This window comes from Stigmatopora nigra, chromosome 16 (genome assembly GCF_051989575.1).
Source record: "Stigmatopora nigra isolate UIUO_SnigA chromosome 16, RoL_Snig_1.1, whole genome shotgun sequence".
NCBI lineage: Eukaryota > Metazoa > Chordata > Actinopteri > Syngnathiformes > Syngnathidae > Stigmatopora > Stigmatopora nigra.
The window spans coordinates 11,243,926-11,316,014 of record NC_135523.1 but is presented as its reverse complement, the minus strand read 5'-3'; the positions used below and the strand labels follow the sequence as shown (position 1 = coordinate 11,316,014).

General features: G+C 40.7%; 1 protein-coding gene across 1 annotated transcript; it reads left to right on the top strand.

Annotated features, from left to right (window-relative positions):
* The first annotated feature begins 30,989 nt into the window (after positions 1-30,989).
* On the top strand, positions 30,990-61,724 carry LOC144209516 (tissue factor-like). Its single transcript, XM_077735876.1, has 6 exons — positions 30,990-31,367; positions 44,589-44,697; positions 47,233-47,426; positions 49,333-49,514; positions 49,610-49,778; positions 57,550-61,724. The coding sequence occupies exons 1-6, from the start codon at positions 31,292-31,294 to the stop codon at positions 57,687-57,689; spliced, it is 870 nt and encodes a 289-aa protein (XP_077592002.1). The 5' UTR covers positions 30,990-31,291; the 3' UTR covers positions 57,690-61,724.
* Positions 61,725-72,089: the final 10,365 nt, after the last annotated feature.

Here is a 72,089-nt window from a genome sequence, read left to right as displayed (position 1 = left end):
GTGGGAAATATGTGTGGTACATTAACAGCAAAAAATTGAAGATTGGGAAAAGCCTTGTTGCAGAAATTGGTCAAGATTGGAAAGCTTGGACTGACATATTAACCTGTGAAATTTATTTCTGAAACAGGGATTTCCCAAACGGGGGATAATTGGGCGCTGTTAATGGAGTGTAAAGAAGGCAAGCACTATGTGGAGCTACTTTGGTAAAAGGGTGGTCTCAATTGAAACATTGAGGGGACGGGTAAGATAAACTTTCTGACTTAATAAAATACGGGAAAAGATTATTGCTCAGCAAGCAATACCATAAAACTATAGGGAACTCTTTTATATTGGGTTGGACGTCTCCATATGGTTTCAATTGAGACTAAACCATCTTACAAAGGATTAGGACAAAACTACCAGACAAGGGAAAATACGATGGGATCTAACAACTCCCTCAATCACCATTCATTTGGGGAAAAGTGTTTTTACAAATGAAAAAACGTGTCCTACTTGGCAAGAAAGAAAAAAAAATATATTGAAACAGTGTTTATCCTGTTACGCAGTAAATAGGAAGTCAATTTTTCCACTGTTTAATCATTTTACCTGCTTAAACCTTACAGGGCATGGTCTGAAGCTGGGGGCGATAAATGAGACGTGATGTACCGGCGTTCTAAAACAAACTACACCCCTGATACCACGTTCTGGCCTATGGTGGCGGGGTGGTAGATAAATTATACGACTCCTGCCGAAACGCGGCAGGACTAGGTACTTTGGTCTCACTGCTCTTACCGGTGTCTGTTTTTCCATCCACAGTGGAGGAGATACAATTGGCGGCTCAGAATTCGGAGGTGAAGGGTTGACCCTCCCGACATCGTCGAGAGGCATGGAGGGAAGGAGATCCAACATACATTGATGCGATTGGCATCCCCCGGGGCGTACCAGATGAGTATAAGCTGGCTAATCAGATCGCAGCAGGTTGGGAGTCTATCTTCCTTCTAATCACCCCAAACAAAAATGTGGATAGAATAAATTACTTACATTACAATGTCCAAAACTTGGAAATTATACTGAACAGGGATTTGTGGCCATGAAGGAACAACTGGCAGCTACCAGTCTGATGGCGTTCCAGAATCGCATAGCGGTGGATATGATCCTTGAAACAGGGGGCGTGTGTGCAATGTTTGGAAAACAATGTTGCACCTTCATACCGAACAACGCGTCACCCAGTAGATCTCTCACCAGGGCCATTACTGGCCTGCAAACACTGAACCGCAATATGCAAGAGCACTCTGGAGTAGATACGTCCGCATTGTCAGATTGGTGGGATAAGACCTTTGGAAAATCTAAAGATTTGGCTACATCCTTCGTGGTGACTATAGGCACAATTACCGCTATCCTAACATTGTGTGGGTGATGTAGTATCCCCTGTTTGCGCTCCTTGCTAAGCCGACTTATAACTACTGCAATTGCCCCTACAAATTCTAAAGTACATGAGTTGTATCTTATGGGACGGTTTGGTGAAAGCAGTGAGGTCCAGGAGTACGGTAAATCCGAGGACCAATTGGACGAATATAATTATGTTTTTTCTCTTTCAGACCAGCCATGGGAGTAAGGAGTAGGCGGATAAAATCGCAGTCACCGACATTTCCATTCGTGATTACTAAGAAATGATTAATAACATACATATTATAAAAACGGGGGAATGTTGGGTTTATTCTGTATTACTTTTATAATTGTCGTATTAATTCATTTCTTTGTTAAATCATTCTTTTTTTATTCTGTATTAATTCCTTTCTTTGTTTAAATCATTCTCTTTCTATTTTCCAAGTGTTGCGAGGTCACGCCAAGTCATCTTTAACCTGGACGGCCTGTTCCAGGATGGTTATACAAACAATCCACCCAATCTGGGTCCTTGAGATTTAGTGGGCCCTTGGTGACGAGGCCAGGGCTATTCGGCCAATAACAAGAATATTGTTATCGTTATGTAACCGTGCACTTCGGGTTTTTCTGTATGTAGCGATTATATGATTATGATTATATTATATGATTCTTAGGTCAAGGAGGTTGTATAATTACTCTAATCTAAATGTTGTTAGGTCTAGTCTCCTGTTTTTGTTATTGGTAAAATACTTTGATTGTTATTGTAGTCCCAGATGTTGTTTTTACTCATACGTGATGGAATGATCAACAACTCTGTAAATTGTTTTGACTCATGACCATAAGAGTGGGACGAAAACGTCTATTCGAGGAGACGTTCGGAAGTTGTAAGGTGACACTTGCTGTAACGCTCCCCTCCGGAGGCTTTTATCTGTTGTATCCATTTCTATTTAATTAAATGTCAATAATTGAATAAGATGTCTTCCTGCAGTTATTGATAATTACGGACGAAGGTAATTATTAATGAACCTAACATTTTGGTCCTTCTGAGCCATGGAGGTCAATATACCGGAGCGAGAACCCAGGCGCTGCTGTTCGACATCTGGTAAGTGACCGTGCGCACGGCGTCTTCAAAACCCTTGGTGGGCCGGAGTTTTCGACGGGGGCGCCTGGATTCTCGGCGGTTGAAGACTTTTCCTGCTGGAGGGAGACATCTGATGGATCTCGGGTAAGTCCACATTAATGTCTGCATGTTGTGACGGTGTTTCCAAATGCGTTAAAGGGACATTGTATGTGAGGTCCATTGTGGGCTGGTTTCGCGTCCTGGGTGACGGCGACAAAACCCTGTGTTTATACTAGTCAATGGCAGGTACGGTGGGGCAATTTGCTGGAAAGTGTCCTGTGTCTCAGGGGTAGGCACGAATATATTGTACTGGAGGTACAATGTTGGGGCTGGAAAGGGTCCTGTGTCTCAAGGGTAGGCACGAATGTATTGTACTGGAGGTACAATGTTGGGGCTGGAAAGTGTCCTGTGTCTAAAGGGTAGGCACGAATATGTTGTAAATGTTGTATGGTGTTTGTGTGGTTTCTGCAGTAAAATTAAGATAAGCCTAGGAAATACAGTCGAAGGAGTGATAATAATAAAAATAGATATAATAAAGTTAACTGTGTGAGGCACACGAACTCACTACAAAAAAGTAAAATATGGGAAACACGTGTTGTAAGGCGGGTTTGGATGACGATCCAAAAAATACGTCTAACTTGTAAGGATTGGAAAAAATTGGTAAGACAAAGCGCTTTAAAAATATTACACAGCTATATTTATGGATAAATAAATATGGGTTTGCTGGCCAGCTTAAAATGCATAAAATGCAGGATAATATATGCACTAATGCATAGAGGTAATATACATATATAAATAATATGTGAGTGGATAAAAGTGTAACAGCTTGTTCCACAGACACTAATGGCGAAATAAGGCCGGGGAGAAGTTAAAAATACTATTTTGGGAAAATAGTGGGGGCTCCCTCGGATAACGGGTATATATTTAAGACCGTGGCGGCGGGAAAGTACTGTTTGGTAAGGAAAAATAGCGGGGCCTCCTCGGCTGACGGGGAAAATATTTACCGAGATAGGTGACGGGCGCGGAGGAAGTTTAACAAAAATAAAGGGAGCTAGAAAATTAATGGGGACACTGGTATTTGATTTGGTTAATCCGGGTATGACGTTTTGTGATTACAATAAATTGGGTTTTTTTTTGTGAGGCTTGGGCTTGTATAACAACTATTAGAATGGTTATTTCCAAGTGCTGGTGGTGCTTTGTTAATATAACCTATATGTACTGTCAATTTACAGCAATGTGATGGCTTATTGCAGCTTGGTTTTTGATCCCGTCCGCTAACGGGAAGATGGTGTTTAAAAAGACAAAAGAATATATACAAAATGATCATTTAAATGTTTAGCAGGGAATGTCACCTGTGTTTTTATTATACTCTAGACTTGCAAAAAAAAAAAAATGTGTCGACTGCGGGGGAAGCGTTTCTGGTGCAGCGGCTGCTGATTAGATGGGAGTGAAACATGTGGGCCGCGGGGCAGACGATTTAACTGTGTTGGGCTTTCGGGAGCGTTCGGACCGTGTAAACGACTAAAATTTTGTGATCCCTTCCGTGAAGACATTATAATAATAATAATTGGCCTTGGGGGTGCTGAAGCAAACTTGAGGGCAGAAAATGGGTTTTTGCCATATTGTTGTGCTTGCAGCATACATATTCTGGATATATGGGGTCTTGGGAAAATATTGTGATGTAGTTGAATATCGGAAGAGGGGTTAATTTGACGTTTTAATGGTTGTCTTCTCTAAAAAGCGTTGTATTTGGGCACAGGGAAAAAGCTGGTTTGTAAACATAAGATAACAATGCTGTTTTCGCAGCAAGAGTGGAGGTCATAGTTAACGGCTAATTGCGTTTTCTGTTTGGACTTTTCAGAATAAGAACAATACATGGGCTGCAAGAAATGCAAGGTTATGCGAATGCTTTCGCATTGATATTTTGGGTTTTAAAATGAAATGTATTAAGAGGATAGAAAATCTGTTCAGTAAAAGGTTGATTTGGTAAAAAGCTTTGGATTTGGGAAATAGACCAAAATAGTCATTTTTGAGCAATTGTGGATTTCAAAGGGCTCTTAGTTAAAGGAAACTAGCTTTTGGAGGATAAAATAATATTAATACTATTTCGGAATATTTTGATTGTTCAAAATACTTTAATCCGGGAGGTTGGCTGGTTAAAGAAAAGGCCGGGATGACAAAATTTACAATATTATGGTATATTGGTGACAATAAGGTTTTTAAGGGTTTTTAAGGTTTTTAAAACATTAAAGTTTGTAATTAGGAATTGCCTAACAAAAGGTTGATTTCTCTAATTTAATTGTTGTAGATTTTTGTTTTGGTAACAGGCTATGGGAAATGACTCTTGTCTTAAGTAAACATCATGTGAGGTGATTTACAAAGTATAGTAGGTATTGAATTATTTGGCTGTTAACGACATCAGATGGGAAATTTACAATGCAATAGTGGCATGATAAAATTCATGGCATTCATCCAAATAATTAGGTGAATTGTAAATAAAATAATTGGTTTAGGATGAGCATATTTTCCCTAAGAATGGAGTAACATGGAATGTTTTTCAAAGTGCACTTGAAAGAACATTGTCTGTTGTCCTGGCGGGAGGAAATATGCTTTGTCACAGGTCATATTGATGACTTTAAGGATATTACGGATTGGATAAGCATTGGTCAATTGATACAACCAAATAACGTTGCTTTTTACTGCTTTAAGGGCATGCAAATTGGTGAGAACTTTAGAAATTCATATCATTGCGACGATGGGGTTAATACGCCTGAATGTTACAGTGATAACGAGGGGCAATAACAAGCTTAGATAAGGGAGGGAAAGGAGAAATTCTCCAAATTCCAGAATCTGGCTTAGAAACAGGTTATGTTAGTCGTTTTGGGTTTTTGACAGGATGTGGTAGTACATGAATTCTGGGAAATTTTGGGAAATTGGGGACCCCATATCTAAAACAAGTTTGAGACAAATGTGTAAATAGGCTCTATTTGGCGCTGGATGCACGAATTCTAGTGGGGCCTTTCATGTTTTGAAACAAGTGACGCTTTAGGTAGATGGGTTGTCTATGAACAAAATGGGATGGGGGAAATTCGCTTACAAATTCGGCGTGTTATCTTGGTTCATAGAATTTGGAGTCAAGGCGACGTAATAAAGGCCATAGGCGTCATGTTGTATAAATTAGGCGTGGATGAATTTGTTTTACAAATGGGGGAGATTATTTTATCACCTGAAAAAAAAAAAAGTGGAAACAAAATTGGATGGCCGCATTAAAAGGTGATTGGCATGCTATTAAAGGGAATTGGGATTTTCCAAAAACCTGATAGGGGGCCATTAGGTCATGGCGGCTGTGAAAATAAAAACCTTAGATGTGAAACTATTGCCACCTCAATTCGGGGAACAAACAGCTAAACTGATAGCATTAAAAAGGATATAACTTTGTGTGAAACTTGAAGGTAATTTTTTACAAACGGTTAAAATGCTAGAGTGGGGGTGTGTATATTAAAGGATCTACTAATGAATGCGGGGTGGATCCAGGCCTTCCGGAATGTGGGGTATTCATGGCGTCCTCGAGAATTTGTGGATTTTCTCCGGGTACTCCAGTTTACTCCCACAAAATGAAATTATGGATGCTAGACTGGATGAACACACTAAATTCTTCTTTTTATGAGTGTGAGCGTGAATGATAGTTTGTCTTTTTGTGTTTTTTGATTGGCAGACCACCGAGACATAATCTATCAATAAAAAATCAATAAAGTCAAGGGAAGACCTATGTCTCGACAAGGGGGAGGTGGCCTTGCTACAACGTCACTACAAGGCTTATGGTTTAAATCTATATGCATACCCACATATCCATTTCAAAAATACATATAGATTTTATTTTATTTTTATTAGATCATATGGATATCATTCCACGATATGGAATTCCAGAAACTATTTATAGTGATAATGGCTCCCATTTTGTTAATATAATAGTTGTCTACCATCCACAATTGGCGGACCTTATATGAAGTCCTGTTTGGTAGACCTTACAAATTGTTATTATTCACCACACAATGACAATTGGATGATGAGGCGAATCTATCAGAGAAAAAAAAACGCACACACCAAATTTAGACTATCAGAGGGAGATTTTGCTTCTCAACAGGAAACGGACGAAGCGACGGTGATTCTTGAAGACTGGATGCTGATAAGCAGCATAAAAGAAGAAACATCGGAGCAACGCAAAGTGGGAGGGTCCTTGTTACTGAAAGGGGACACGGATGCACCTTTCCCACAGTAAGAAGGTTGTCTAAATTGAAACGTTTCAAGAGGAAAAATCCCTAAACAAAGACAAAAAGTCATGTTGAAAACAATTATTGCTTTTGGGGCAATGAGATTAATGATGATTGTGATTCTGTTCCTTTCCACAGTAGGGTTGTTTTCTCCAGTTGGAGAAAAAGGCGGAGGCGTTTCAATTGAGGATACACCTTCTTACGGAAGGGTAAACCGAGAAACATACACATTTACATTTAATTAACATTACCTACTAAATCAAATTTCCAAAATGAAAATATATATTTGGACTCGGCGACGTCCCGGTTGCCATACAAAGGGGCAATCTATGGTGGGAAATATGTGTGGTACATTAACAGCAAAAAATTGAAGATTGGGAAAAGCCTTGTTGCAGAAATTGGTCAAGATTGGAAAGCTTGGACTGACATATTAACCTGTGAAATTTATTTCTGAAACAGGGATTTCCCAAACGGGGGATAATTGGGCGCTGTTAATGGAGTGTAAAGAAGGCAAGCACTATGTGGAGCTACTTTGGTAAAAGGGTGGTCTCAATTGAAACATTGAGGGGACGGGTAAGATAAACTTTCTGACTTAATAAAATACGGGAAAAGATTATTGCTCAGCAAGCAATACCATAAAACTATAGGGAACTCTTTTATATTGGGTTGGACGTCTCCATATGGTTTCAATTGAGACTAAACCATCTTACAAAGGATTAGGACAAAACTACCAGACAAGGGAAAATACGATGGGATCTAACAACTCCCTCAATCACCATTCATTTGGGGAAAAGTGTTTTTACAAATGAAAAAACGTGTCCTACTTGGCAAGAAAGAAAAAAAAATATATTGAAACAGTGTTTATCCTGTTACGCAGTAAATAGGAAGTCAATTTTTCCACTGTTTAATCATTTTACCTGCTTAAACCTTACAGGGCATGGTCTGAAGCTGGGGGCGATAAATGAGACGTGATGTACCGGCGTTCTAAAACAAACTACACCCCTGATACCACGTTCTGGCCTATGGTGGCGGGGTGGTAGATAAATTATACGACTCCTGCCGAAACGCGGCAGGACTAGGTACTTTGGTCTCACTGCTCTTACCGGTGTCTGTTTTTCCATCCACAGTGGAGGAGATACAATTGGCGGCTCAGAATTCGGAGGTGAAGGGTCGACCCTCCCGACATCGTCGAGAGGCATGGAGGGAAGGAGATCCAACATACATTGATGCGATTGGCATCCCCCGGGGCGTACCAGATGAGTATAAGCTGGCTAATCAGATCGCAGCAGGTTGGGAGTCTATCTTCCTTCTAATCACCCCAAACAAAAATGTGGATAGAATAAATTACTTACATTACAATGTCCAAAACTTGGAAATTATACTGAACAGGGATTTGTGGCCATGAAGGAACAACTGGCAGCTACCAGTCTGATGGCGTTCCAGAATCGCATAGCGGTGGATATGATCCTTGAAACAGGGGGCGTGTGTGCAATGTTTGGAAAACAATGTTGCACCTTCATACCGAACAACGCGTCACCCAGTGGATCTCTCACCAGGGCCATTACTGGCCTGCAAACACTGAACCGCAATATGCAAGAGCACTCTGGAGTAGATACGTCCGCATTGTCAGATTGGTGGGATAAGACCTTTGGAAAATCTAAAGATTTGGCTACATCCTTCGTGGTGACTATAGGCACAATTACCGCTATCCTAACATTGTGTGGGTGATGTAGTATCCCCTGTTTGCGCTCCTTGCTAAGCCGACTTATAACTACTGCAATTGCCCCTACAAATTCTAAAGTACATGAGTTGTATCTTATGGGACGGTTTGGGGAAAGCAGTGAGGTCCAGGAGTACGGTAAATCCGAGGACCAATTGGACGAATATAATTATGTTTTTCCTCTTTCAGACCAGCCATGGGAGTAAGGAGTAGGCGGATAAAATCGCGGTCACCGACATTTCCATTCGTGATTACTAAGAAATGATTAATAACATACGTATTATAAAAACGGGGGAATGTTGGGTTTATTCTGTATTACTTTTATAATAGTCGTATTAATTCATTTCTTTGTTAAATCATTCTTTTTTTATTCTGTATTAATTCCTTTCTTTGTTTAAATCATTCTCTTTCTATTTTCCAAGTGTTGCGAGGTCACGCCAAGTCATCTTTAACCTGGACGGCCTGTTCCAGGATGGTTATACAAACAATCCACCCAATCTGGGTCCTTGAGATTTAGTGGGCCCTTGGTGACGAGGCCAGGGCTATTCGGCCAATAACAAGAATATTGTTATCGTTATGTAACCGTGCACTTCGGGTTTTTCTGTATGTAGCGATTATATGATTATGATTATATTATATGATTCTTAGGTCAAGGAGATTGTATAATTACTCTAATCTAAATGTTGTTAGGTCTAGTCTCCTGTTTTTGTTATTGGTAAAATACTTTGATTGTTATTGTAGTCCCAGATGTTGTTTTTACTCATACGTGATGGAATGATCAACAACTCTGTAAATTGTTTTGATTCATGACCATAAGAGTGGGACGAAAACGTCTATTCGAGGAGACGTTCGGAAGTTGTAAGGTGACACTTGCTGTAACGCTCCCCTCCGGAGGCTTTTATCTGTTGTATCCATTTCTATTTAATTAAATGTCAATAATTGAATAAGATGTCTTCCTGCAGTTATTGATAATTACGGACGAAGGTAATTATTAATGAACCTAACAGTAATTATTTATGAACCTATCAGAATCTTACTGCGTTCCGGGACTGAGCTCGTATGTCAATTTATTTGTATCTCAAATCAACGTTTCCCATAAAAATGAACTAAAAACAAACTTATTTATTCCAATCCTCTGAAAAAACACCAAAAAACAAGATAATGGTGTGGAAAAACTTTTATTTGTTCTAACGCGCCATCTATGAACAGGGTATGAAAGAACTAGTGTGTTTGATGTTTAATAGTAGTACTAAAATTGTATGGATTTTGCGGAAGGAGAGAGAGGGACAGAGAAAAAGAGAGACTTTTTGCACGGCAATGCGCTCGTTACTAATGAATAATATGACATATTTTACTCATTCTTTTTATTGTAGCTGTTTCACTTTGGTATTACTACAGTAGGATTAAACTCTTGTTCTTAACTCAATTACAATGAACTAAAGGCTCTGTCAGAGATTCTTCTTTTGAGATTGAATTCATGCTGATAAGGAGACAGATGGTCTGGACTTCGAGGGACAAATGGAGACAGAGGTCTGGATGATGTGGATTCGAGGATGGAGAGTGTGAAGACAAGCGGAGACAGAGGTCTGGATGATGTGGATTCGAGGATGGAGAGTGTGAGGACAAGCGGAGACAGAGATCTGGATGATGTGGATTCGAGTATGGAGAGTGTGAAGTCCGGAGAAGACCCTTCTCGGCAGTCGTGGACCAGTCCGCATCTCATTGTCAATCAGCGAATGAATATGCATTTTTGTAATACTATAACTGGGCAAATGAGGGTCTGGGTAATGTCTTTCTCATCCTCCGCTGGGGGCAGCGACACTCGGCGGGCTTATTCTTTGGGAGGGAGACCCGGAGCTCTGTATGGATCAATTTGTCAGGAATAAATCATCTGTGGATTAACTCGCCCAACCCTGGTTTGTCTCCTCCGATGCTGAACACGCTCCGTTGTTAGACGGGATAAGACAGAGTTAGGGAATTGTAGTCAGGTGCTAAAACTAGGTCTCATACTAACAAACTAATTTGAATGACTTGGGTTACTATACAGACACAATTAAAATAAATTTAATCTAACCTTACACTAAACTTGATTCTAATTTTGTTATAAATTTTTAAACCTTTTGATAGGTTCATAAATAATTAGTGTTCCCCCGTTACTTCGCATCTCAGTTAACGGGGACAACAAGCTTCGCGGATTTTTTCATTTTTTCAAATTAAAGATATTAAATTAAAATTATAAATGACATCATTTTACAAGATGTGGAAACAAAATATTCAATTAGAATTAGTAATTGCATCAATTTACAAACATTTAAAACACAGCGAATGCACGTATGCGCAAAGCATCACGGGGCATCACGGAAGCATCACGTAAGCATCACGGAAGCATCACGGGGCATCACGGGCATAAACGCAAGCTGATTGGCCAGCTGAATGCTCACTGAATATACTCGACTCCCCATCCACAAAAGGATATGACTGGTCCGTTGTATAAGAAAATAAATAAAAGGAGTAGCGGGGCCTCCTTGGCTGACGGGGAGAATATTTACCGAGATAGGTGGCGGGAGCGTATGAGAGATTGGGAGAAAAATTAGGAGGTGAGACAACATCAAGTTTTCAATAATGCTGGGTGTGTGGAAAATTGGGACATTTGGTGATTGCCTGGACAAAAGGGTCTCTAAAAACAAGGGATGCCTGCTCAAAATGATTTGAATGAGAATTTTGAATATGAGGATGTGGGTGTTGAGCTAAATTTAATGGAAACACTGGCATTTAATTTGGTTAAACCGGGGATCACATTTTTTGTTAATGGAATTCAATTGGAATTTTGTGTGATGCTGGAGCTCGTAAAACAGCAATTAAAATGGTTATTTCCAAGTGCTAGATGTACTTTGTGAATGGTACCTTAATGTACTGTCAATTTACTGGAATGGAATGGTTTATTGTAGCTTGGCCTGGTTTTGGTCCCATCCGCTAGCGGGAATATGGTGTTTAAAAGATGAAATGATATATACAAAATGGTCATTTAAATGTTTAGCAGTGAATGTCACCTGTGTTTTTTATTATTCTCTAGACTTGCCAAATAATGTGTCGACTGCGGGGGAAGCGCTCTGTTGCTGCGGCTGCTGATTATATTGGAATGAAACATGTGCGCCGTGGGGCGGCCGATTTGACGGTGTTAGGCATTCAATATGCGCGCGGCCGTACAAGCGACAAAAATATTTTTTGGGCCCCTTCCATGAAGACATTACAATAATTGGCCTTGGGGGTGCTGAAGCAAGCTTTTGGGCAAAAATGGCGTTTGCTATGATATGGTTGTGCTTGCAGCATGTTTTTGATTATGGGGTCTTGCCAAATTTTGTGATATAGTTGGATATAGGATGAAGAATTAATTTAGCTTATTAATGATAGTCTTCTCTAAAATGTGTTATTCTCACGAAAAAAAAGAGACAACGTTTCAATTCATTTGGGACCTTGCTGGGGAGGAATAAAAGACAAAACAAAAAGATGAGAATGCTGCTTTCGCAGTGAGCGTCAAGGTCACAGGTAGCGGCTTAGAGCCTGCTTCCGTTTAGGCATTTCATAATAAGAGCAAAACATGGTCTGCAAGAAATGCAGAATTATGCAAATGCTATCGCATTCATTTTTTGGGTTTTAAACAGAAATGTATATAAAGGTGATAGAAAATCTGTTTAGTAAAAGGTTGATTTGCTTAAAGCTTTGGATTTGGGAATAGAGTAAAATTGTCATTTTTGAGCAATTGTGGATTTCAGAGGGCTCTTAATTAAAGAAAATTGGCTTTGGGAGGATAAGAGAATATTAATACTATTTTTGAATAGTTGGTTTGTTGAAAATACTTTAATGTAGAAGGTTGGCTGGTTAAAGGAAAAGAAGAGGATGCAAGATTTACAATATTATGGTATTTTGGTGACAATTGTTGGGTCTTTTATTAAACATTGAAATTTTAATTAAGGAATGGCTAGCAAAATGTTGATTTCTCAAATTTAATTGTTGTAGATGTTTATTGTGGTAACAAGAAAGCTAAAGGAAATGGCTGAAGTAAACATCGTGTGAGGTGATTTGCAAGGTATATCTTAGGTATTGAGAGTTGTTTGGTTGTTAATGATATCAAACAGGAAATTAACAATGCAAAAGTGGCATGAGAAAATTCATGGCATTCATCCATTAATGAAATAATTGATTTAGGATGGGCATAATTTCCCTAAGACTGGAATAACATAAAATGTTTTTCAAAGTGCACTGAAAAACATTGTCTGTTGTACTGGCGGAGGAAATATGCTTTAGCACAGGTCATATTGATGAGTTTAAGGATATTATGGATTGGATAAGCATTGATCAATTGATACAACCAAATAACGTGTCTTTCTATTGCTAACGGCATGCAAATTAAGAGAACTTTAGCTTGGAATTCATAGCATTGCAATTATTGAGTTAATACGCCTGAATGCTACATGTGATAACGATTGGCAATAACAAGCTTAGATAAGTGGGAAAAGAGCAATTCTCCGAATTCCGAAATCTGGCTAAGAAACAGATTATGTTTTTCGCTTTGGGTTTTAATAGGATGCGTTGGTGCATGAATTCTGGAATATTTGGGGGATGGGGATCCTATATCTACAACAAATTTGAGGAAAATTTGGAAATAGGCTCTATTTGGCACTGAATGCCCATAATCTGGTGGGGCCTTTCATGGTATGAAACAAGTGATTATGTCTATGTTCAAAAAATGGCATTTCCAAATTATAAAATATCGACCTTTGAGTAATGTTTTAAGTAGATGGGTTGTCTTGGAATAAAATGGAATGGGCAAAATTCAACCGGAATGCGAGACACATTGACGACTCCTAAAACAAACTCCTTGATGGGACCTTCATAAAAATGGAGCAAGTGGGATATCATGATACCTATTATTGGTTTTTAATGGAAAAAAAACATTGTGATGGAAATTCCAAACATATTGATAACGGTGGGCAGAGCGGGCTGTGTTTTTCCACAGGAAAAGGGATGGTGAGATGGGTCCGGTGGGCAAGAAGCGGGTTGTGAAAAAGGAAGAGACCGAAGGGACATTGTCGGAACCCCCTCCAACAAATATGCACGATCGATTGACCATGTCAGGGGGCCCCGTGGGAGAATGGTCAAAACATGGGGAAAAAACGCTATCACCCCAGCCTGGGGGCGCCACAAATGAGTGACGTTGTACTTGAACAATATCCCATAATCGAGGTTGCCAACACTAATCTAGAGTGTGAACAACCCCATGTTATTTTGGTTCATAGGACTTAGACTCAAGACGACATGAAAAAGGCCGTAGACGGCGTCACGTCGCATAAAAAAGGAATGGAGGACATTAGGTCTTATCACCTGGGTGGAGTAAAAACACAGCAAATTTGGATGGCCGCGTTAAAAGATTGGCATGCTATTAGAGGGAATTGGGATCCAAAAACTAATAGTGGGTCATTAGGTCATGACAGCTGTGAATTGGATTTGAGTACGTGAGATGATAGAGCGGGCCACAGGGAAATTTAAAACAAACTTTAGAGGTGAAACTGTTGCCACCTCAAATCTGCATACAAACAGCTAAACTGGTTTTGGTGAATCTGTCAGTTTTTGGGGGGAGTTCATGTACCCCAAATCACCCAGCTGTGACAACACAGTTGTGGAGTATAGAATGTATTCGTTATACTTTTATTTAGTGTAGTCACTAGGATAGAATTTTGCATAGCCTAGTGGAAATTTCCATCATGACACTTATGAGTTAGGGGCGAGTAAAATACCGTGACATGCCTATTTCTTTGTTCACCTTTTCCTGCCTAAAGTTTGTACTTATGTCACATGATCCTCTGTTAATAAAACTAGCTTATCTGTTGGGGGTAGCTAAGGATTCGAACTGGTCAGGGTGGGGGATGGACACATCTCCCAGCGCTGGCCACTCTGACCCCCTCCTTCAGCTAAAGTCTGGTAATTCCCATCAAGCCGACTCTCCGTGTGCTTCCTCTGATCCGAAGTTATTGAATGTATATGGATTAGATCCCACAACAGTATGGGTTGCTTAAAACATATATTTGTGTTATTTCTGTGATCATATGCTACACTGAATTTTAAACAGTCTTGACCTTTTTCCACTGGCAAAAAGGTTATAGCCTCCGCCAATCCTTTGGGCCTCTCTGCAATACCTTCAGCCAATTCACTTTGACCTGATTACGGGGCAATGCCAATAAAAACAGTCGGCTTTACCTCAAATGTGATTGTCGTTTCTGTGGAGGAAAAATCCACATTGGTAAGCCCCTGAGGCCACAGTGAATCCAGAAGCGAGTTCAAAAGTTTTCGATGTCCTTCTGGTTCAAAAGCTCTCTGTCCTCAACATGTGTTAAATGCTGTGTCCTGTATGCAAAAACATCCATTATAGGGAAAATATAACACAATGTCTTTCACCTTTCCAATTTGTTACGAAATGGCACCGTCAACAGCTCCATGTTCTATTGATGAAAATGCCTTAATTGTCATTATACAAATATGATGCAATTTAAGTGTTAGTGAAATGTGGAGATTTTAAACTTATTATGTACACTTCACTCTGTTCCAGAGTCAAGGTTGAGGCTTCTCCACCACTTGCTTGCCAACAACAATGCCTGTTACGTCTTTTGCGAGACGTCGAGGCGAGGACATGAGGAATAGGACCCAATCGCAGGGAAGCAGGGGAGGATGAGGGAAGTAGTGCTCAAACGAACACTTGAATAATTTAAGCAGGAGGCAAGGAAAGTAACAAGGAACTTGGCGAAAAATAAGAAACCAACCCAACTATGGAAAACACGGGTAAAGCGAGGAACGAGACAACGTAGAAACATGGCTTGGCAAATAAAGCAGACGATCCGACAAATGACTACAATCAGTAGGGTTTGAATACAAAACAGGAACATATTATAAATAACACGCATCTGCGCGAAAGCAACGGCAAGATGCGAGGGACAAACTGTTACGATCGCGCCGCGTAGTGCGACACGATCGGTGGAGAAGTTGAACCCAGATGCAGAGTCGCCGAAGTAAATGGAAATGGGAAGGCAGATCTGTTGCTCTTGTAGGTTGATTTAATAAACGTAGTAACATAACATAACAACTTAAATTGATCTCTCTTGACAAACGAAATGAACATGCGGCGTGGCGTCAATGGAAACGGCAATGACTACGAGGAAAAACCAGAACGATCCGACCGCGTCCACAGAAAACCATAATGCTTAAATACCAAAAATAATCTAATCACGTAATGAGCCACAGCTGATAATTATCGTGACGTCATGCCAGGAGAGGCAATCCAGCCACTCCTGACACAAACAAGTGTAGGGAAACAAACATAAGAACAAACGGAGAAAGCATTGGAAAAAATAACAAGCCAATCCTAACAATGCATGTGCTATTAAGCATCAAATTCTCTCCCTGAATTGATTCAAACAATTTCTCAGAAAATAAATCATTTTTCCTGACATTGTTAGTCAAACAAGATGAATTGGATAGATTGGCTGGAGAGTCAATCCAGGGCCTCTACCATAGAAACCCCAAGTAGTGGGCGCCTAATTCCTTGTTTTCAGGTTGAAGTTGGAACCAAATAATGGCAGCCCTTCTGGGCAAGTCTTGTAGGACAATCTTCCAACGGACTATCTTAGTCAACAGTTCATTAGGTAGTACCTCAAGTTTGCCGTTAGACATCTACAAATCATGCATAAAGAAAGAGGAAATACACCTTTTTAGATTTTTGCTTGGAAGGAGGGTGGACATTAATGACCATTTATTGCAATTCCCCAAAGGCATTCTTCCCTCTTCTAAGTGTGTAAACTCAAGCTAAGCATTTGCACGTATTATCGATGAGGATGCCTGACCTGAAATATGCTTGCTGCTCTCTTGAGCTATTAAAAATATTAGATAATAATAATAATAATAATAAATTAATAAAGGGGATGTGTTATTGAAAAACTAAAAGGTGTTCATTAAACACAAGGTAATTACCTATCTTTTCTGTAAATATGGTGTCAATATGTCCACCGGCTTGGGAGCTATCGATCAAAATAGGTGCTGATAACAGTAATAAATTAATCATTAATAATTTGAATGTGTGTTACGGCTGGCAGCCTGGACACCCACTATGTAGGTGTGCTTATCTGCAGCTCTGGCTCCACCCCTGTGACAGAGCCCTGCCCAGGCCAACACGGCTGTAATTAATTCCCCAATCATCCCTCCTGCCCTTATTTAAAGCCTTTTCAGTTGTCAGTTCACCCTTTGCCCTGGCCCTTGCCCTTGGCCCTTGCCCTGGCCTTTGCCCTTGTCCTTGATGCCTTGCTGAGTTGCAGGCTTGTGAGTATGTTACTCTGTTATATTTTGTATGAGTTGTTAATGATTTTGGGTTGCATAGGGGGACTTGAGATAAGTTTAGACACCATGGGTATACATATAGTTTGTGCATTTAGACACAGTTATTCCCCTGTCTAGATTATATTACATCAGTTTAACAGTGGCATCCTTCGGTCTTATTTCCTGTATTTTTGTGGGTGTTCATTTGGACACCTGTCTGGGAGGGGGTTTTACCGTGTTTATTTGAGGGTGCCACTTTAATATCTCGTGCTTCCCCTATGTTATCCCGTAGTCTGTTTTATTGACTTTATTGTAAATAAAAATAACTGAAGGCTACTTGCAATGTGTGTCCGAACTCATCTTTGACCGAACCTGTCTGCTGTGATAGTTGCGACTCCCTGGTATATCATACCCCAGGGGGAGTCGTAACAATGTGCTACTAAAAACCAAAAGGTGTTCGATGAACAGAAGGTAATTAGCTATCTTTTCTGTTAATTTGGTGTCAGTGTTGTACCCCGCATGTGCAATTATTGCTTTAAACACAGGGGGAGATAATTACAGGTCAGTTGTTGTTATCTTCAAGCCAACTTTTACTGTAATGCCTGAAAGTCCCCTGCGTTTCAGCTAAGTGTACCCAGACATAAACAATCGAATACCGATCCATACTCTTGCCAATTGGCTGGAGGCATCAATAATCGAAGACTGATAAACATCCAATCCCAAAACTAGTTTTACATCACACATGCAATCATTTATAACTTAAACACTTTTAGCATGTGACCCTCTATCATTTATAACTTACACACTTTAGCCTGTCACATCAGTAAGTCAAATGGCTTGGGAGCTATTGAAGATATTAGGTTCTATTAACAATACATTAATAATTCATAATTGGATTGTGTTATAAAAAAAACATTTTTTTTCGTTAAACAGAAAGTTCTTACCTATCTTTACTGTAAATTTGATGCCGATACATCTAAACGCTTGGGAGCTATTGGAGATATCAGGTACTAATAACAGTAATAAATTAATAACTAATAAATGGAACTTATTATTGAAAAACCAAAATATGTTTGTCAAACAGGAGGTAAGTACCGATATTTCTTTAAATTTGGTGTCAAAATGTCTTTTGGCTTGGGAGCTGTTGAACAAAATAGGTGCAAATAACAGTATAAAATTAATAATTAATAAATAGAATATTTAATTGAAAAACTAAAAGGTTTTCGTTAAACAGAAGGTAAATACCTATCTTTTCTGTAAATGTGGTGCTAATACGTCAAATTTTTTGGGAGCTATCGAAGATATTAGGTGCTAACAGTCAGTGGTGGACCGTCAGGGCCTATAGGGCCCTCTGCTGACCTAAAAAATCTCTAAATCACAGACTGATGTTTATTATGTCTTGACCATGAATACTTATTAAATAATTCCAAATTGTCTGTCAGCTTCCTTTCATTGTTTTTCCCCTGCTTTCAGGGTGTTTTTATATTTAGGCATGTAACCATTCACATTTCAGCCATTCTTTGTTGCCTCGGTCAGAAATCTGCCTTGAGGCCATCACATTTAGTTCTACAGGCTCTGCTGCCTAAAACGTTGATAAAACTGTTGCTTTAACCAATCAGATTTCGATGATTGAGTGATAGATGGACTAGCCAGAGCTACCAAACTATCTGGAACGAACTGCACGAGCAAATATATTGTTGTGTTGAGTTAATAGCGATTTTGTCAACCCGCAATGGCGGAAGGAGTAGAAGAAATGGATTTGTTTGCAGATTTACTGTCAAAGCCATTTTCAAGACGGTCTTTTAAAGAAAAAAGCTGGACATCATTAAGAAAGGTCAGACAACTCCGAAGCAAGCAAGCCTGTAACAACTGGGTACGAACATTTTCAGCACTTAATCAAATAAAAACGTCTGCCAGAAATACGACAGGATAGGCTCGACTTTCAGCATCAGTGTTTCGGATCGTGGCTTTATTTGAATGAATACAAACAACAGCGCAAAACATTATGGGTCAAACTGAGAACATGTTAAAGTGGATGTCACTATACATAACTGTAATCTGTGACATCTTCCTTTCTTTAGATTACTGTTCTGTAACTTTAAACTATTCTTACATCAAAATGACTTTTTTTAAACAATTAATCAACCAAACAACAGTAATCCTACAATAAACCAAAGTCTCGAGTGCAATTTCTTCGTGTGTGCGTTGTCATTGTGTATGTTTGCGTGTGTCTGGACTTAGTAAGGGCAACGTGCAGCGTACACCCGAGTCGGACCCATGTTTTTCATGTATGCTCTTTAATGATCGCCAATTCAGTTTAGATGGTGGCCGTGAGAGGCGGCCACACCCTATGTAGACTGCCTGGCCTGGTGAGTCGTTGCGTCTCTCCGGTGTCTGGCATCGTCCTGTTGCTAAGTGTAGACTGGCTGCGAGGAGCCAGACTGATTGGGGGGCTTGGGCTTTCCGCACGGTGCGATTCCCCATGGCCTGACCCATGGGCTGTCTCTGCCCCGGCTCAGGTTCCGGACCCTTTATTTGCGCTGAGCGCTCTACCACTCATAGATCCATGTGGTTGCGCCTGTAGAGAGTGCCGTGAGCATCCACCACGAGTGAGCAAGGAGCAAATTTCTGAATGCATTGCCCCAATGGCCATCTCTCCGTGCGGTCACCCGAGAGCGGCTTCATTTTGATCTGGTCTCCCACATTTAGCTCTGGGAGGTCTTTGGCGGAACTGTCGTAGGTCGATTTCGCCAATCGCCGTTTCCACACCAACTTGTCAGTCACTCCAACCACCACATGTGGTTGCAGTGGGCTGTATGCAACTGGTAGAGAGGATTTGAACCTCCTTGTCATTGGTCGCTGGGCGCAGCTACTGCCTATCCCCTCTGTGGGCGTGTTGCACCAGTGGAGGATGGCCATCCATCCGTCTGTCCCATTTGCTTTCGCCCACTTTCCGCAGTATTTGCAAGCCAACTGCTCTCTTCTCCTATCCAGCATTCTATATCTCCCAGTCTGCCTCTCTGCTGCATACACACTGTCCACTTGTACTTGCGGGCTCTACATGTTTTTTATGCGTTTCTCAGTCAGCTCAGCAAGCGGACATATTTCCACTGCCGCTGGCAACTTGAGGTCTCGCTCACGCAGCAAGCGCCTTCGAGTGTCCTCACTTGCAACTCCGAGCATGAGCCTGTCACAAATCATCTCATCCTTTAACCCACGGTACTCACAAGATGTAGCTCTTTCCTTTAGCCTTGTTAAAAAAAATGCTTATTGGCTCATCAGTCTCTTGTTTGCAGCAACCGAACATATATCTCTCTCATAAATCACGTTTCTTGCAGTTTTAAAATACTCCCCCAACACATTCAAGATGGCAGTTGGGTATTTCCTTTGGTTATCCGTCAATACCACGTTATGCATATACATGGAGGCACTCGTTACCCATTAGCCGTCTCAGGGCGGCAGCTTGCACCTTGTCCGGTTTCTTGTACAGCCCTGTGGCTAACACAAAGTCCTCAAATCCAGCCAGAAAAACATCCCAGTTCTTTGCCAAATCCCCGGACATCTGCATGCCCTTCGGCACCAGAATTGCATTGTTTGCCATTGCCATTTTTAGCCATACACTTCTGATACCATGTTTCAGATTGTGTCTTTATTTGAATAAATACAAACAACTGCGCAAAGCATTATGGGTTGAACTGAGAACATGTTAAAGTGATGACCCACTAGATGTCACTATACATTACTGTAATCTCTAACAATTAGCTTCGTTGGCGATAGAAAAGAATAACGCATTAGGTGCTTGGTGAATATGGAAAGGATGGATTTTGTGTACAAATAAAAAAGATTGTTGGTTTGTAAAATATGGCTATATTCCTAAATGATATTTCAATTGTATGGGGTTTTTATGTGGCACAGCTGTCGCTGCAACAAAGGCTTTAGAGCTATAAAAGTTTTTGAGGTTTGGATTGATCCAGACAGAAGGCGTCGGTATATTAATAATTAATAAACAGAGTCTGTGTTTGAAATACTAAAAGGTGTTCGATAAACAGAAGATGCTGACCTAAAAAATGTCGTATCTTTTCTGTAATTTTTTTCTCAATCTATCAAATGGTTTGGGAGCTATGGAACAAAGTACATGTTACGTGCAAGTAGGGAGTTGAATTTTTTTATGGTGGCCAGAAACAGCTGTTGGATCCTGTGATTGCATTTTTTCCACTTTCTCATAGTGTGTAAATTTAATGTTTTATTTGTTAAACCACCATTTTTCAAAAGAGATTTTTTTAATAGCGCAACAATTATATTTTGGTTCTAAACAACCATGTGGAATCGGCGAAGCCGGACCCCCTGCTTGTTGCAAATAAAGGATGTACTTTTGAGAACAGAACAAGAAGGTTTACTATGTCTGCCCTGTTTGTGTCTGTCTATCACATCTCATCTTCTGCTTTACCCAAAGTCAGGTTGCGGGGGCAGAAACTTCAGCAGGGAAGCCCAGACTTCCCTTTCCCCAGCCACTTTATCCAACTCTTACGGGAGTATCCCAAGGCATTCCGGGCTAGCCAGGAAAGCTCCCCAGCATGTCCGAGGTCGGCTCGGTGGCCTTCCTTCCGGTGGGACGTGCCCGGAACACATCCCAAAGGAGGCGTTTAAAGGGCTTCCTGATCAGATGCCCGAGCCAACTCATCTGGCTCCTCTTGATCCGGAGGAGCAGCGGCTTTACCCTTACCGGATGACCAGGCTTCTCACCTTATCTCTAAGGGAGACTCTAGACATCCTGCAGAGGAAACTCATTTTAGCCGCTTGTATCTGGGATCTTGTTCTTTCGGTCATGACCCACAGTTCGTGATCATAGTTGGGAGTGGAAACGTAGATTGTCCAGTAATTAGAGAAGCTCACCTTTTTGTCCAGTTCCTTCTTCACCACGATGGACCGCATCACCGCTGACAGTTGCCCCGATCTGTCTGTCAATCTCCCGCTCCATCCTTCCCTCACTCGTGAATAATACCCCAAGATACTTAAACTCCTCCACTTCCGCCACCTTTTTCCGACTGAGCACCATGGTCTCAGATTTGGAGGTGCTGATTCTCATTCTGTCTGCTTCACACTCGGTTGCGAATCGTTCCAGCGAGACTTGGAGATCATGGCCTGATGAAGCAAACAGAATCACATCATCTGCAAAAAGCAGGAATGCAACACTGAGGCCACCAAACCAGACCCCCTCTACGCTACAGCTGAGCCGAGATATTCTGCCCATAAAAATGGTGAACAGAATCGGTGACATAGAGCAAGCAGCCCTGGCGGAGTCCATCCCCCACAGGAAACGGATCCGACTTAGTCTTGGCTACGCGGCCCAAACTCTGACACCGCCGCCACCCAACTGTCGCCTCACTTGCCTTTTTTCGCCCCTCTCACAGGTGGTGAGCCCATGTGAGGGGGAACCCGCATTGCCTATTCGCCCTTTGTAGTGCTATAAGGGAGGTGTTTCTTCGTATCCCAAATTCCTCGTAAATTGGGACACTCGTGACAAGGTATTACCGTACCTCACTCTTTTGTTTATGCTATTAAAACCCAAAACACTGTCTCCATTACCACCTTCATGTATTTTCTATTAAATCTTTCATGTTGAATTTTTCTCCCCATCCTGGAGCCGAAAAATCAGTCTATCCTGGCTGCAAAGAATGCTTGTTATCATTTTGTTGAGTAAATCTCAGGTCACTAATGCAGGTTCTGGGTGGGCAAGCACCGGTGCTAATTTAAAATGATTTTTAAGGTCGCAAAAAGAGGACTGCGCCATAATGTGACTAAAAATCAAATCAAATCGAAAGCCTTTGTCATCATACACAGCTGCATATAACAAAATTTGTGGTGCTACTCCACAAAGTGTGTTTTCCCAGGAAAAAAAGCAAAAATAAGTAATTTAAAAAGTCCCATTCTGGCACGGTAAATTCTAAAATATTGTACAACCTAAAATATTGCACATTGTTATTGGAGACCCCGAAGTTATTGCACGGGAGGGATTGTGTGTTGTGTTAATGCAAGGTTAGAGTTCTGATATCTGTGGGAAAAAATGTCCCCAAGTCTATTTGTCCGTGCTTTGTGAGACCTGTAGCGTCTGCCAGAGGATAGCAGCTGGTACAGGTTGTGACCAGGGTGGTCTGGGTCCCTAACAATATTCCCGGGTCTGCTGAGGTTGTTGTTGTTGTTGAGTCACATCAAGCGCCTGAGGATTACCCTCAGACAGCGCTAGAGCTACCACTGGAACGCGGATTAGTTCATCCGGGGGGTAGTCGGAGGTGAGGGGCAGTCGAATATCTCGTAGGGTGCCACGTTCCTTGTTGGCAGCTCTGAGTGGTATTTGTTGGAATTTGCAGGCTGCGGCGAGAGGCCTCTCAGGAGACACCTCGTGAAGGTTTCCAACTTTGTTTCCCTCTGCTGAGGTAGTGTAGGCTGGCTATATTATCCAGGGAGGGCAGAGAGCAGCTATGATCTTCTCGGCAGTGTTGATCCCTCTTTGCATGGCATTTCTGTCTGCTGCCGTGTTTCCAGCCTAAAACACTGTAATGCAGTATCCCAGGATTCTTTACAGACTCTATCAAAGGTTACCAGAAGCTTAGTGTCCAAATTGTTCCTCCTGAGTACCCTCAGGAAATTGAGTCGCTTCTGGGTCTTCTTCACCGCTGCCGTGGTGTTGGTAGACCAGGAGAGCTATCCGTGATGTGGATCCCCAGGAATTTGTAGGACTGGACCCTCACTACGCATACTCCATTTATGAGGAGTGGGGCCAGATTTGTGCTGCGTTTGCGAAAGTTATTTCTTAGTTTTCGTGGTGTTTAGTGTGAGATTGTTCACGATTGTTGATGTTTCTTGATATGTAAGAGAATTAGCATTGTGGCCTAAATAAATATACACTGTGGCAGTAAGTTGTACATAACGCAGCTATAGGAACCATTTTATTGTTAATGGGATTCGCCGTGCGGCTAAAAAGGAGAAATGGAGTTAACGCATTTCACCTCTGGAGATGCACGTGTGTTGTAACAATCTGTATGCTGCAAAGAAATAATTTCCGTGAGGTAAAGAGTTCCGAGCTGTAGCAGCTGCTCTCCAGATTTCAGCGCTGCACGTTGCAGCAACTTTTCTTCTCCACAAAGCATTGCCACATTTGCTTGACCTCCGATGTGCATATGCCGTTGTTCACCGCCCAAAGCTTCCATCTTCCATGGTTCGGAACTCATGTGGACGAAGACACCCCGACTCTGTGGAATAAAAAAATGAACCACCATTATGATGGCTTCAGGCCATAGATAGGGCCGTTAAGATGGCATGACGGGCCACTCAGAAGGGGACTAATGACAACATTGATGGATGACGTAGTAATTGAATTTGACAATCGTCTTAACAGTGTCAAAACAACAACAACAACAACAACAGCAGTATTTGTTCAAGAAAAAGGAGTATGGATGTATGCGTATTTCTCAATCTCTCGCACTCGTTCTCTTGCTGTCGCTCTCCCTCTCTTGCTGTCTTGCACGCTCTATCACTTTCTGGCTCTCACGCTCTCTTGTGCGCTCTCTCGCTTTCGTCAAGTGGTTGTATAAGGCAAATATTGGCTATTGTAAACTCTAGATCTTGGAAATTGGACAACTCATAATGTTCCTAAGTCCCTCGCCCTGGATCCCTCCCCCTCGATTGCGCTCTCGCTCTCCAGGTCTCGCTCTCTCTCAGTCTCTCCTTCTTGCTCTCTCCCTCTCGCTCTCTCACTTTGTCTCCCTCTCTCACTCTCATCCTCTCTCCCTCCCTCTGTCTCTCCCTCGTGAGGTAGTGTTACGAACATATTGATGTGCCACAAAGGACTCTTATTGGTTGGTGCATTTTGGACTCAGCTTTCTCACCAGTAGTTTACACATTTTATCCTACAGGTTAGCGGAGAGCCATATACACCAATCAAAAGAGACACATGGTTCGCCATCAACAGGTTCCCGACCCCTGATCTAGGAGGACTAATATCTGCACAAACCTTTATTCTGGTTTTGTGCAATAGTCTCACTTCCTTCTTAAATGGTCAGCCACTTTTACCCATGCCACTCTTGGCCAACTCATTACATTCTTTTTCATTTTGCTTGAAAGACAAGTCAGAACGTAATTGTTGCAATTCATGTTCATGCCTGTTTTATTACATTCCATCATCGCAGGTGCAAAACTGGAAGAGTCATTTGATTTTGTAATAATGTAGACATGCTCAATAACGGATCTATGTTCATGATAGTTTTAAAAATATTTAGAGTTAGTGTTATCACAGATAGATTAAAATTTTGCATGAGGGGAACATTGTAAGTGATTTTGATCTACTCAGTAACCTCCCAGTAACTCACATATCAACACAAAAATACATCCACATTCCTGGGCAAGTTCAAACATTCCATATACAACCACGTCACTGAAAGTGGAAAATACTAAACTAAATACAGTGATAACTGGCGATACGAGCTTAATTTGTTCTGGGACTGAGCTCAAATGTCGATATTCTCGTAATTCGAACAAACGTTTTCCATTGAATTGAACTAAAAACAAATGTATTTCTTCCAACCCTCTGAAAAAAACACCAAAAACAGGATATTGGATTGGAAAAAAAATATTTATTTCTTCTTATTCGCCATTTATTAACAAAGTAACACATAACTAGTGGTTTAATAGTAATAAAATGTGTTTAATAGTATATTAAAATTGGACCGATTTCACAGGGGGGGGAGAGAGAGAGAGACGGACAGAGAGGGGTGAGACAAAGACAGATCAAAAGACATGCCATGAGATCAAAGACATGCCACTTCGCTGGCATGTCTTTGATATCCTTTGTAGCCAGGATAGGTTCATACCCTTGATAGGGCCTTCCCTGGTATGAGGAATGTCCGCCTGGGCATCTTCTTTAATGAAAAAACACCAGTTTCGTCACAGTTGAAAACTTGTTGGGGATGTACCATTCCTGAGTGATAATCGAGGTAAATGTGTTAATAAATTCCACCGCAGCTTTTGAATTGGAACTTGCTGCTTCCCCGTGTCTTATAACCGAGTGTGTTCCAGATCTTTTTTTTTTAATTTTCGAACCAGCCATGACTCGCTTTAACAGGATTTTTAAGGTGTTGAAGGCTCTCCGTTTTCAGATCCTTACTTTGTTATTAAATACATGTAAATTCCGTTGGCTTTTTCACATATAATTCACTGGGTCACGCCATCTCCTGTTAACTGTTTATCTTTTATCCACAATAAAAGAAGGCTCTCCATCTCGTCATGAATGTCACTGCGCCGGGGCGAAATTATAGTTAGTCCTTTCGTAGGCCTCTTCTCCTTAATTGCGTCCTTCTGCTTCAGAATGGTGCATATAGTTGACATATTCCCCTCGTATTGCCAAGCAAGCTCTGTGAAACGTACTCCACTCTCACTATTTTTCAATTATTTCACGCTCAATATTGCTTGTCAACGTTCACCTTTTCTTTGCACAACTATTAATTTCACCTTATTGCCTTGGATCCATTGTAGTTCACTTTGCATTATGCATTGACTAACGGGGGGTGGGGGGAACACAGGAAAATGCAATGCGCCGCCCAGTGCTTGTAGATATCTGTTATACACAAAAGAAGTGTGATACAATGATAAATAGTCTCTTATGTCTTAGCCACCTGGCTTTCTCGTATCTCGGAATTTTTCTCCTATCTAGAGATAATCATTTGCTCGAAATTGTACTCGTATCTCGAAATGCTCGTATGTCGGGGTGCTTGTATGTCGTGGTACCACTGTACAAGTAAAAAGAGAGAAATAAATGGTCTACAATACAAAGTTACTAACAATACACAAACAAAGCATCTACGGAAATTTGTGATTTAAATATTGGATTATATATTATGAAATGTGTACAGGTTGTGAGTGATGTATTACACTGATGAAACCAGGTTAAAAATGGTCAACAGTGACAATATCGCAATATGATTCTTGTCATTTGCAGTAAAATTGAGAGAGGCCTGCTTTCATCAAATGGTTGTATAAGGCAAATATTACACACTACTACGACCACGTGGAGTCCAGTTTCTGATAAAAGCTTCCTATTAAGGATATTGGCTATTGTAAACTCAAAATGTTCCTACCAAAGAAATTGAACAACTCATAATGTTCCTAAGTTTTGCGTGATATGGTTAATGTGTTTATTGCTTTATGTTGTACCCCTGAATTTACGGGGTATCAGTATTTCGCCTTTAAAAGACGGGTGAAATAATCAGACAGGTCCTTTGTTGTATTTCAAACCAACTTTAGTTATACCAAAGCAATTCACACAAAACATAATATACAATATTACCCGAATATATACATAGTAACATATTAACAACCCGTTATAATCCAAACAATGTACTTGTTGCAAAAACGATTATAACTTATGAGTATAGAAACTTGTTACCTTTTGTTCCGGCCGTCATATACTGCATAACTATTATGCTATCGTTATAACGGCGGCCGAAAGTAGCCAGCTGTAAACAATACACCCGAGACTCGCACATTCATGCACACACATGAAAAAGTAAACAACTAGCGGCCGAAGGTAGCTTGCTGTAAACAATACCCGAGACTCACACATTTACGCGCACACATAAAAAAGTAAACAACCATCACTAAGCATTACGTTCTTTCTCACATGCTACTATTGCCTCTTGCACATCTCACACTCAATCGATATTCAAAACAAAGCAACATACCTTTAAAAGACGGGTGAAATAATCAGACAGGTCCTTTGTTGTATTTCAAACCAACTTAGAAAAATGTCTGAATAGCCCGTTTTTATACTATACCCAGGTCTATGACCATTAGGTAATCGCTGCGTGTTTTGCGCGTGCCCATTACGTCATCGCTGCGTGTTTTACGCATGCTTCGCGCGTCATAAGCGGCATGAGTCCCTTTTAACCTTAACACCTGCACTCATTTATAACATCACCTACTTCACCCTGTCAATTTTACACCATTTAAATTTTGACACAAGACTTCAAGTGTCTCAAATAAATCTCCTGACATGTCCATGTCCTCTGTTGTTTTCCTTCAAAATGTGTCGTCATAAACAGTAAAGTCGGAAAAAAGACTTTGACTTTGTCGAAGCTGACACACCGCATCGCAAATCAATGGCCATGATATTTAAAGTGAGATCAATTCCCACTAGATTGCCCATGGAATGGTTTAAATTTCTCCAAAGAAAGATCATGGGCCTGGAGGGTCGCCGCCGCCGAACCCCTCGTCCAGAGTCACTGCCGCTTCTGGGTGGGCAGGAACTTGGCGGGCCTGCCGACACGGGGAATTTTGGGCGTGGCTTTGGCCCGGGTGCGACTGGCGGGCCAGCCGGCATGGGGAATCTTGTGCGTGGCTTCGGCACGGGTGCCACTGGCAGGCCAGCCGGCATGGGGATGCGGAAAGCTCAGCAAGGTCGAGCGAGGAGCTTGGATGGGAGAGGTTGAGCGAGGAGCTAACATAGGGCTCGAGCGTCCAGCCCCTACTTCCACTTCTCCATACGGCGCGGCGCTCGCCGCATCCTCCAGGAGGACGGCGTAGAATGCCGGCCGCCATGTGCTGGCCCATTGTAGATGGCCAGTCCACATGGGAAACAATCTCACAGCTGCGCCTTCCCAAAATGACAAGACGGCTGGTGTTCGAACTCCTACCTGAGCCTCCCCGCCGGCCGCCACGTGGTGGCCCATTGTAGATGACCAGCCGATACGGGGAATCCAGGTCGGAGTAATCGGAGAAGTCCGAATCGGCTGAGGCAATCATAGTCCGAGTCCCAATCTCAAGCACACTAATTTATTAGTTCATGAACATCTTCACAATCAGAAAAATCCAAACACAGATAGCTGGAGTGATCCACAGGGGGCGATGGAGGCTGATGATTCTCACTGGGTTGAGGAAATGAATAGCTGGAGTCCGAAAGCAGATAACTAGGGCGATGAACAGGGGGCGATGGAATTCGGTTATTCTCACCTAGTCCAGCGAGTATCCAGGAGCGACGGAGTGAGGGATGGGGCCGGTAATCGGGGGTGTATGGGTGGTTGGGGTCGAAGAGAGCGTCGGTAGCTTCCTGCTGGGTCCATGCGGGTTGGATTTTTCTATTAGGTCTTTGGGGAGACGTCAAGGCGAGGTTACGAGGAATAGGACCCAATTGCCGGGAATCATGCGAGGACGAGAGAAGTAGTGCTCATACCAAAACTTTAATAACTTAGGCAGGATCTTAGAAAATAACAAAGATTTAGAAATCAAATCACAAAACCAAACCTATCTTGGGAAAACACAGGGACTCGAGAAACGAGGTAATGCAGACTCATGGCAAGGGAAGTGTAGCAGATGATCCAACAAATGACACAATCAGTGGGTTTTAAATGGACAAAACAGGAACTGATTTTCACTGATGTGCAGCTGCACGAGCCCAACGGCAAGACAGGAAAGACAAACATGAATGGGAAAATGAACGTCAGAATACAGGGAGAAAGCAATGGAGAAACAACAAACTAGTCCTAACATCACTACTCTTACCAGTATGTTTTTCGTCTACAGTTTAGTATATACAATTAGCAACTCAGAATCTTGGCGCTTCATCTGGCCTTTCATGCCACTACAGCACCTTTTGGAAAGATGTTGAGCCAACATCGGTTGATGAAATTGGGATACCCAGAGGTGGACCAGATGAGTATAAATTGGCTAACCAAATTGCATCTGGTTGTAAAACTATTTTTTAAATTCCTACAAATGTAGATGCTGAACGAAAAAATTTCATTCATAACTATGTCCAAAAACTAGGAAATCTTAATTGATCGAGGCTTTGTGGCAATCAGTTGGTGTACACATCTTTGATGGCTTGTCCGACCCAAATAGAGGTTGATATGTTTCTGGCAGTGAGAGATGCTGGATGTGCAATGTTTGGAATGTTGCACCTTGATAGCCAACAGCAGGTCACCTGATGGGCCACTCACATGGGACATTGATGGTCTGCAGCAGACCCAAAAACTCACATGAAAAAGCACTCTGGGGTGGAACCATCAGCATTGTCAGAGTGAGAGAATAAGACCTTTGGAAAGTATGAGGATTCAACATTCTCTATTATTATCTCTATAGATATTTCCACACCTAAACTGACATTTTGCAGATGTGTTTGCATACCATGGCTGGGAATCTTCTAAGCCAACTTATAACTACAGCAACTGCCCCAACTAATTCCAATTTACAAAAATGAATCCTCTTAAAATAAAGCTCCAATATTTATTAAGGATATGCGGAAAATATAAAATAAATGACAAATGAGGATAAGTAGGGGTTATGACACCATTGTTATCATCTATTATACATTTGGTACATTTAGTAGAAGCTCTGCGAGAAATTGAATGCATTCTTGCTTTAGACAGTCACACCATCACTTCATTTCTTGCCACTGATAAAAAACGTTTTGTTTATCATTAGACTAAACCAGTGCTTCTCAAATAGTACGGTGGGCCCCGCTACTGGTGTGCGATACCTAGGAGCTTGTGACTTAAGAAACATACTTTTCCTTATACAAAGTATAATAAAGTGTCATTGCACATTCAGTTGGTGGATAGTAGTTGAGTGCTCACTTTCAGAGTTCGCTCAAGGAGTATGGCAGCAAAGAAGAAGAAAAAAAGCACAGAACTATCCAGCGATTTAATGACAGCATGCAAAAGTGTTTTGCAGGATGAAAATGCACGGACCGCTACTGGTCAAAACAACCACAGAAAATAAATTAATTGGAAAAACGAAGAAGAAAATCTAATAAAAAATCAACAACCAGAAAATAAATTAATTGGAAAAACAAAGAAGAAAAAAATTCAAAAATCAACCCCAGAAAAAATGCTTTTATTAACAACCATCCGATTTTGATGGAGTGATTTACTTCGACTCTGAAGCTTGTTTAGTATATCTCAAGTAGAGAAGTGTAGGTTTTGTTTAAAGTGAATACCACAGCTGATAGCGTGTAAAACTTCACTCATCTGACTTCGGTGAGAGCAGGCAGGGGGTCGATTCCCTCTCGTGGCTGTATGATCGTGAGTGCGTACGGTCGTTTTTCTCTCTGTGTGCCTTACGGCTGACTGGCGACCAGTCTAGGGTGTAGTCTCCCTTTCGACCGAAGTCAGCTGGGTTAGGCTACGACAACCCTTTCGAGTAAATTGAACCAATGGATGAATACTACAGCTGGAATGACAGTGAAATGAATGAAGCCAACACGTTACATTACCGTAATGCACACAATTAAAACAAGAATCCAAAAGAGGGGCGGCGAGCTTGACTACATTTTCTGAGTGGAGAAAGTCTTGACCACAGTGTATAAAGGAGCTGGGCGAATCGACACTTTAACTACAGACTAAACTCCGACGAGGAACCTAAATTTGACACATTTTATATAAACCTTAGTTTATTTTGATCAATTACAAAATGGTGATGAATAAACGAACAATAGCAGCCGTGGTACTGCAAGTACTCGTCTTTCTCGCCTCAAACTCCGTCACAGGTGAGTTTTTCCAAAGTCCGCTTATTTTGATATATGTAAATGCAAATTAATATTTGTTTTAAAAAGCGCACGTTGTATTTTGTGTGTGGATATTGTATTGTCGTACAGCGATACTCAGTTGACCTGCATATTTTAAACGGTGATATTTTTTATTATTAAAATGGTGATTTAGGGCCAGGCTTGTCGCGATAAAAAAAATTAGTGGACGATATATTGTCTCAAAAATTATTTCAGCTTTGCGATATTGTTGTCAATTTATTAAACTAATTTAACCGCTAATGTGACAGTATAACTAGAGTAATAATCCACTCAATCAAATGGAATAACTGGTCATTCTTAAATAAAACACAGAAACACTTTTCTGAAGGACTCGAATATAGAACATAAATTGAGAAACATTGGTTTATTGCAAGTGTTGGCTCTTGACATCGTGCCCACAATGCCATGCGGTCGGTATCGGTTCTGGGGGATTTGAAGATAAACGGAGACAACAAAGAAGACCCTGCATTCAAGTCAGCCGCCGTTTCTCTTTCCGTAGTCAAGACAGCCGCGCTTCATTTTCGGTTTCCCCCTTCGTTCAGCTTTTATGGCAAAGAGGGAGGGCGCGCGCGCGCGCGCGCGCGTGAACAGAGCACTACCCTCACCGCCGAATCCCAGAAGAGCGCTTCGGGCAGTGGATTTCAATACCCTCTTTCGAATTGCAGTTTAATTATATATGAAAATGCCATTTTGACAAATAAACGCCATTCTTTAAATAAATAAAATAAAATTACGCCATTGATTTTTTCTGCACATTGCATACATGTCAATTTATACGTGGATTTCAAGACCCTCTTTCGTATTGCAATTTAATTATATATGAAAATGCAATTTTGACAAATAAACGTCATTCTTTAAATAAATGAAATAAAATTACGCCATTGATTTTTTTCTGCACATTGCATACCTGTCAACCTTTCCCCTATTTTATGTTTTTAATTATTTCAAATTGTGTGCGCCGTATAGATTTTTTTTTAACAGGATTTTTTTTAAAGTACGTTTTTTTGTAAAACCGATTTCGTTTTATCCATTTTGGCTCTAATCCGGATCGTCTCGCTCACCGGTAGGAGATAGACATCATCGCCGCCTGATTATTGTATTGTCATGCTTTAAGCATGATATCCCCTTTCATCCAACCACCTTTTCACCACATAAATATAGCGTGTCAGAAAGCTGTCCACTTTTGAAAACATTTTAGACTTTCACGTGCGCCCACTGTGAATAAATATGTGCCACGTTGCATTTGTATGTTTTTTTTATCTCATATAAAGGGGACCTACAATCAATAATAAGGGAAGTAATTGGCCGAGGTTGACCGGTATGAGATGGGAGGAAATCCCAACGATGACGTCACCATGCAGTTATAGCACTGTGTGCCGTATTTTCCGCACCATAAGGCACACTGCATAACAAGAAGCACCTTCAATGAATGACACATTTCAATTTTTTTTCATATATAAGGCGCACCGCACTGCATTATACGGGTCTACAGTAGAGGCTGGAGTTAAGTTATGCATCCATAAAAGCTTGCTTTATCAGTTCATTCCTCATCTATGAATCCCTCAAATTATGCGTCTTCAGTATCCGAATTGAATAGCTAGGCGAATGCGACATCCAACAGGCCAGTCTCCATCTCATCAAAGTTGTCATTAATCGAGTCGGTGATGCTTTCATTGTCTGGCAGCTGAATGATAATTCCTGCCTTCCTGAAAGCTCGAACCACAGATAAAACTGATTTATCAGCCCAGGCATTTACGATCCACTGCAGATAGTGGCGTATGTCGTCTATTGGGGGAAATGGAGGAAATTGACTCGGTGGCTGCTTGCCGTAGTTGCGAGACCTGTTGCGGCTCAATATTGATCCATATGTAATATATAGTTCGCAGTGTAGCTTTGAATTCTCTGTTGAGGCCACTCTAGCAGCTAGAGTTCTTTTCTCAATCCACCCGGAATGACGGGGAGCTTCATACCAGTGGATTGACCAAATAACTATAAACCCCAGCATGCATCGGAGAAAATGGAGTCGCTGACTGCTCACCATAGTTGTGAGACCTGTTGCAGATTAATATTGGTCCATATAAGGCGCATGGTCAGCTTTTGAAAAATTGAAGGCTTTTGGAGGCACCTAATAATGTGGAAAATACGGTAATGAATAAATGGAGTGGGTTATTGAAAAACTAAAAGGTGCACAATAAACGGGGTAATCTGCCATCACATGCATTGATTTGGGGTCATTAGGTCAAATACCCTGGGAGCTATTGAAAAAAAATAGGTGATAACAGTAAGAAATAAATAATTGATAAATGGATTATCATTGAAAAACTAAAAGGTGTACGATTAACAGAAGGTAATCAATGATCTTTTCTGTTAATTATGTGTCAATTCGTTAAAATACTTGGGAGCTGTTGAACAAAGTATGAGCTAATAACGGTAATCAAATAATTAATAAATTGAGTGTGTTGTTAAAAAGAACTCAAAGGTGTGCCTTTAATAGAAGGTAATCAACTATCTTTTCTGTAAATTTGGTGTCATTACGTCAAAAGACTTGGGAGCTGTAGAACAAAATAGATGCTAATAACAGTAATACATTAATAATTAATAGTGTGTCAGTGAACAACTAAAAGGTGATCGATAAACAGAAGGTACCATATTTTCTCGCATTTTAGCCACCCCCACCTACAAGCCGCACCCTTAAAATTGCCTTAAAATCATTGAATTTTACAATTGTCAGTTTGATTTCTGGTTTTAATAGGAGTACAGATCTTATACTTTGAAGGAAAAATCTTAAGAAAAATCATCGCATGTGGTATTTCTTAGGTACTGTATGAATTAAAATAACTTATTCAGAGTCAATATCATAAGGAAGTTAATATTTCATTCAGTAAAGGTTGTTTTTTTCTGCAAAAGAGAAAATAACCAACAAATAGTAAATGTTAATTTGCCTACATCTAATGGTGATAAAGAATATAGCATCGCTGTAAGTTTTCTGCACAGATATGCCGTACCCTTGATTCAGCCATCTTTTTTTTTTACAAATACAGCTTATGTGTGACAAAATATGAATCACTCATTACTTCTGTTAGTTTGGTGTCAATATGTGAAATGGCTTGGGAGCTATTGAAGAAAATGTGTGGCAATAAAGTAATACATTTGCAATTAATAGATTGAGTGTGTCATTGAAAAACTAAAAGGTGCTCGATAAACAGAAGGATATCACATTCACTTGCTGTTAATTTGGCCTCACTATGACAAATGGCTTTGGAGCTATTGAAGGAATTAGGTGTTAATAACAGAAATAAAATTAATATTAAAAACTGAAGTTTGTCATTGGAAAGCCAAGAGGTCTTCAACAAGAAAGTCGGTACATTTCTCCTACACATCAAACCTTGTGTTGACCTTATTTTTTATGATAAAATTGAAATGAAGATTTTTTAAATATGGAGACTGGTATTTATTGGGGCGGCCCATCGAACCTTGTGTTGACCTTATGTTTTATGATAAAATTGAAATGAGGATTAGAGAAATGTAGACCAGTATTTATTGAGATGGCCCCGTGGAGCGCATGGTTGGCACGTCGGCCTCAGATCTGGGGTCCTGGGTTCAAGTCCAGGTCCAGTCTTCTGTGTGGCGTTTGCATGTTCTCCCGGGCCTGTGTGGGTTTCCTCCCACATTCCAAAAACATACATGGTAGGCTGATTGGACACTCTAAAATGCCCATTGACTGGCCACAGTTTTAGGCCTGGAAACAGCTTACATTGACTCCAACACCCCACACATTTTTATTAAAATTTTTATTAAAAAGAAGACAAAGGAAATTCACCGATGGGAGTTTTTATTTTTTTCTTTATTAAAGAAAATAAAATAGCAAAAACTTGCTCGACAACACAAACGCATCAACATTTGGGCGTGTGCAAGTACTAAATGTGCTCGTCTCTAAACACACTACGCACGAAACGGTTCATACGTTGAGCGCTCCACATTTGGAAAGACCCTAAAAGAATCAACGTGATATTCACAGATGGGAGTTTTATTTTTCTTTGTTAAAGCAAAAAAACAGCAGATATTCGCTCGAGAACACAAACACATTAACATTTGGGCTTGTGCAAGTACTAAATGTGCTCGTCTCTAAACACATGAAACAGTTCCTACATTGAGTGCTCCACGGTTGGAAAGACCCCAAAAAGAATAAACGTGACATAAAAACTCAGATGTCAAACTTTTCTTTACTTTATTTATAAACGTTATTTTTAAATCGTCACGGGCTAGGGGATTATGGATGGTTAAGGTTAGTTGTTAGAATTAGGGTTAAGGGATAGTGGTTAAGGTTAGTGGTTAGAATTAGGGTTAGGAGATAGTGGTTAAGGTTAGTGGTTAGGATTAGTGTTAGGTTAATTTTTATTTATCTTTAATAAAATATAAAGCAATACAAGGAGACATCGGGCACATCTTTGGCATTTCTTGCAAGTGAGATTCCATCTTGGCCTGTCTTCGCCACAGAATATTCTAAAAGACCGAATTTATCTCCTGCCAATTTAAGACATCAAATCAAAACCAATTACAAGGTTGTCAAAAAATCTGCTGTTAGGTTTTAAACAAACAAGCCTCCATTCGGCAAAACAATTCCATATTAGGCGAACTGAGCGAGTATTCCCGGATGTTGATTGATAGCCACCCGCTTGAATCTAAACAATTTGAGAGACCTTCACAGATCTTCATTGCAAACCAAGATCAACAGCCATCGGAGCCTAGGACTGGGTGAGATGCCAGGTCAATAGTCCTCGGAATAGGCCAAAACGATGAAACGTCCTTTGAGCCAGGAGCAGGTTCAGGGGATAGTGTCCTTCGGTAACAGTTATACTGCGCGTTATTCTCAGTTTCAAGCACATATTAATAAATACATATAATGATTAATGCTCACATTTATAATAGTATCCCAGAATAACCCCACCATTCCCCCATTTTTATTATATGTTTGCCATTAATCATTATATGGCAAATACAAAGACACTTGGGGGAAGTCCCTTGTCTCGATCTTTACCAGAATTCACCTTACTTGCATATCTGGCCTGAAAAAGGAAGAACAAAATCATTCTCGTTCAACTCATTTCCATAATTTGCATTTTCCAGGACATCATTGTTATCACCAGTAGGCTGTCAAATGAGCAAATACAATCCTTGTAATTCTGAATTTGTTAGAGCTACTGTATCAACGCTACGCCGGTCTACAACACCCACACATGGTCAAAGTATTTGCCAAAAAGCTATTGATATCACTTCGGTGAAGGCCAATTGTTTACATTACTTATCCCACCAGTCTGCCACAAGGTAGACAGTTCCACTCCAGAGTGCCTCTTCCTTTCCGGTTGGGTTCCGGGTCAGGCCTTCAACGGCACAAGTGAGGGACCCATTGAGGGATGTGTTGTTGAGTGCAACATTTTCAAACATTGCATATGCCCCCTGCTCCATCAAGAGCACATCAATCGTCGGAAGCATACCAGCCGTTTTTGCGGCCCTGGGACATTCGTGAGACTGGTGGATGCCAGCTGTTCCTTCATTGCGAATCCAATTTCTTTTTTGGGACATTGTAATGGATGTTATTCACCCTATTCATATTTGTATTTGGCGTAACTCAAAGAAAAATAGACTTGTGCTGCAATTTGGCAAACCAACCCATAAGTCGGATCACTATCCCCGATGAGGCTCAACGTCGTCGAGAGAAGCCAGCCACCACACCAAAATTCCGAGCCACCAATTGTATCTCCTCCACTCTAAAACAGACACTGGTATAAAAGAGTTCCCTATAGTTTTTGGTATTGCTCGCTGAGCAATAATCTTTCCAATCAATATTGGAGCGGTTCCCGCATTTTATTAAGTCAGAAAGCTTATTGTACCCATCTCCTCAACGTTTCAAATGAGACCACCCTCTCCCACGTAGTGAAAGTGCTTCTTCTTTACACTGCAGGTTTGAGCACCACCGTTGGTCCAATCCGTTTCCTGTTGAGAAGCACAGTCTCCTTCTGCTAATCCAAATTCAATGCGTTTTCTTAAAGATTTCCCTTTTTATGCAGTCAGCCAGATTAGCCGTATCATCCAGTACCAATGGTGCAATGAATAATGGCGTTTTGTAGTCTACTAATAGGATTTCCCATGTTGTTGTCCCGTTGAACTTGTTATGTAGGCAGTGATTTCATAACAAAATATGGAACCTTCTGACCATCCAGCCAATTATTTTGTTAACACAATTTGGGTGCCCTTATCACTATAAATCAATTGGTTCTTTGGAATTTCAAATTGTGCACTGATATGCCCAGCATAGGTTAAGATCTGCAATTAACTTAACCCTATAAATTACCCAACCACTACCCCCCCAGTCGAGACATAGGACTTCCCATGACTCAAGCTAGGTAAGCTGAGGTCCCAATATGTTTTTGTTTTTTTCTTAGTTTTTCCTAAATGCTCCCAAATTTCCCGATCCAAAAAGCAGATTATTTGTTTCTCCACATTATGTTTCAAATGTGGAGTACTGCTAATGCATTCCCGTCAAAAATTCCATTTTGCGAAAAAAAACATCTTTTTGTCTTTGTTTATGTACCAATCTGCGACGCCCTCCCCGAAAAGGTTATTGGCAATATCAGAAATCAATTTCAAATTTCCAAATTCTTTTCCACCTTGGTATTTATTATATCTCGGTGGCCAACCAATCAAAACCATAAAAAGACAGACCATCATCCACGCTCACACTCTTAATCAGGGGAATTTAGAGTGTTCAACCAGTCTAGCATCCATAATTTCGCTTTTTTCTGGGAGTAAACTGGAGTACCTGGAGAAAACCCAAGAATTCTCGAGGACGCCAGGAATACCCCACACTGGAAGGTCTGGTTTAGCTGTTTGTAAGCAGAATTAGTATAGTTAAAAAGAATTAGTAAGAATAGTTTCACCTCTAAAGTTTGTTTTAGTAGTCGTCAATGTATCTCACATTCCGTTCGAATTTTTCCCATTCCATTTTATTCCTAGACAACACATCTACTTAAAGCATTACCCAAAGGTTGATATTTTATAATTTGGAGATGCTATTATTTGAACCTATACATAATGTCATCACTTGTTTCATACCATTAAAAGGCCCCACCAGATTTTGGGCATTCATTGCCAAATAGAGCCTATTTCCAAATTTGTTTTAGATATGGGATTCCCATCCCCCAAATATTCCAGAATTCATGTGCCAACACATAAAAACCCAAAACCCAAAGCGACAAACAATCTGTTTCTTAGCCAGATTTAGAAACTTGGAGAATTGTTCCTTTCCCTCTTATCTAAGCTTGTTAAAGCCAATCGATATTACTGTAACATTTAGGTGTATTAACCCCAAAATTGCAATGCCATAAGTTTTAAGATAAAGTTCTCTTAGTTTGTATGCCCTTCAAACAATAGAAAGCAATGTCTATTGGTTGTATCAATCGATCAATGCTTATCCAATCCGTAATATCCTTATAGTCATCAATATGACCTATGCCAAAGAATATTTCCTCCACTCAAGACCAACGGAGAATGTTCTTCTGTGCACTTGAAAAACGTTGCATGTTTCTTTAGTCGTAGGGAAATTATGCCCATCCTAAATCAATTTATTTTATCTACCCCAGCCAGGTACAATTTACCAAATTATTTGGATGAATGCCATGCATTTTCTGATGCCATTTCTGCATTGTTAATTTCATGTCTGATATCATCAACAACCAAATAACTCTCAATACCTAAGATATAATAATGCAAATCACCTCATACGATGTTTACTTAAGATAAGAGCTACCCCAATAGTTCTCTGTTACCACAAAAAAAATCTACAATAATTAAATTAGAGAAATCAACCTTTTACCAGGCATTTCCTAATTACAATTTTCAATGTTTAATAAAGACCCACAGATTGTCAACAATATGCCATAATATTGTAAACATTTCTTTTTCTTTAACCAGCCAACCTCCTTTGTTAAAGTATTTTGAACAATCCAACCAGTCAAAAACAGTACTAATATTCTTTTATCCCCAAAGGCTAATTTGCTTTATTTAACAGCCCTCTGAAACCCACAAATTGCTCAAAAATGGCTATTTTGCTCTATTCCCAAATCCAAAGCCTTTACCAAATCAAACTTTTACTAAACAGATTTTCTATCATCTTTAAATATCAGACATAGGCATTGTCGTCATCATTGACTTGACAAAAAGCCTAGTAGTCATCATACCCTCAGCTGCATATGACGAAATTGTATAGTGCTTCTCCACTGGTCCGCCATCCCAGGCAAGACCCCTTAACTGACATATTCAGACTTGTTAGCACTCCGCCACGATGGAAACATCGCATCACCTCTTGTTGCCTCACCGATGCTAACAAGAATAAAATGTATCAAATAAATATATTAAAATATATTTCTGTTTAAAACCCTAAAAATGAATGCGAAAGTAATCACATAACCCTGCATTCCGTGCAGACCATGTTTGGCTCTTATTATGAGATGTTCAAACAGAAGCGCACCCTTAGCCGCTAACTGTGACCTTCACGCTCGCCGTGAAAGCGGCATTCTTATCTTGTTTACAAACCAGCGAGGTAGCACTTGAAATGTCGCCTCTCTATTTTTCTTGTGCACAATTATAACACATTTTAAAGAAGACTCATTAATCCATAAAAAGCCAAATTAATGTTTCTTCTGATAGCCAACTATATCACAATATTTAGCCAATAACCCATAATCAACATATGCTGCAAGCACAACTATATCATAGCAAAAGCCCATTTTTGCCCTGAAGTTTGCTCCAGCACCCCCAAGCCCAATTATTGTAATGTCTTCACGGAAGGGGTCCCAAAAAATTTTTGTCGCTTGTGCGCTCCGCGCGCAACTTAATTTCCGTAACATCATCAAATAGGCCATCCTGCGTCCCACGTTTCATTTCTATCTAATCAGCAGCCGCAGCAACAGAGCGCTCCCCCACAGTCGACACATTATTTGGCAAGTCTAGAGTATGATAAAAAACGCAGGTGACAATCCCTGCAAAACATTTAATTGGCCATTTTGTATATAATTATTCGTCTTTTAAACACCATATTCCCGCTAGTGGACGGGAACAAAACCAGGCTGAGCTGCAATAAGCCTTTTCATTCCAGTATATTGACAGTATATTTAGGTACTATTAACAAAGTATGTCTAGCACTTGGAAATAACCATTCTAATTAGTGTTTTGCGAACTCCAGCATTACACAAAAATTCAAATTGAAATCCATTCATAAGAAATGTGATCCCCGGTTTAACCAAATCAAATGCCAGTGTTTCCATTAATTTTAGCTCAACATCCACATATTCAATGTCCTCATTCAAATCATTTTGAGTGGGCATTTCTTGTTTTTAGAGACCCTTTTGTTTTTAGAGACCCAGTCCTGGGCTCCGAAGACTGTTGATCTGGCTTTGCAATGAAGATCTGTGAAGGTCTCTTAAATTGTTTAGATTCCAGCGGATGGCTATCAATCAACCTCCGGGAATACTCGCTTGGTTCGCATAATATGGAATTGTTTTGCCGAATGGAGACGTGTTTGTTGAAAACCTAACAGCAGTTGTTTTTTGATAACCTTGCAATTGCTTTGATCTGACGTCTTAAATTGGCAGGAGATGAATTCGGTCTTTTAGAATAATCTGGGGCAAAGACGGGCCAAGATGGGTTCTCACTTGCAAGTAACGCCAAAGATGTGCCCGATGTCTCCTTGTATTGTTTTATATTATTTTAAAGATAACTAAAAATGAACCTAACATTTTGGTCCTTACGAGCTCCGGGGTCAACACACTGGAAAGGAATCCGGGCGCTGCAGATCGACATCTGGGAAACACCGTGTGCACGGCGTCTAAAAACGCTTTGTGGGCTGGATTTTCAACGGAGCGCCTGGATTATCGACGGTTGAAAACTAATCCAACTAAGGGATACATCTGAGAGCAACTCTGGTGAGTCCAAATGTGCGAAAGGCACATTTCATGAGAAGGTCCAGAAATGAGACTCGCGTCTTGGGGACGCCGACTTTAAAACCCTGTGAAATACTAGTCTCTGGCAGGTAAAACTAAGGGCGTAGGTGTCCCGTACAATGGTCTGGAAAACTACTTGAACTCCAAATTGTGGGTTGCGTGTGTAGTTCTGGAAAAAATAAAATAAAGATAACCTAAGGAAAAAGAAACAAAGTGCGGAAAAGGGAAAAGAAAGCTACTACCTAATTACACACGAACTTCCTAAATCATGGGGAAATCAAAGGGCTTCAAGGGTTAAATTTATGTATACACAAATATGGGCTTGCTGGCCATCTTAAAATGCATACAATAATAAACCAGTTCAACAGTCCTCGGAGCCCGGGACGGGGTGAGAGCTTGGTCGCCGGTCAAATGGTGACAGAGAGTTTACTGTTGAAATCAGCTCTCAAAATTATATTCATGAGAGAGAGTTTAATATCTAAGTATTGTTTAATATCTAAATACATTTGACGGGCGACCAAAAGACCGGCAATTAAAAGGGACCAAAAGGCCGGCGACTAAAAGACCGTCGACCAAACGTCCGGTCACGCCTCGGAATAGGGCAAAACAATTAAACGTCTTCGGAACTAGCAGCAGGGGGAAGTGTCCTTCGGTAACAATTATACTGAGCGTTTGTTTCCGTTTCAAGCACATTAATAAATACATATAATGATTAATGCTCACATTTATAATAGTATCCCAGAATAGCCCCAACAATTAGGGTTAGGGGATAGTGGTTAAGGTTAGTGGTTAGGATTCGGGTTAGGGGATAGTAGTTAAGGTCAGTGGTTAGGATGAGGGATAGGGGATAGTGGTTAAGGTTAGTCATTATGATTAGGGCTAGGGGATAGTGGTTAAGGTTTTTGGTTAAGGTCAGGTGAACAGTCTGGCGACGCAGTGTCCGCCGACGCAGTGTCTGGTCGACGCAGTGTCCGGTCGACGAACTGTCCGGCGACGAAGTGTCCGCTGACAAAATATCCGGGTACCGCTACTGTGACAACGAAATTTGCTGAATACGGGATGGATAAAGTTATCCAATCCAATTCCAAGCATTTCAGTAAATCCATTCAAAACATCCGAGGGGTGTGGCAAGGCATTTGACTTCCATGTGCACGCAGCGCTTTTAACCCTCAAAAACACTCTCAATACTCAACGTAACAGCATATTGGAGCTATGCAGAGATAATGCCTGAAGTGAATGAAAACAGAATGCGGGTGTGAACACTTGGAAAATGGACTGAAGCCATGGATGGAACACAATTTAACATCTTTGCTAACAAATTCCTAACGGATGGCCAACATAGTAGTTAGGGAGGCAGCGTTGCATGAGTTACGTGACAAATTGGAATTAATTGTCGATGCCAATATAACATTGAGGATAATCATAGGTTTGGGAGTGATAGATGTTGCGAGTTACAATTAATTGTGGATGACTCGGCTTAAATGTCGGCCAGCACTGTTGTCGAGCTTTCGCTAAAGCTGGAATCAAGTTCACGGAATGCACAACTCGGACTGACAGAGTAGCCTAGCATATTAAACACCAAACTCTTTAAATCAGAGTGTAACTTTTACCTCAAAGTATTATCAAATATAGTTTTGCCCGTCCTCTTTAAAAAAATAGAAAAACATGTACGCTAGCAGCTGGCATAACACGCAAGTGGCTAGCATAACATTAGTATGCAGTGGCTAGCGTAAAATTAGTACGCTAGTGGCTAGTATAACATTTGCTAGCCTAGTGCCATGCTAGCTACTGCCTTTTCAAATAAAGTGTTATATGTGTTGATAAAAAAAACTGAAAATATATAGTATTTTCACGACTATACGGTGCATCGTATTTTTAGCCACAGTGTCAATAATGAGTGCTATTTCTGTATTTTACACACACAAAGGACGCACCTTTTGTATAGACGCAGCCAGGCATGCAAACATATACCAGCTTAAACATACACACTACACCCACACGCTAAAAATACGTTTTTAAAAAGGCAACGGAAGCAAAACTGAGTTTGGTTGTACTTTATTTAGCCATTTTACAATGTACTCACGTTATCATCACCCACAAATCCATCAAAGTTGCATGGTAAAGCTATATTGATGCCGATCGCCAGGCCACAATCCATGCTTCGTAAAGCTATTTTGATGCCAATCGCCAGGCCACAATTCATTCGCAAATAGTAGCTAGCTAGTATCTAGCGTGCATGCTTCGTAAAGCTGTGTTGGTGCCGATCGCCTGGCCACAATCCATTCGCAAATAGTATCTAGCTAGTAGCTAGCATCCATGCTTCGTATAGATGTGTTGATGCTGATCGCCAGCAATTTATTACCAGAAATTTAAGATGTTGTGGCAGGCATATTACTTTTAATGTCAAAATATCTCAATTTTTTCATTGGTTCATATTAATCCAATACTTTGAACAAGAAATACAACGAAAAAAATCAATATTAGCGTGTTAACTTAGCGTTGCGATGTTCTTTGATAACGCTGGGACGCCTCATTTACCCAAATACTACGGTCAAAGAGTGAGACAAAGTCACACGGATGATTCTTCAGCTTCCTTTATATCAAAAACCCAAGTAATTGACAATGTAGAGCATTCTTCTTTGACACTTTTATGAACACTGAAACAAACTCTGTTGGAAAAATTTGCGGTGCTCTCTACCAAAGACCACAACTCAAACTACAAATATAGGACCCCAAGCTGTCCATCTAGCTGCCTGAATGAAAAGAAGGATATAACTTGCCTTTTAATGAAAACAACGGAGAACATGGGAAATTTATAACAATCAAAATGGAATTTGCCTTTGAACCCAAGACAGCTGAGATAGGCTCCAGCACCCCTCAAACCCCTTGTGTGGATTAAGCAATTTAAAAAATGTTTTTTAAATATTGTATATTTTTCAGTTAACAAAAACTTTTAAATTTTTAACAAAAAATATTTTTAATTCTAGTTTATGCTATTTTTTCATGTCCAAGGGTTGAAGTGTTTAAAAACAAACAGCTGCATTAATATTGTGCTTGTCGAGCAGGGTGCCGCAGAATGACTTTGGTCTTATTTCGCCCTTCAGAGATTTTTGTTAAAATTATTTAAAGTTGTATTTGTACTGAAGTGATTAATTTCAAAGACTTTTGCTTTTATTTTTCACAGGCTTTTATCCCAGTGCACAGAAGGTCACTTGGAAATCTACCAACTTTAAAACATTTCTGACCTGGGAACCATTACCAACTGATTACTCCTATACTGTAGAGTTCTCCTTGTAAGACCATTTCATAGGACCTCTAAAATTGGATAGACTTTACTTGCAACTTTTTTTCTGATCAATTTCTTTGCATTTGTTGTTGAATTTGGGTTGTTCTATTTATTTGGGGGCCACATCATCCAACATATGCAGTATAACGCAAAATTAGTTAAATAGGTTGATTTTTTTTAATGTTTGCTAATGCAGTGGTACCACTACTTAACCAATAGATTGGTCCCCATGTGTGTAGTTTGCATGTTCTCCCCGGGCTTCCATGGGATTTATCTGGATACTGCTGTTTCCTCCACCATTCCAAAAACATGCATGGTTGGCTAATTGAACACTCTAAATTGCCCCTAGGTATGAGTGTCTCTGTGAATGGTTGTCTCCTTGTGCCCTGCGATTGGTTAGCCACCGCCTCTGGCCCGTAGTCACCCCGTGACCTTTGTGTGAATAAGCGGCTCAGAAAGTGAATCAATGAATCAAAAGTGGTTTCTTAACTTGGATTTTTTTTTGTAAATAGAGAGCATTTTAAGTTTCAAAGCTCTAATTGGATTGGAATGGATTGAATTGGCTAATTTTATTCATCTCGTATTCGGGAAATGTAATTGTGACAGTAGCAAGAAAAGGCATATTTATAAGTTAGACAGTACAGTCGCAAAGGTCACAGAACAACAAAGCAAAAGCAAAAAATACAAAGCAAATCAAAGTAAATGGTATCATTATGAATCACCAAATAAAATCATTGATTCATTGAAAGCATTGTAAAATCACTCAATACTAACCCCAAAACGCTTTAAAATTGATCAATGTATACTAATTTTATATGAAATACAACATAGGGAATAAGGGTTTGGATCCTGTGTGGAGATTACATGTTCTCCCTGGAACAACGTGCCTTTTTGTCCAGGTACTCCGGTTTCTTCCCATATTCAAAAAACATGCATTGGAGGCTGGTTGAACATTCAAAATTATCCCTAGTGCAATTTAGGTGACTATGAATTGTTGTTCATCTAATTTTGCCCAGCAATTGGCTGGCAACCAATTCAGGGTGTCCCTTGCCTCCTGCCCATATTAAGCTGGGATACGCTCCATTGCCACCCCTTTCCCTTTTGACGATAAGCGGTACAGAAAATACAAAGTGGGCTGAAAGTTATTAATATCATTTATGTGCAGGTTCTATGGACTTAATCTTCAGTTCCTTTTACAACCTTTTTTTATTTTAGTGGATTTTTGGATGATTACCTGCTAAAGTAATAGAAGTCCGACATAACTCTTTGCAAGAATTTCAGTTTGAAATTGACAGTTTTCGTGTACATTAGTAACTTTAAAAACAGAGAGAACATCACTGAAAAATTTTCCGAAAATAATGAAGAAAATGGACATTAACATTCTATTTGAAGATGACAAGCATTTTGTTTCTGTCTGATTTTTTTTTCAGTCAAACGTGTCATTTATATATAATGTTTTCGCATCCCATTAAGGCAGGGGTAGGAAACTTATGGCTCAGGAGCCACATCTGGCTCTTTTGATGGGTGCTTATGGCTCTCCGCTAAACTGTGAGCTAAAATCTGGACACTATGTCTAGAATCGCTTTAATCTTCCAGTTTTTAATTAAACCTATCTGCATGCATGTATGCATGCATCCCATTGATTAGCATCAGGGTAACATTTTTGGCAACATAATTCTGGGACTTTTTCTACTTTAAAGGCAGTGAAATGACTAAAAATGCACGTGTTTTCATGTATTTTTACTTCTATTAAATTCTGAGTATGGCTCTCAATGAATAACAATTGAAAATGTGAATTGTTTATGGCCCTCTCTGTCAAAAAGGTTCCCGACCCCTGCTTTAATGCATCAATGCAGTGATAGTGGCGGAACTACACATGCATATTAAATCAAATCGACCAGGAGGCATCGTAAACAGATGCCCAAGCAAACTCATCTGGCTCCTTTCGATCTGAAAGCAGCAGCTCTATACTCTGAGCCACTCCTGCATGGCCGAGCTTCTTACCTTATCGCTCAGGGAGGGATAAGCTGTGGAGGAAACTCAGTTCAGCCGCTTGTATCAGGGATATAGTTTTTTCGGTCACGACCCACAGCTCGTGACCATAGATGGGATAATAGAGGGTGGGAGAGACCGGTAAATAGAGAGCTTCACCTTTCTGATTCTCCTTAGGTACTTATCCTTGAACCAGAAAAAGCATGCCACCATGATCTTGGATTTGGATATGCTCATTTTCATTTCGACCCCTTCATACTCGGTTGCGAATTGTTTCAATGAGAGATGGGAGATTGCAGCCCAATGAAGCCAGCAGAACTACATCATCTGCAAAAGCTGGGATAAAATACAGAAACCACCAAGCCAGACCCCTTCAACGCCACACCTGCGCCTAAATATTCTTAGGAAGTTAGGAACACAATGGTTGAATCCATTTGTTGAAAGAAATCAAAACTAATGATGAATAGTTATTAAAATGTACCTGGCCCCCAAATAAATGGAACAAAGAATTTATATCTGTGTCATGGATTGTGTGTGAAACTTGCTGCAGGGTCTCCAAGGACAAACAGAGGAACTCTAATTGCATACGTATTTCAACAACTATGTGTGATCTGACTGGTTCACTGACGGATTTAAATGCCTGCTATGTAGCTGATGTCCTTTCTGAACCCCCACTGGGAGCAGCTTCTGACATAGTGGAGTTCCCCTACACAAGCTCATCATCATTCTGCCCATTCAATGATAGTAAGTTTTAAATTATATATATATATATATATATATATATATATATATATATATATATATATATATATATATATATATATATATATATATATATATATATATATATATATATATATATATATATATATATATATATATATATATATATATATATATATATATATATATATATATATATATATATATATATATATATATATATATATATATATATATATATATATATATATATATATATATATATATATATATATATATATATATATACATATATATATATATATATATATATATATATATATATATATATATATATATATATATATATATATATATATATATATATATATATATATATATATATATATATATATACAGATATATATATATATAGATAGATATATAGATATATATATATAGATAGATATAGATATAGAGATAGACATAGATATAGATAGAGATAGATAAAGAGAGGATGGATTTTGTGTATTAAAAAAATATTTTTTGGTGTGTAAAATGTCTATTTTACTAAATAATATTTAAATTTTTTAGGTTATTATTGATTTTGTCTCATGTGTTGCAGCTGTAGATGCATTCAAGATTTTATAGCAATAAAATACTCATTGAGGGTTGGAAATAGGTTAGTTCAAGACAAGAGGAGTAAGATTATAAATTACTGGAACCATTTACTTTGGTCTGATTAAACCAAGAAAGCCCAATTTGGTTAAGATGGTGTCAAGCATGTGTGGCGGCATCCAGGTGAAGACTGCAAAGACAATGTGTGTCATGCCTACAGTCAAGCATGTTGATGGGAGTGTCATGGTATGGGGTTGTATGAATGGTTCTGGTACTAGAAAGCGGCGGTTCATTGAGGGAAAAGTAATGCCAACATGTACTTTGGCATACTGAAGCAGAGCATAATCCCCTTCCTCTGTAAACCGCTGCGGAGTAATATTCCAACATATTAACAAACCCAAACACACTAAGATTACCACTGCTTTTCTAAAGAAGCTTAGGCCTTTTCAGACAAGTGAAGAGGATGGCCATTATAGAATTTGAGAGTTAAAAAACATGGGGTAAAACAAGCGCTTCATCATTTATCAGCCAACAGATGCTTGAAAATATTGTGCAGGCGTGAAAACCATGTTTGTTCCACCCAAAGAGATGCTGCAACTTGCATTGGGATATTGTTAGCGCTTTCCTAGCAACAGACATAGTCTAAACATTTTGTAACAATACTCTTTTGTTAGGTTCCTTTTTTGTCATCTTTAATAATAATATAAAACAATACAAGGAAGACATCGGGCACATCTCCAGCGTTAAATTGCAAGTGAGAATCCATCCTGGCTCGACCTCGCCACGGATCATTCTCAAGGACTGAATTCATCTCCTGCCAATTTAAGACATCAAATCAAAACAATTACAAGGTTATTTATTCAATACAATTGCATAAGCGTTATCCTTAAGGTAAAAAAACAACTGCAACAACAATTGCACATCAGGTATTCAAAACGACAATTGAGGTCCGAACTCAAAACCAACTGCATTAGAATTTAGACAAACAAGCGTCCATTTGGCAAATCAATTCCGTATTAGGTGAACCGAGCAATGGTATTTAAAAACAATCCACGAGTATTCTCAGAGATCTTCATTGCGAACTTGCATCTGGGTAAAGGGTCGAAATTTATCAACAGTGCTCGGAGCCAGCTCCTGTGGAGACCTTGAGCTTACCAAATTAAAGTAAGCGTTAGTCTTATGTACATATGATGATTCAAATTCCACACATTCATATAATAGTTAATATTTCAAGCACATTTATAATATTACCCAAAATAACCCCAACATTACCTCCTTTTATTTACCTCCATTTTTACGTCCAACATACCACCTCCTGTCTTCTTTGCAGCTGATGTGGGCCGACCTGATTTCAAGTTGGAGGTGACCAACAACAAAAAGAAGACTACGCTTTATGTGACTGACCCACTCACTGCATTGTTTAAGGAGGATCACCAGCTAGACATCAGAGATATTTTCTTAAAGAATCTTAACTACAAAGTTACATATGGTCGAAATAAGAGTTCTGGCAAGGTGACATTTAGCAATGATCCAACTACGCATAAATTGCATGTGAATTTTGGGTTCACAATCTGGGAATTAAAATTCTCTTAACCATAATTTTTCAGAAAGTTCTCATCTCAAAGAACAGCATAATAGAGCTGAATGATCTGGATGAAGGAGAAAGCTATTGTTTTAATGTCCAGGCCTTCATTCCAACCCGCAGTATCAGTAAACAGCTGGGGGAGCTGAGCCAAACTCAATGCTCTGACGGGGACAAAAAGTCTGTCTTTAAAGGTAAGCCTGTTAAGCGTATGTAAGCCAAACTAATTACAGATACACTGCAGCGTTACAGCCTGACTCCTGGTTTGACCAGATTTACATACTGTATTTTCCCAGCTATTGGGCAAACTTGAAAAGCATAAAATCTTCTCTAAAATGGATGCTGTACGAAATAAGTCCATGTGTTTGCACAAAATTCAAAAAATTTGTATGACCCTGACCACTGAAAAAATTACAAAAAGGTAGTTGCCACCAGAGATATTACATGGGGAGTTGCGGGGGAGAGAGACAATGCCCCTGGCGTTCTTATGAGCAGCCAACGTGAAGTAATATACTATACTGCTCGACAGAAGAAAAACACTGAAAAAAATGCAACACTGCCCAGTGCTCGTAGATATCTGTTATACACGAAAGAGATGCGGCAAAAAAGACAGTGTGCTACAATGATAAACAGCCTCTCATGTCTTGGCCACCTGGCTTTCTCGCATCTCAAAATTGTTTTTGTATCTAGATATAATTATTTGCTCAAAATTTTCCTTATATCTCAAAATGCTCATATATAGAGGTGCTGGTATGTAGAGGTACCACTGTATATAAAAAAACAATCCTGTTTACACAGTGAAGCTGTGTAACAAAACCACAACTTAAGGAGTCAAATAAAGTAAAAATTGAAACATACCAAAACCCGGTGTGATAAAAAATATTCTCAATTTTGACATCTACAAGAAAGAAAAGAAACACACCATACAATATAGCTGAACATGGCAACAAAAACTAGAAAGAATATAGAAATCAAATCATCTTCCACTAGATTGTCTGCAAATTGCAAATGAAGTTCTTCTTCGCTCAATTCTTCTTTCTTCCACAGTCCGCGATCTTGGTCTTTCACACACAAGGATCCATCAGTCCCTCTTGTAAAGCCTGCAAGATATAATTCAAAAACAAAAATGCAACTTTATTCATATTCTAACAATTAGCAAATTAGTCACAGTTATTGTTTCAAACATGGAGAACTACCCGGAAGGCATTAAATGCAAGAATTATACATAGCAAGCAGTTGAGTAGCCGAAAGATGTTCATTATTTATTTCTTATTGCCCAGCAGGCAGCCTGGTGGGTGAGCGGTTAATGTGTTGGCCCCACAATTCTGGGGTCCTGGGTTTGAATCCAGGTCAGTCCATCTGTGTGGAGTTTGTATCATCCCACATTCCAAAGACTCTTTGTATCCTGCGATTGGCTGAGGTTGGCTATAATAGGCTCCAGACCCCTCGTGAGGATAAGTGGTTCACAAAATGAATGAATGAATGTTGCATAGTATTGCAGCCTGCATTTTCATATTGCTTGAAACACAGGGAGAAATAATCACACAGTGGTTAGTTGTTGTCTTCAACCAACTTTTACTGTAATCTAAAAATCTCCCGTGCCTCAACCTATGTGCACCCAGACATTAATAATCGAATACCGATACATACTTTAACATATTACTCTTGCTATTTGGATGAAGGCATCACTAATTGAACACTGATAAACATCCAATCCAAAACTAGTTATAATCCCTAACATGCAATCGTTAATAACTTAAACACTTTAGCATGTCACACTCTATCATTAATAACTTACACACTTTACCCTGTCACTCTCCCCCACAAAAACAAATGTCGTATCGACATCAGTATATTCCAAATACTTCACCATCATCCTTCTCACTGTAGTGAGTATGTTTGTCAGACTGGGTGCTATTGTTAATATGGACAGCTCAGAGCTCTTCGACAGTCTGGAGAAGACTTTGGTTCTCCTTCTCCAGTTTTAACAGTCGATTATGGATCTGCTCACTCACCTCCCCACTTTGAGTCTGCCGCCCCTGAAAGTTGTCATTAGCTTTAGATAGTTGTTCTATCTCGCCTTCTAGGTGCTGAGACGCCTCCATGCTCTTCCTCTCAGCTAAACACAAAGTCAAGTTTTTTTTTCTTGCAGCTCCTCAATGCATTTACGATCTCCATCCCTTCCTTGTTCCATATCGTAGATACGGGCTTTCAGGAGCAGGTTGTGCTTCTCCAGCTAATGGATTTGTTCTGAGCGTGCCCTCCAGCCTACCAATTGATCCTCAAACACCTCTTTGGTTTCCTGCAGTATTCTGTTATCCTCTTTGAGCTCCTCCACTTTGGCCTTGTAAAAGTCTATCTTGTGCATTTGCTCCCTGTAGCGTGCCACCTGACTCTCTAGCTTGTCAGCTTTGATTGCGCGTTCTCTCAGCCCTTCCAGTTCATCGCGGTGGGCACGGGCTGCACGGGCTTCTACAAGTAGCTTCAAATTTTCCTGCCGGAGCCTCTTTATTTCTTCCTCCATGTTTTCCTTCTCGTGTCTGTTGTCCAGCAGTTGTTCATTCTTTTCTAGTTCTTGTCTGAGTCGTCTGATCTTTGTCTTTGAATTGGCAAATTCCACCATCAGGTTTTGCTGAGTTCCCCCCTGCTGCTGTTGCATACTGGGAGAATTGACGATGGACGGTGGACTGGGTGTGCCACAAAGCACACGAACCACACATTCCCTATCCTGAGTTAGCTCTGCTGGTCTGAGTCATTGGATTTTCCATCCAGCTTGGAAATGTTCTCCACTCCCACAGCGATAACAGTGTGTGCACTGCACATCTCGCCTTTCTCGCTGACAGGCAAAACACCTCCTTGGGACATAAACAGGGTGTCTAGTGTTCCAGTTGGGTGCTGGGGGCTTGCTGTAGTTATTTTGTTTTGCAGAAGGTGGCTGGTCTCCTGACTGAGGGTGGGAGGTAGGACTGAGGCTGAAACATAGCCTGCTGTAGTGTCTCTTTGATCTGGGCTAGTTCTGCACTGATATCTTTAAGAGAAGCAACACCTATCTTAAGTTCAGTCAACTCCGCCAGTACCTCAGGGGACACTTTTGGTTTTTCTTTTCCAGGACAATTGGTAGGTCGTAGGGCTTCTGACTGTACCTTACTAACATATGTCGCTACCTGTAGGTCACTTAACTTTTTATTTCCCCTTTCCGTTTTATAAGCACATGCTACATTTAACCGCTCTAGTAAAAGCTCATTTGAAGTCTTGAAGTCCAGCAAAAGAGGGTGCATATCTACCCTAACACTGTCACTCTGCAGCCCAGTAAGTATTTTGTGCAAGCACATACTCTGGACTAAACTTGGGTCGTACTGGAGTCCCGATTCTGCTTCTCGGGATGCAAACAGTACCATCTGCCTTAGAACAAAGACTTTTGAGGGAGTCTCTTTGATATGCTGCACCTCTGAAGCTAACTGCATATAGATAGCACTTCTGTCCTGACAATGAGCACGTATGATGCGTTTGAGCGTGGGAAGAGTGAGGTTAGGTTTTTCTTCCAAGTAATTTCGTAACTGTAGACTGGGGGAGATAGCTCTGATAACTGCATCTATGATTTCAACATCCTGGTAACCTCTATTCAATCCATTTTCAATTTGATAAACCAAGCTGGAGAATGTCAGCTTGTCTTTCTGGCCTGGTTCACCCATTTGACCGGTAATTTTGAAATCTTTGTGCCAGTATGGGCTTGGCTGGTGCTGGGGAGACACACTCCTTTGAGGGTCCGCAGCAGCTGGTAGGTGGGGCAAAGCTGTTGGAGTCTCTTCCAATCTTGATCCTGATTTTTTTGTTTTCATCTCTTTTGCCTTCATGCTTCATATCGGATATTTTATCTTTCAGTTTCAACAATTCAGACCATGCTTCATCCTCTTCATCTTCTAGTTCTTCTCTTTCCAGGTGCCTCACAATGTGAGCCACCGATGATAGACACGATTTGCTCAAATCATCATATTTCATATTCTCGTTTCATATGAGGTAAGGTGACATAGTTGCTTTCATAATTGTATAACGAGGGAAGTAATGAACTTGTTCACAGAGGTTCGAAAGCAAAAAGATGTGATATTTAATGTGATAATTATCGATATAAACTGATTTTTCTTTATCATGAGAACAATTTTTGTCATAACGCCAATGTCTACTATATATAATTTCTGATTTGAATATTCAAATTAGATTATTGAAACAGTAGATTAAGATGACCCTAATTTGGTTTGATGGGCTTTGGCCTAGTGCAGGGGTCTAAAACTCGTGGCCCGCGGGCCAACTGCGGCCACCAGAACGATAATTTTCGGCCCACGTCTTAATATGAAAGGTTAATGTACGTGCGGCCCGCAAGATTGATATAAATGACACTTGTTGTGTTCAGAGCTGGATGAACCAATCACGGTGAGGTATACGGCTCGAAAGGGCGGGACATTGGCTGGGCTGTCCAGTGCCTCGCTCACTCACTCATTCATTCTTCCAATCAGCTGGGCGAAGGGGAAGCCGTGAAGCCAATCACTCCGCTCGGCTCAGAGAGCTGCCGTAATCCAATACGATCGGAGAGCGAAAGTGCGCATGTGCCACAGACCCGCGCGACTGAAAGTTAAAAGTTCAATCCGAGACTCATTCCAAGTGTAAACACATATTACAGCCCCAGAGATGTCTGTTTCAAAGCCTGCCGTGAAGAGAAAGGTCAGTGATAAGCACAAACAGTTACAAGAAAAGTGGGGAGTGCAATATTTCTTTGTTGAGCACCGGGGCACACCGACGTGTCTCATTTGCACTGAAAAAGTAGCGGTGCACATGGAATACAATTTGAAACGTCATTATACTACGAGACATGCTGAGAAGTACAAAAAATACCAGGGAGATGAGAGCCAACCATGTTGACAGTCTTGAAACACGTCTTCTGAGGCAACAGGATTTCTTCAAGAAGGCTACCAAAGATAGTAATGCAGCAGTCGAAGCTAGCTATGCTGTTTGTGAGCTGATTGCTAAAGCAAGGAATCCATTCACAGAAGGTGAATTTATCAAAAAGTGCATATTACAGGCCGCACATATTGTCTGTCCAGAAAAGAAAAGTCGGTTCAACCACACCAGCCTTTCTGCCAACACCGTGGTAGAGCACATTTCTGACCTGTCAAGTGACATTTATGATCGACTGTATGAGAAAGCGCAATGTTTCACAGTGTATATTCAGTGGCTCTTGATGAGACCACAGACATCACAGACACTGCCCAGCTCGCAATATATGTCCGTGGTGTTGATGACAATTTTGAAGTGATGGAGGAGTTGCTCACAGTAATTCCAATGCATGGCCAGACCACCGCTAAGGAATTATTTCACCAGCTGTGTGATGCCATTGAAAATGCCGGTTTGCCATGGAAGACAAGTACAGGTCCAGACTTACTGATGAGCATCTTCAAGCTCTATTGAGGGTCTCCACTGCTTCCTCCCTCAAGCCAAATGTGGCTCAGCTACGTGGGAAGAAGCGCTGCCAGGTCTCTAGCAGCAAGAAGTAAGAGAAGCTGTGTCCAGAATATTTCATGTTCAATGATCCATTCAAGTTCAGAAAGTTAAAATTTAAAGAGCTGTTAATACAGACTTTTGAAACCTTTGAATATAATAATATTATAATTAGTTTTCTCTACTTAGCCAGCCACTGTATATCTACTGTATGCTCATTATTATTATTATTATTATTTTTATTACTGATTGTTTTATTTTTTATTCAACTTTAAGTTAATTTATCTAATTCATTATTTTTCATTAAAAAATAAAGATATTTGATAACGTTGGAATGTTTTATCAGCGGTTTTCTTGTGGAAATCCTGATGCGGCCCAGTCTCACGCAGACTCTGCCACTAGCGGCCCCCAGGTCAATTGAGTTTGAGACCCCTGGCCTAGTGAATAAATGGTTAGTGCGTCAGCCTCACAATATTGGGGTCAAGGGTTCGATCTGTGGTTGGTCCTTGGTGTGTGGAATTTGCCTATTCTCTACGGGCTTGCATGGGGTCCATACTCACACCCACCATGCCTAGGGACAATTTAGAGTGTCCAATCAGTCTACCATGCATGTTTTTGGAATGTGGCAGGAAACGGGAGTACCCGGAGGAAACCCACGCAAGCCAGGTGAGCACATGCAAACTCCACACAAATGGACATGACCTGGATTTCAACCCAGGACCCCAGAGCTGTGAGGCCAATGTGCTAACCAAGACACCCGTAGATAGAGATACAGTTGTGGTGAAAAGTTTACATACACTTGTGAAGAACATAATGTCATGGCTCTCTTGAGTTTCAAGTTATTTCTACAACTCGGATTTTTCTCTGATAGAGTAATTGGAACAGATACTTTTTTTGTCACAAAAACATTCATGATATTTGGTTCTTTTATGATTTTGTTATGGGTGAACAGAAAAAGTTATCAAACCTAACCCTATACATACAGCAGTGCTAATATTTGTTAACATATCTCTTGGCCATTTTCACTTCAATTAGGCGCTTTGGTAGCCATCCACAAGCTTTAGGCAAGCATCTGGTTGAATCTTTGACCACTCCTCTTGACAGAATTGGTTCAGTTCAGTAAAATTTGATGGCTTTCTGACATGGACTTGTTTCTTCAGCATTGTCCACAAGTTCTAAATGGGGTTTAAGTCAGGACCTTGGGAAGGCCATTAAAAAACCTTAATTCTAGCCTAATTTAGCCATTCAATTGCCACTTTTGATGTGTGTTTGGGGTCATTGTCCTGTTGGAACACCCAACTGCGCCCAAGACCCAATCTTCGGGCTGATGACTTTAGATTATCTTGAAGAATTTGAAGGTAACCCTCCTTCTTCATTATCTAATTTATTCTCTGTAAAGCACCAGATCCATCGGTAGCAAAACAGCCCCACAACCTAATACTACCACCACCGTGCTTGACGGTAGGCATGATGTACTGGGTTAAAGGCCTCACCTTTTCTCCTCCAAACATATTGCTCGGCATTATGGCCAAACAGCTCAATTTTAGTTTTGTCTGAACACAGAACTTTCCTCCACAAGGTCTTATCTTTGTCCATGTGATCAGCAGCAAACTTCAGTCGAGCATTAAGCTGCCGCTTTTGGAGCAAAGGCTTCCTTCTTGCACGGACGGCAGCCTCTCAGTCCATGGAGATGCAAAACACGCTTGACTGTAGACACCGACACCTGTGTTTCAGCAGCTTCTAATTCTTGGCTAATCTGCTTTTTGGTAATTCTCGCTTGAATCTTCACCCTCCTGACCAATTTTCTCTCATCAGCAGGTGATAGCTTTCTTCCTGGCAGTGACAAAACAGTGCAATGCATTATTTTAGAATTCCCCTATCTGGGATGTGACGTTTTTATACTTTTATACTACTATTTATGTTTTTGTTTTTTTTTTACTGAGAAAACACGTTGAAAAGCTTGGAATAGCACCACCGTTTTCGATATACGCAGCTGTGTATGATGACAATAAAGGCTTTTGATTTGACATTTCAAAAACATGCATGGTAGGCTGATTGGACCCTCTAAATTGCCCCTAAGTATGGGTGTGAGTGTGCATGGTTCTCGGTCTCCTTGTGCCCTGCGATTGGCTGGCCACCGTTCCAGGGTGTCCCCCGCCTCTGGCCTGGAGTCAGCTGGGATAGGCTCCAGCGCCCCTTCAGCCCTAATGTAGATAAAGTGGTTCAGAAAATGAGATGAGTTGAAATGAAAAGTCAAAACCGACTCATAATCAATACTAAAAGGCAAAACAGATGAAGACCAAAGCGTTGGGAAGACTCTTGGGGCATCTGTGGTGAGGGGCTGAGGACAAAGGTGGAGTGCTCCCTGCAGTTCCTTGAGTTAGCCTTGAGTTAGACATTTTATTTGTATGTTAACTGTATTAATTTAAATTTGTCATTAACTCATTTGTGTATCTCAAATCTCTTTTGGCCCAGTTTATTCAGTTGCTGTGATTGCAACTGTCATCCTCGTCATCATGCTGCTGATCATCACAACAATTGCAATAATAGTGTGCTGCAGGCGCAAGAAGACCACCCTCAAACCTGAAAATGGAGTCCCACTGCAAAGTATATAAAGGCCAGCTATTACAGTAACTTAGGCCTTTCTAGCACGAAGATCACATTGCAAAAAGACATAAAAAGTGTCCAGAGTCCTCAACAATTTTCAAAATGCCTCAAAAGGTCATTTCTGTATGAGTATGGGATTCTTGTGTGCTGCCTTTTCAATCAAAAGTGTTTGTTTCATGTTATTTTTTTAAAATGTGGAGGTTAATGAAAGAGCTATGCCGTGACTACAGCGTGCTGTACTCTATTTCCTATTTTTTCTTTGCTCGGAGCCAGAACAGAATAGAAGACTATCTGTCTAAATGGCAAGATCTAACAACTGTCACTCTTACACTTTAGGAAGAGACAGTTAACTTGAGTAGGACATGGGTTGAGAAAAAAAAAAGCTTGTGATGAGAGTGTCGTTTTTCTCTTAATAAGTCAGATGTGTATCAGAATTATATAGATACACTTTCTATACGGCTTACCCTCACAAAGCTGCTGGGCATACTGCAGCCCATCACAATCAACTGTGGGCAGTAGGCAGGGGTCACGCTGAATTGGTTGCCAGTCAAAGCACAACGAAACAAACAACTCTTCATGCTCACACTCATGGCTAAGGACAATTTAGAATATTCAACCAGCCTACCATGCATTATTTAGGGATATGTAAGGAAAACAGAATACCCAGAGAAAATCCACGGAGAAAACATGCAAAGTCTGCAAAAGATGGTTGGACCCAACAAGGGATTGAACCCTTGATCTCAGAATTGTCAAGCGAATGTGCTAACTACAAAATTACCATGCTGGCTGTGTCGGAATTCATTTCTTGATCAATAATAAGCGATTAATACGTTTTACATAAATTATACATAGGCTAGGCGGCCCTCACACTTCTGAGATCAAGGGTTGGACTTCTGTTGTGGCACTCTAGTGTATTCCAGTCTCATCTCACATTCCAAAGACATGCAGGGTTGGCTTGTTGAATATTCTAAATTACCCCTAGGTATGAGTGTGAGCATGAAAGGTTGTTCATCTCATTGTGCCCCTGTGAAACCCGCCTTCTGCCCGCAGTTGGCTGGGATAGAAACTCCTGCGACCCCTGTGTGGATAAGCATAAGGAAAATGAATGAAAAATACAAAAAAAGTCATTGCATTACCAATTTATTTCCTACACTGGTGATGTAATTACAATGTCTAAGTAAGATAGAATGTACTGTTAAAGATGGAATTAATGTGAAAATATTTTGTATAAAAAATAAAGTATATTAAAATAAAATGATAAAGTAATATGGTGTATTCAACATTCCTGCTGACAGGTGGATGGAGAAGGAGGCGAGGGTATGAGAGCTATTGCAAAATAAATGTGCATCTGCATGTGCATATTGATTGAAGTAATATCACAAGATGGAAGACATTATAGTATTTTTTTTTTTTACATGGGCTGGAGGTTGTTTGGTTTTGTGGATTTTGACTGTTGTCGATGTAAGGTCTATCTGAAAATAAAACAAACATGAACAGTTAAAATTTGCTCTGACCAAGGCACAATAATGGGATGGATACAGAAAATACAGCAAACAGAGAGAGAGGTAAACAATGAAACTAGGTATATAACATAATATTGATTCATTTTCCAAACCGCTTATTCCTACATGCATTGCGGGGGTGCTGGAGCGTATCCCAGTCAATGGGCACCAGGCGGTGGACGTCCTGAATTTGCCAGCCATTTGTAGGGATTAAGGGATTTATCTGTAACAAATAAGAATAACTTGACACTTCAAGGTTCGACTAGCATGGATTCACGACATAGTGGCTTGGATCCTCTACATATTTATGAAAAGTTGCCAGTGCAAGATCGCGGCGGCCGACCTGTCTCTGGGTGCACGTGGAGGATTGCTGCAACGCAGTCTGGGCTTGGTCCCAGATCCAGAGACATTTGGTAAGGTGTGCTTGGAGTGATGGCAGAGAAATATCTGCTTCCAGTGATTGATAACCAAGGGAACAGTCAAAGTAATGCAGGTTCTGGGTGGGCGAGCAGAGTTGCTGATTTAAAATGTTTTTAAGGTCGCAGAAAGAGGACTCTGCCATAATGTGACTATACATCAAATCAAATCAAAAGCCAATATTGTCATCATACACCGATGTGTATAACAAAATTAATGGTGCTACTTTAAAAAAGTGTGTTCTCCCAGTAAAAAACAAATAAGTAATATAAAAATATAAAGAGTCACATCCTGGCAAGGTAAGTTCTAAAATATTGCACAATCTAAGATATTGCACATTGTTATTGCACACGCCTGAAGTTATTGCACAGAAGGGATTTTGTGTCATGCTAACGCAAGTTCAGAGTCCTGATGGCTGTTGGAAAAAACAATCCTTAATTCTATTTGTCCGTGAATTGTGAGACCTGCAGCGTCTGCCAGAGAACGGCAGCTGGAACAGGTTGTGACCAGGGAGGTATGGGTCCCTGACAATGATGATCCATCAGCAGAAATTTGGGAACCATAAGATGTGCTGGAACTGCTTTCTAACACCTGGCCTGAGGCACTGAGCGGCGTCGGTAACCTTTGCAAGATCCATCGGTAGTTCTCCGTCAGCCACAACAAACGTGAGAAAAGTGGTGTCAGGTTTGAGACCATATACATTCAATAATATCGGAGCAGAGGAAACACAGCCAGTCGTGATGAGAATTTAAACCACTTCATATGAAGGAGGACGCCAGAATAGCCAGAGCAGAAAGATAGTCTATCTTCCTGAATGACCGTTTGGAATTCCTGGCGACTCCCTACAAACAACCTGGTTTTATTAGAGACAAGTCATAAAAATGGGAGGCGTTAATACAAATGAAGGAGGTGGAATGCAAAAGGTGTAGTGCACATTTTAACCAATAGGTGTAAGTTAAATTCTATTCTAGTAACTTAATACATCATAGTGAAAAGGGTGCAAGACTAAATATAAGAATACAAATATATTTCACATTTCCCCCCTGAAGTTACTTTGAAAGAATTTTCATTTTCAGCCAAGATGGCGCTGTTCAAGCGGAAGCCTGTGGCAGTAGCTCTGCACCAAGGGTGTCAGACTCTTATGTTTTTCATGTTTTACAGCTCTTCTTTCTTTTTTTAAATGACATTTTAATATTTCCTAAAGCATTCTTTTTTACTTTACTTTGTACTTTATACTTTTTACTTTAATGTTTTTACAACTTTCCTTGTTCTGTTAGCCTGGCATTTTTCGGCCACTTCTTTTTTGTTCGGGGGACCAGCCAGCCATGCCTACGCTGTCACACACATGGAACTATCTGTCACAATACGCAGCAGAAGGAGCAACACCTCGGTACCGCCGGAGGTCTGGAGCTGGACAAAAGTGCTGGGAGAAGAGGCAACGCTTCTGACCAACCATTCCATCGTGGGATGGGATGGAAGAGTTGTAGGCCCCTAACAGCGACGGAGTCGAGATTTTCTGCCCTGCTGCTGTTTTCTTCAGCTTCAGACTACTGAGTAACTGTGCAAATAAGCTTGCAAGAGCGTATTCTCCACCTTGGTCACAGTCTGCAGCAGTTCCCCATCTCGTGGAAGACTTCCTGTGTGTGGTTCCAGTTTTTGCCCAATTTACAAGGTCGTTTTTGAGTCCGATTCAGCTACCGCAACCAAATTGGCGCTGTTTAAGCAGCAGCCGGCGGCCACGGTAGCTTTGTCCACTCTTGTTCGTTTTGTGTTTTGCGGCTTTTATGTTTTAATGATTTGATGATTCCATTTACTTTGATTTGCTTTGTACTTTGTGCTTTTTGCTTTGCTGTTCTGTGGGGTTCCAGTTTTTGTCCAACTCTACAATGTCTTTTTGAGTCCGATTCAGTTACCGCAACCAAATGGCGCTGTTTAAGCGGCAGCCGGCGGCCACGGTAGCTTTGTCCACTCTTGTTCGTTTTGTGTTTTGCGGCTTTTATGTTTTAATGATTTGATGATTTTAATGATTGATGCTGTTTATTCTGTCTAATCACCCTCTTGCTACCTGCCACAATGTAATTTCCCGAATACGGGATGAGTAAAGTTATCCAATCCAATCCAATCCAATCCAATCTATCTATATCCCTCCTCTGCAGGTTTTAGAAAACAAATATCATCAATAGTCACTCAACAGGGTATGGAAAATAACAAAATCACTTGTGAAGGCAAAGGTGAAAAACGTGAGGTAATTCAAGGTTATCTAAGAAAATTCCTCTGCGTCCCTCTTTATGAGCGAACACAGTTTTGAAGTTAAGACATGTACAATTACCCGGAGGACTCGACATACCGGCACTCGTAAAATGATGGGAGAATCTTCATCACGGCATGCCACACGGTGATACTGTATGTCGCTGCAAGCTACCAGCGTGTGCTGGTTAGGTTTTTGAATCATAACTTTCATACCAAGGATTACACACATTGAAAAGATACAGTATAGAAGTAAAACCGCAAGAAAGGGAGTTGCAAATTTAATCTGAATAGAGAACCATGATCCGGTTGGTAACCACGACCACAGTGATACCCAATTACGGCTGAGTGATCTTGGGCCATGGTGTTGGCTAAGATTTTCATTTCAGCTATGGCACGAGTTATGTTACCTTTGTCACCGGTTCCATCTTGGATGAAGGTGCAACAGTGCTCTCCAACTATGGCACACTCACCTCCATCCTTGGCTGTTATCAAATCTAGGACCGTCCGGTCTTGCAACTCCATTTCTCTAAGGGCTTTTAATTCATCTGCTATACCATGTAGGGCTTTAAAAGTTTGGTTAATGAACACTCATGTAACAATTCAATGTCCAAGTTGGGAAGTTAGTGACAGAATGATTTTCTTGGGGGGTGGACCACAACTTATGGTCACCAGGAACATCACTGCCCCAGATTGAATCACGTGGTTTGAATTCCACTGACTTTGATCTTATATATCTTACTGTTATGTTCACTCCCCTTCAAAGGGATGCATCTTGGACCACCTGCATCACTGCAGATGTAAATGTGACACCTAGATCCAGTGAATTCAGGATATCAGGATACCTGTGGAAATGGGTATACGGCTACACACATAACAACTTTCATTCACACCAGTTAATTTTTGTCTGAAATCCCATGAAATGATACCACATATTTTCTTCAAAGTGGTTATTTGGATTGCTCTTTTCATACCACTTCACTTTCCTCTGTGACAGCAGCACGGCATTGTCTCGTTTTTCGACTCGAATCTCTGGGGGTGGGGCGTTCAGCCACACCCAGGCTGCCACTGATAGTACAGTCACAGTGATGGGGGTGGCAACTGATTTCATTTTGGCTTCTGTGTGAGGGTGTAAAAACTATGAGAGGTCAAGGTTAGGTGAAAGGTGCTCGTGGCAGGTGAGTAGGCGTCAGATGATTTTTTCACGGACAAGGGTTTTGGGACCGCCCGATTTCCAGTCTACTCAGAGTTACCGTTGTCTAGAACTACTTTGATTTGGGATTGGTGAATCCACATCGACCTCTCAGCAATCTTTACTGCGGTGGGGGTGGTGAGTTAAACCACGAAGGGGCCTTCCCAACGTGGCGAGGACCAGGACTTTCTTTTTATGACTCAAATCAGGCTCTGGTCACCAGACTTCACCACCTCCATTTGTTCGCTCTTCAAGTCCCACGCTCTTTTGGACGTTGCACTTGTTGTTGTTATTGTTGTTGTTAGGCCATCCAAGCGTCTAGGGGTTACCCTCAGTCACATTAGTTCATCCGGGGGCTAGCTGAAGGTGTGTAGCAGTCGAATTCGAAGGCGGCGACGGGCGGCCTCTTAGGAGACACCTCGTGAAGGTTCCAACTTTGTGTCCCCGTTGCACCTGCTTGGGCCCGAGGCTATCCCGCACACTCTCTGTAACAAATTAAACAGTTCCTACAAAATTTTTTAAAGTAGGTATTTAGACCTCTGGGACATGGAACACATGTTCTGCCATGTCCATCTTCCCCTCTGTTAAGACATGGCTCCTTCCATGGCTCAATTTTGGAATATTTTTTGGTAGGCCCGCTAGGCCTTTAGCTGTGAATAGGCTGACTGTTCTGCTCCTTCATGTATCTATGCATCTTTTGTTTCTATGGTGCAGTGTTTTAAATCAATTAACACAGTTTTTAGATTGACTCAGTTTTTGTTGTTGTGTATGCTGTTTGGTGTTTTCTGCTGCTGCTTTAGCTGCTGTATTCTGTCGTTGTCTTCAGGGTGTGCTTAACATTTTCTTACCGCAATGTGGTTGGGCTTAAAATCCCAATGAACAAAAATCATAACAATCTTACTTAATTTCTAACTATATGCCTTATCAGTCAAAAGTAGATATGCTAGCTGTTATTCTATTGTGATTGCTGCTTCCTTGTTAAGATCAATAACTATATTTGATTTTTCCATTCCTGCAATTACACAAATTAACTAATCATGCTAAAAATATGAAGAATACATAGAGCAAACCAGGTTGCCTTCTCCTCAGGAAAACAGCTTTCCCGCTCTCTGCAACAGTTACATTCACATCAGTTAATATCCAGAAACAAATGTAAACATTTATAATTCTGAAAAGAATTGAACCTACTAAAATGTAACCACCCCTTGTTTATTAGGGTTAATATTTTCTAGCATAATTGTCTTTTAGAGCCATTAAAACTCATTACTTATGAATTGCATACTGATCAAGTCCCAATTCAATTAACAATGTGTATTGCGTTGCACATTTATCTCAGCTGTTTGAAAATTCTAAAATATCCCAAACTAGTAGTCTTTTATCAAATGTAACATTCCATTGTCTTTGGAGTTTGCCAATCATCTCCTTTAAAACTTTCTTAATCAACAATTTCCAATAGTCAGGCATAAAATTTAAATTTAGTTACATATCTATCCATTGGAATCTCCTTTTTTTTCTCTCTAATTGTTCACTTTAAAAATCTGTAAGAAGGTTTGTTCTCAATTGAAACGCTTTCACTTTTTATGGAGACAATAAAACCAATATAAAAAGTTCCTTATGGTTTATGGCATTGCTCCTTGAGCAATAATCTTTCCAATCAATATTGGATGCTTTCCATTACGTCTGATCTCGTCAATAAGCTTATCTTACCTGTCTCCTCAAACGTTTCAACTGAGAGAACCTTCTTACAGTGCAAAGATGGATCTGCATCCTCCGCTATTTTCATGTCTGCTGTTTGGTCAGCAAGAGTTGTACGGACGTTCTCATTTTGGGTTGCTCGTGCGTCTTCTCCATGTTTCCTGTTGAAAAACACAGTCTTCTTCTGCTAACTCAAAATTAGTGCGTTTCTTTAAAGTTTTTCTTTTATACAGATAGCCAGATTAGACTCATCATTCAGCTCCAATCGTGTAGTGAATAATGGCGTTTGGTGTGGTAACGAAATATGAAACATTTTGTCAATTCAGTCAATTAATCCGTTAACACAATTTGGATGCCGTTATCCCTATAAATCAATGGTACTTTGGAATTTCATATGATGCACTGTTTTTGTTTTTCTCAGTGCTCCCAAATTCTGCATAGCAGATTTATTCCTCCAATTCAATGCATTATCATCAAAAAATTTCTTTGGACTAAACAATTTTCCTTGATTTTTCATCGCCATCCAAAAAGGCTTATTGGCGATTTCAGAAATTGATTTCAAATTTCCAATCCTTCGCTGCCATCCCTGAAAAGGGCTTATTGGCGGTTTCAGATAGTGATTCCAATTTGCTAAATCCTTTTCCACCTTGATATCTAACGGATTGATTATATCTTGGTGGATGGCCAATCAAAAACACAAAAAGACAAACAACCATTCACGCTCACACGCATTCATAGTCAGACATCAGTGGTCTGCATTTTTTTTTATCACTAGTGGAGAGCGCCATCCCTGAAAAAGGCTTATTGGCAGCTAACCACCTTTTGCTGTCTTATCAGCACTAATCGTTCTCAAAAGAACGAGGTTAAAGGCATTTGGTTGCCATCAATTGTTTGATGCCTATGCAATCCGTTATATTCTAATAGTCATTAATATGACTTGCGCTAAAGCATATCTCATCTGTTGATAGGCGAGCGAGACACATCATTCCGTGCACTGAATGACCTATGATGCTCACATAATCCCAGAGAAATCATGCCTTTCCTAAATTAATTATTTTATCTAAACTTTTATCTAAACTTTACCTAATAATTTGGATCAATGCCATTTCTGCATTGTTTTCTTCTCGTTTGAGATCATTAATAATTTGGATGAATGCCATTTCTGTCTCCTCTGCTTCTAAATTCTTATCTCCCTCTGCTCTTGTTGATGCGAGGTAACCTGAGACATCTTGTCTGGCATTCCAGGAGACCCCCCCCCCCCCCCGTGCCTGGTACGAGAGTGGGATAGTAGGGGGGCACTGTCATTTAGCAGGCCTGGCATCCATCAGACCTGTCATGCTGGCGAGTTTTGGGATGGGTTAGGGAAAGAAGGCTTTTTTCACTCCATTTGGCCGCCATTTTTCCTTTGTCCTTGGCTCAGCCATTTTTTCTTCACATGTGCTTTGCCCTTTTCACCCCCCACCCTTTGTCTTTATTCTTCCTCCACTCTTTCATATATGTGCAATTATCCTGGAAAATGCTTCAGCATAAACTTCATGTTGGTTGAGAGTTCTTTGCTGTTTGTTAAACCCATTTTTGCAACTTTTCTTTTGTTTGAAGATTTTTTGAACTTTTTCCAAACAATGGTCAAATGTTACTCTATTAATATATTTCTTTAGGATTTTTTAGGGACGTCCCAACTAATTTATTATACTTTTAATAACGTTATTATCCTATTTATCCGTCTACGTCGACTTTGTAACAGTTATTCTTTTATTTCGCAAGGCCTGCGCGCGTCACGGCGTACTTCCGTTTTTATTATATCTCTATATAATGATTACTTTTTATTTAGCGCATCGGGTGCATTATTTTTGGAAGGTTTCCCTTATTTTGAACAATCTGTGAAATCCTTTTAACAAAAGGGGGACTCTTACTCCCGCCTTAAAGTAAACGTCACGTCACCGACGTACTTCATGGAAACACTTAGTTGGCCGACCAAGCATTCATCCGTGCATACCTTACGTTTCTATTTTAATTTTAACGACATACGTAATCCTCACATGTATGCATCCCTTATCTCCCACTATTGGAGCGTTTTTCCACGACTCGTTCGAATGGAAAAACGGGATTTCACCAGCCTTGTTATATATAAATTTTAAATGCCCTTACCGTCTGCCTGTCTCCTCTTTTCTCCGGCCGGGTTCCTTTCTTCAAACGGGCCGCGATCGACCGAAATGCCCCCTCTTTCAAGGTAAGAGGGCTGACGTCAGTAATTCTTGGCCTTCAGTCCACCGCGGTCCGAGAAATTCAGAAATGAATCTCCGGGGTTTTCGGCACCAGAAAATGTCAGGTTTAAGACCATATACATTCAATAATATCGGAGCAGAGGAAACACACAGCCAGTCGTGATGAGAATTTAAACCACTTCATATGAAGGAGGACGCCAGAATAGCCAGAGCAGAAAGATAGTCTATCTTCCTGAATGACCGTTTGGAATTCCTGGCGACTCCCTACAAACAACCTGGTTTTATTAGAGACAAGTCATAAAAATGGGAGGCGTTAATACAAATGAAGGAGGTGGAATGCAAAAGGTGTAGTGCACATTTTAACCAATAGGTGTAAGTTAAATTCTATTCTAGTAACTTAATACATCATAGTGAAAAGGGTGCAAGACTAAATATAAGAATACAAATATATTTCACAAGTGGTCTTTGAGACATAACATGTAATATTCTCAGCTTTCATGTCAAGGTAGTTTTCCAGGTGGCAAAGAAGCAAGCACCCTTGTGGGTTTTTTTGTCCCAGTGATCCTTAGAGCTATGTTGTTTGGGGCCTTGTGTTCCTGGTAGGGTCACCCTTGGGAAACTGGTCTAAGTTGATGGACCAGACAAAACATTACTCAGAAAACCACTTATGATAAGCAACATTATTGAGAGACGTCTTGCCTCGCCCGGACGCGGGCCAGACTCTGGAGGGGTGCGATGGCGAGCGCCTGGTGACTGGGACTACACCCTGAGGAGACCTGTGAGAGAGGCCAAAGAGGTCGGTTGCGTCAACAGTTGGGCGGCAGCCGAAGGAGGGATCCTTGGCTGTCTGATCCCCAGCTGCAGAAACTGGCTCTTGGGACGTGAAATGTCACCTCTCTGGTTGGGGTGGAGCCTGAGCTAGTGCATGAGGTTGGGAAATTCCGGCTCACCCTATATACACAGCTTTAGCTCCGGTTCTACTACTCTCGATGGGGATTGGACACTCTTCAACTCTGGAGTTACCCAAGGTGAGAGGCACCGAGCGGGTGTGGGTATACGTGTTGCTCCCGGCTCGAGGCAACAACCCCGGTGGACGAGAGGGTAGCATCCCTCTGTCTTCAGGTGGGGGATGGGACCTAACTTGTTTGTGCGTATGCACCAAATACGTGACATGTCCTCTCTGGCAGTTTAAGTATCTTGAGGTTTTGTTCACCAGTGAGGGAAGAATGGAGCGAGAGATCGACGGTGAATCGGGGCGGCGTCTGCAGTGATGTAGACTCTGCACCGGTCTGTCGTGGGGAAGGAGCTGAGCCAAAAGGTGAGGCTCTCCATTTACTGTTCGATCTACATTCCCATCTTCATATATGTTCACAAGCTGTGGGTTGTGACCAAAAGAACGAGATACTGGATACAAGCGGCTGAAAAGAGTTTCCTCCGCGGGAAGAGTTTTACCCTTCAAGTTTAGCCTAGAGCCTACCTCAAAAGATTTCATACAAACATAACTTACATTTAGTAAAACAAAAACATTTTAAACTTTCCCCGAAAGATAAGTGAGAAGCTCGGTCATCCAGGAAGGGCTCGGAATAGAGCCGCTGCTCCTCCAGATCGAGAGGAGCCATATGAGTTGGCCCGGGCATCTGATCAGGATGCCCCCTGGAAGCCTCCCTCGGGAGGTCTTCAGGGCATGTCCCACCGGGAAGAGGCCCCGGAGCCAACCTCAAACACGCTGAGGAGCCTATGTGTCCTGGTTGGCACGGGAACGCTGTGGGATATTTGGAAGAGCTGGATGGAGTGGCTGGAAGTCTGGGCTTCCCTGCTGAAGCTGCTGCCTCCGCGACCCAACTTTGGATAAGCGGAAGAAGATATGAGATGATAATGGCCAGGCCAATTCAGTTACATGCATACAAAATCACTTCGGATAAATGGCTAAAATCAAATGAAGGTAGCTTACAACTCGAATCAGAATTCTGAAACAAATCTAATAAAACAACATTTAACTTAATACATACTTAGAAACCTGTCCTTATAAACTATTAACTTGAAAATCATGACAAACAATATAAAAAGAAAACTCCCTTTATAATTACGGTCAAAATTTTCCTTGGAAAATTTACTCTCATAAAACATTTGCACTCCCCATATAGCTGTATTTAATATAACAGTCCACTGATTAAACCTCCATAGAAAGCATTTGAAATAGGCTTTTATCTGTTAAGGCTGGCTCCTCTACAATAATCTTCATACAGAGGAAGCATCAGGCAAGGTAGTAGTTTTTAACTCCCGGCCGATGGAGGTTATCCGAGGGAGACTCCCCAAACTCTTCTCAAAATGGCCCCCGCCCGCTTGTCGCATTATTAATCTACAGCCAACCCCCCCCCCCCCCCCTTTCCTAGAGAGGGTGGGAGTGCGGACGGACTGAGCTCACGTTCATCTGGAAGCCTCCCGCAGATACAATGCCCCATCGCTCGGGCAAACATTTTATTAGAGGTAGGAGGAGACAATCTTTAGGCTGGAATACATGAACAGGAAAAGGAGGTGGTCACAACAACAGGTGTAGTGCAATTTTTAACCAATAGGTGTAAACAAAATTATATTCTAGTAACATTAAATTAATAAGAGTGCAGAAAGGTGCAAGATTGAATATAAGAATACAATTCATATTTCACATCATCCAATTCTCCAAATGTTACCTCATCTCATCTTATTTTCTGAACCGCTTTATCCTTAATAGAGTCGCTGGGGATGCTGGAGCCTATCCTAGCTGTCTCTGGGCCTGAGGCGGGGGACACCCTGAATCGGTGGCCAGCCGATCGCAGGACACTAAGCTGGACAACCATGCACACTCACATTCATACCTAAGTTGCAATTTAGAGTGTCCAATCAGCCTACCATGCATGTTTCTGGAATGTGGGAGGAAACCAGAGTACCCGGAGGACACCCTCGCAGGTCCAGGGAGATTATGCAAACTCCACATAGGTGGCTGTGACCTGAGTCTGAACCCAGGAACCCCAGAGCTGAGGCAGACAGACTAACCACTGGCGCCACTGGTTCGCCCTCCACATGTTAACACTTTCTACAACAGTTAAGTCCAAATTAGCATAATAAAAACAATTGTTTAAATTCACAAAAAAATGTTCCCACTTTGGTAATTTATAAGTTAAAATTTTCTATAGCTGATTGCTATGGTATTGATAAAACATGTAGGATACTCTAAGTATTCAAATCCACATATATTATTTTATTAATTGTTCTTTTAGAGTTTTAAATCTAAAATTACACTAAGGATATTCATTCTCTATTTCCAATTGATTGATCTGACCACATGTCCCCGTGTGGGGGTATGAATTAAATTAAATCGCCATTTTGAAGTTCAAGATCTCAAGCAACTCATCCACCCATGCCAAAAAGTAGCCATTTATAAACCAGACAAAGTTTATATTTGCATTGCAGAGCATTTTGGGATGGAAAAACAAGGCTCTAATTAAGGAGTCTCAAGGTCCATTTAACTGGGGGCCGCTAGAGGCTGCATCGGGATGAAATCTTTATTTTTAAAAAAAAAAAATAATGAATTAAATAAATGAACTTAAAGATGAATAAAAAATCAATCAATCAGTAATAAAAAATTAAAATTATAATAATGAGCATACAGTAGATATACACTGGCTGGCTAAGTAGAGAAAACTAATTATTTTTGTTCCGTTTCAAATGTCTGTATTAACAGCTCTTTAACCTTTAACTTTTTGAACTTGAATGGAACATTGAACAGGAAATAACACGGCTTCTCTTGCCTACTTCTTGCTGCTAGAGACCTGGCAGCGCTTCTTCTCACATAGCTGAGTCACATTTGGCTTGAGGGAGGAAGCAGTAGAGACCCTCAGTAGAGCTTGAAGATGCTCATCAATAAGTCTGGACCTGTACTTGGACTTATTGAAGTTCAAGGTGGAGACTAGCTTCTCACACAAGTATGTGCTCCCAAAAAAGGCACATGGTTCGCTTGAACATTTGGGAATGTTCAGGGAAGCTGGGGGTCAACTCTCTCAAAAATTGCCCAAGCTTGTCTGCTTCTTCACTCACCTCCCTGAACTTGGCTTTGAGTGCAGAGTTGCATTGCAGGTCAATGAGCTCCATTTGAAGCTCAGGAGGGGCATTTTGCACATCAAAGGAGAAGGGGTCCCCAAAATTTTGAAATGTGGCTTTGTGTGTCTTGAAGTCTGCAAATCTGTGATCAAATTCCTCCTGTAGCTTCGAAATTGCCTCAACATACTTCTCACCACTGAATGGTGTGCCTGCATCTATGAGAGCCTTGCATGCTGGGGAATGGCAAAGGTTTGTCTGACAGAGCTGGGCTTTCCATAACACAAGTTTAGTGCAGAATGCTCTCAAGTTGTCATAGGCAGCACTGACAAGTTGCCCCTGGCCTTGTAGCTTCTTGTTCAGTACAGTAAGCTCATGTGTGATATCAACAAGAAAAGCTACGTCCATGAGCCATTTTGGATCACTTAGAACAGGAACAGCAATCCCATCTATATCCATGAAGTATTTTACTACTCCCTGCTGAGCCAACGTACCTCAGTGAAGTAGAGAACATCCCCATATTCTGACTCCATTTTCTATTAAAAAAAAAAAGCACGGAACCTTTTGTGCCCTAAGCCCCTGGATCTAATTTGGTTGATGCATTTCACAACGATAGACATCACATTGTCAAACTTTAGGCATCTGCTGCAAAGGGCCTGCTGATGGATGCAGGGGTGTAGTGCAAAGCTATGGCCTCCTCCACACCCTCCTCTTCCAGTTTTTTTGAACAAGCGCTACCAGTCCATTCTTCCTCCCTGTCATTGATGGGGCTCCATCAGTTGTTATTCCAACAAAGCTCTTCGATGGCAAACCAGCATTCCCAATGGAATCACAAGGCTGGTGAAATATTTCCTTAGCGGTGGTCTGGCCATGTATTGGAATTACTGTAAGCAACTCCTCCATCACTTCAAAATTGTCATCAACACCACGGACATATATTGCGAGCTGGGCAGTGTCTGTGATGTCTGTGGTCTCATCAAGAGCCACTGAATATACACTGAAACATTGTCACACAGTTGATCATAAATGTCACTTGACAGTTCAGAAATGCGCTCT

Coding starts and splice junctions, on each gene's coding strand:
- LOC144209516 (XM_077735876.1), top strand. CDS start 31,292: ATGGTGATGAATAAACGAACAATAGCAGCCGTGGTACTGCAAGTACTC. Junction 31,368..44,588: donor CGCCTCAAACTCCGTCACAG/GTGAGTTTTTCC, acceptor TATTTTTCACAG/GCTTTTATCCCAGTGCACAG. Junction 47,427..49,332: donor ATTCTGCCCATTCAATGATA/GTAAGTTTTAAA, acceptor TCTTCTTTGCAG/CTGATGTGGGCCGACCTGAT.